Genomic DNA, 72,089 nt, shown 5'->3' with positions numbered 1-72,089 from the left:
AGCGTTCCAGGCAGTCTTTTGCAGCAATGCTAAAGACAGCAACACCATCAACCAACGACAAAAATCCCTTTGCTGTTTTGTCTGATGACGAGTCTGACTCTGACTTGGCTGAGGAGGGAGTTTCTTTCAGTTTTCCGGAAGGTTCTGCACGGAAACGAAAACGCATCCGTTCGCGGAAAGTTGCAGATAAGGAACCCCAAATCAGCTTGCCCAAATCAAGGAGTGATGGAAAAAAGGAAGTTTCAACTCCTCCTGGTTTCCGCAGAACTGACTATAACCAGAACTTTCCATCTCTCCCGGGGACATCAAAAACCCCTGATGGCCCATTTTTAAGAACAGAAGCCCCTTCTTCATCCGGGTTGTTCTCATTTGATAAAATTGTGGACGATATTCTCAAGTATCTCAATATTTCTGATCCTCTCAAAAGCATTGTTCTGGCAATGCTTCCTTCTGTGAAGACCCTCTTGAAGCAATTGACATTGAAGTGGCCCCTCATTGCAGCAATCATTTCCTTCGATGGATAATTTTCCAAACGAGGTCGGGGATTTGATCACTGTTCTACAGTGGAATTGTCGAAGTCTCATTCCTAAATTAGATTCTTTTAAGTTTTTAGTTCACAATAATGATTGTGATGCATTTGCTGTTTGTGAAACTTGGCTCTCTTCAGATATCGATCTTCCTTTTTATGATTTTAACATTATTCGACTGGATCGTGAGGATTCGCGTGGAGGAGGAGTACTTTTGGGGATCAAAAAGTGCCATTCCTTCTATAGAGTGAATCTTCCACAATTTCCAGGTATTGAAGTTGTTGCATGTCAGGCTATTATTAAAGGTAAGAGCCTTTGTATTGCTTCTGTTTATATTCCTCATAGAGCCGTTGTTAATCGCAAACAACTTTCAGATATCTGTTCGGTACTTCCTGCTCCACGTTTGATTATGGGAGATTTGAATTCCCACGGTACAGGCTGGGGGGAACTGTATGATGACAACCGTTCTACTTTGATATATGACCTCTGCGACAGCTTTAATATGACAATTCTTAACAATGGAGAAGTAACACGTTTGGCTGGCCCATCCTCGAATGGAAGTAGATTAGACCTCACACTTTGCTCTAACTCATTATCGTTGGATTGCACGTGGAATGTGATCCAAGATCCCCACGGTAGTGATCACTTGCCGATCAAAGTTTCAGTTGCCAGTGGGTTCAATCCGTCGGAACCCGTTAACGTCGCGTACGATCTTACCCGTAATATCGATTGGACAAAGTTCAAGAATGTGATAGAAGATGCCCTAACGTCGGTAGAAGGGCTTCCACCGTTGGAGGAATATAACTTCCTCTCCAATCTGATCTTGGACAGCGCGCTTCAAGCTCAAACTCGGCCGGTTCCAGGAACGTCTTTCCGTAGGAAACCTCCTTCCCCTTGGTGGGACCAGCAATGCACTGAGGTTTATCGTAAAAAGTCCGACGCGTTTAAGCTTTTCCGGAAACGTGGAACACCCGTACATTTCGAAGCGTACTCGGCTCTTGAACGCGAACTCAAGAGCCTCATCAAAGCCAAAAAACGCGGATACTGGCGGCAATTCGTGGACGGATTATCGCGCGAAACGTCGATGAATACGCTTAGGAATGCGGCGCGAAGGATGCGTAACCGGTCTTCAAACAACGAGAGCGAGGAGTACTCGGATAGTTGGATTCTCAAGTTCGCGCGAAAAGTATGTCCTGATTCTGTGCCGGCACAGATGATTCCTCGCGAAACGACGAATTCGGTAGACGAGATCAGCCAGCCTTTTTCAATGCTGGAGCTCTCACTCGCGCTCCTTTCGTGTGGCAATTCGGCTCCGGGGGCTGATAGAATCAAGTTCAACTTGTTGAAGAACCTCCCAGACGTCGCTAAGAGGCGCATGTTGAACTTGTTTGGTCAGTTCTTGGAGCTTAATATTGTTCCGGATGATTGGAGGCGGGTGAGAGTTATAGCTATTAAAAAGCCTGGAAAACCCGCGTCAGATCACAACTCGTATCGTCCCATTGCGATGTTATCGTGTATTCAAAAATTGTTGGAGAAAATGATCCTTTTTCGCCTGGACAAATGGGTTGAGTTGAACCACCTACTCTCAGATACTCAATTTGGTTTCCGTAGGGGCAAGGGAACGAACGACTGTCTCGCGTTGCTTTCCACTGAAATTCAGTTGGCTTTTGCTAATAAAGAGCAAATGGCTTCTGTCTTCTTGGATATTAAGGGGGCTTTTGATTCAGTATCGGTTGAAATCCTTTCAGACAAACTCCACGCTTGTGGCCTTTCTCCATTAATTAATAACTTTTTGTACAATTTGCTGTCAGAGAAACATATGAGCTTTTCTCATGGAAACTCTACAGCTTCACGATTTAGCTACATGGGTCTCCCCCAGGGCTCATGTTTAAGCCCCCTTCTGTATAATTTCTACGTCAGAGAAATTGACAATTGTCTAAGGGACAACTGCACGTTGAGACAACTTGCAGATGACGGAGTAGTGTCTATGACAGGACCCAGAGAGGCCGACCTGCAAGGACCCTTACAGGATACCTTAGACAATTTGTCTACTTGGGCTATCCAGCTAGGTATCGAATTCTCCACGGAGAAAACTGAGTTGGTCGTTTTTTCTAGGAAGCATAGCCCAGCACAACCGAAGCTTCAACTTTTGGGTAAGCCGATCACTCATTCCATGTCTTTCAAATATCTTGGGGTCTGGTTCGATTCCAAATGCACCTGGAGATCCCACATTGAGTATCTGAAGCGGAAATGCCAACAAAGGATCAATTTTCTCCGAACAATTACCGGAACGTGGTGGGGAGCCCATCGGCAAGATCTTCTAACGTTGTACCGGACAACGATTTTATCGGTTTTAGAGTACGGTAGTTTTTGCTTCCAGTCGGCGGCTAAAACGCACATCATCAAACTGGAACGGATCCAGTATCGCTGTCTTCGTATCGCGTTAGGATGCATGCACTCGACTCATACGATGAGTCTCGAAGTGTTGGCGGGCATGTTGCCACTATCGGATCGGTTTTCGGAATTGTCACTCAGGCTCCTCACCCGTTGTGAAGTTATGAACCCACTGGTGATTGCAAACTTTGAGAAGCTTCTTGAGCTAAACCCTCAAACTCGTTTTATGTCATTGTACTACGTGTACATAACACAGGATGTCAGCCCTTCGCAGCATAATCCCTATCGTGTTTGCTTCTCCGACTTCGACAGTTCTGTTCATTTTGATTTATCAATGACGCAAGAGATTCGCGGAATCCCAGAGCATCATCGTTCCATGATTGCTCCGTCAATTTTCGCTGCAAAGTTTGGCCAAGTTGATTCCGCAAGATCGTTCTTCACAGATGGATCACTAATAGAGGCGTCCGCAGGTTTTGGTATTTTTAACGAATTTCGAATGCTTCATGCTCCTTGTTCCGTATATGTTGCTGAACTGGCGGCAATACATTATACGCTAGAAACGATCGCCTCACTTGCACCAGATCATTATTTTATTTTTACGGATATTCTCAGTTCTGTCGAGGCTATTCGCTCCATGAGGGTAAAGCACTCCTCGTATTTTCTCATGAAAATACGAGAGTTTTTAAGTGCTTTATCTTTAAGATCTTTTGTCATCACCTTTGCATGGGTCCCATCTCATTGCTCGATTCCGGGCAATGAGAAGGCGGACTCGCTTGCAAAGGTGGGCGCTATGGAAGGCGATATTTACGATCGACAAATCGCCTACGACGAATTTTTCTTCATTTATCGTCAACAGTCACTCGCCAGCTGGCAAAATAAATGGAGTGAAGGGAGTTTGGGACGATGGTTATATTCAATCATCCCTAAGGTGTCGAAGTGTCCTTGGTTCAAGGGGTTGGATGTGGGTCGAGACTTCATTCGTATGATGTCTCGCCTCATGTCCAATCACTATTCGTTAAACGCTCACTTGTTTCGTGTTGGGCTGGGAGACAGCAATCTCTGTGACTGTGGACAAGGTTACCAGGACGCAGATCACATTATTTGGTCATGTGCTGAGCACCGTGGAGTCAGATCCGAGTTGTACGATTCCCTTCGGGCTCGAGGTAGACAACCTAATGTTCCAGTTCGGGATATTTTGGCTAGACGTGATCTGGAGTTTATGCAACTCATATATGTTTTCTTGAAGAATATTAACCATAGATTGTAAGTTTGATTAACCTTGTGTTTAGTTTGTGTTTTGTATATGTGTGTTTATTTTTTTTTTTTTTGTAGATTTGTTTCTGTAATAATTGTATAATTACAGAGTTGATAACGTCGATAGGATTAAGTATATGTTTAAGAAATAGTAACATTTTTGAATCATAAATCTTATTCCTAATTTCCTTTTCCCTCTCCCGATCCAAACAATTGTCATCCACTAACCTCGAGAAGACCGCGAGTAACCGGTTCCAATCCTTTAATTTTAGATTTAAGACATTTATAATGTATAAAGAAAATGATAACTTGGCTCTGTAAAGTTTATTCGATTGAGCCTGTACAAATAAAGTAATTAACAAAAAAAAAAAAAAAAAAAAAAAAAATATGCCAAGGAAAGGTTTGAATACAAGCTACCAACACCACCCATCGCCCCAAAATCACCCACTGGACAGTACACAGCCACACCGCCTAAACGACAGGAAGATCCGCTACCTACCACCAGATGGCACTGTTTACTGGATTTGGAGGCCATTAGGAGGTGGCATAATGGGGCCATGATGAGGCGAAATAGGGCGGAAGGACGATGGCTCAGCGAGGAGGAGAGAGGATAGGTCAGCCGCCATCGTCGAGAATTATTTGATTGGCGATACTCAACAGCGATACTTCGTAAAGCTAGTTCAAGCAAGTTCGAAACCAGTAAAAAACCGTGAGGACGTGAAAAAAAAGTGAACCTGGACCCCGTAGTTTACGGCTGGCAATTCATCCACGGCGTGGTCAGACCCCGTAGTGTCCGTCATTCGGCATACGGCGCGGTTAGACACGGAGCATCTTCCGATACGAAGGTATCCGGGAATACTGACCAACGGCCCATCGCCACGCCACGAGTATAGTGAAGAGAGAGAGAGAGAGAGAGAGAGATTGAAGAACCGTCGCGGAAAGTACCGAAGTACGCGACCGGTTTGCGAACCAAGTCGAGGAAAGGAACCGACTGGCCTGTGAAAAGTGCCCAGAAGGAAGCTGAGGAAGGTGAAGGAGTGGCTGTGGAAGGACCAACAGCGGGCCCGCGCTGAAGAATTAGAAGAAACGAGGTAGGAGATAGCGAATAAGAAAGTGGGACGAAAGTGGGAACAATAAAGGTGCCTATAGTTAAACAAGTGTTGTGTGTGTTAGATATTCGAGTGTTTCCTTGGCCGTGATATTCAAGCGCGCATGCCGACCCTGAGGTAGTATAGAGGGGGGTCTCATTAGTGCTGGGCAGGGAGTACCCCACCTGTTACACAGTTAAACATTCCTCTCATTTTCAACAGCAGTTAACACAATGTGGACACAAGTGCGTGATTTATTTCGATGGTCATTTGGATGCATAGTTGAGTAATATTTTTGGAATGCGGTCTGAAACTTCAGTGCAATATAACAGACAAAACACAGGAATACAAATGTATACTTCCGACGTTGTCGCAACCCACATCTACCAGCTATTCCTAAGAATCTCCTTTTCCTTGTCTCTACTGCTGTCACTGCTTGTAATAAGAAAGGTAGGCAGTGAATTTAGAAGAACTAAAATGTCGGATATGCAACGAGTGACACAGACACTGACGACATTAAACAAATCAAGCTATCAAAATATGTGTAACGCATTGCTGATTTGCGGAGTTGTGTTAAGCTTAAATAAGGCTTGTTCAATCTTTAGATCAGCTAACTTATTGATGTTTGATTATGGGGATACAATTCGCTTCATACACTACTAATCAACTATATATTCAGCCTGATGTTAATCAGCTTTGTACACCCTCAATCAACCAATAATCAGCTTCTGTTCTTAATGTTCAGCTTGAATTGTTACTTGGGGGAACAGCAACTTGCTATCAAGGGTGAGACCAAGGTAAACGGCTTCACTTGACCATTCAATGGGAGTATTATCAAGGTTGACTTTCAAGTTACCAGGCGGGACAAGCCGAGGTGAATGTGAGTGTGGAAATAGTATGACCTGTGTTTTAGCTGCATTGATACAAATCTTCCAGCAGTATTTCGGACAGAACATCCAGGCCTGATTGGAGTTTTCTCGTCAGAGCACGGATCATTCGACCCTTATAGATGATGGCAGCGTCATCCGCATCTGGCGTGAAGTTGTTGAAGAGGATAGGACTAAGGAGGCTACCTTGGGGGTAGCCCACCGGATAGTGGTCCGAGCTGAGTTCTTGGTAAACAACAGGTTGCGAGATGTTGTTGGCCAAGTTGCTGATGGGGATGTCGATGGTAGCGTGGGTACCGGAGCTACTCAACCGGGCGGGAGTGTCCGGACTCAAGATGTAGTACTGCGCTTCCTGCAGGTCTTTGTACAGGATGGTGTCATTTTGATTGCGCCGACTGTTGCCCCAAGCTTGATGTTTGGCGTTCAGGTCACCAGCGATGATGAAGAAGTCCCGTCGTTTTCTTCTGCACACCCGTCCCTGATGTTGACTTGCTTGGGGCAGTAAGCTGCAACGATGGTGATGGGGCCGACAGGAGTAGAAATTTCCACTCCTATGGCATCGATTAGCTTCAGCTGGAAGCTCGGCAGCAGCCGACAGTAGATGTTCCTCATTAGAGCAAGCGTTCCAATTGGCAATTTTGATGGCTTCACGGTCCATACTTATTGATGAAGGATATGGCAGCATGAAGCTGCTCTGTTTGGGTACTGCAGATGCGCTGTTGTAAGCCGAGCGTCTGCGTTCCCAATCGTTGGTAAAGGGGGAGCACCTTCATACTGCCATGATAGCCCCGGAGGTGGAGAGGTGCTTCGGGATGCAGCAGTTGCCACATATGACTTTCAGCCATCTACTTAGAGAATGCAAATCTTCATTCAAGCGTGAAACAGCATCATCTAAACCCTTAGCTGCAATGAATAACACAGTATCATCTGCAAAAAGATTTATGTCACAATATCGTAAAACACGTCGCAAATCATTAATATACATAATAAATAAAAGGGGCCCTAATACACTTCCCTGGGGCACTGCAAGGTTACGGGACTGGAAATAGAATCATTAAAACAGTCCTTTGAGTTCTGTCACACAAATAGCTTTCAAACCATTTATATGCAGTACTTGTAACTCCAAAGCGCTTGATTGGTCGTAGCAATAAGGGTCTAGAAATTGTTTCAAAAGCGCGTTTTAGATCAAAAAACAGCAATAATCGTATATTTACCCTCCAAGTTATGTTTCCACTTCGCTAATACCAAATTCACTTTAATCGTTCCAGCATCTTTTTGAATAGGAACCACTAAAGATTGCTTCCAAATTTGTGGCACATGTCCAGTTTGAAATGATTCATTAATAAGGTACAGCAAGATGTGGCCAATGACATGAAAGCAATCTTGAATAACTCTAGCATTAACTACTTCAGCCAATTTTCCTAATGAAAAACAAATAACTCTAAGTTCATCTAATGTAATTGGGTGAAAACCTTCAAACCTACAACTACTATTAACTGGCTGTTTTATTTCGTCAGGTTCATCGACCAATTCACTGGATTAATTCATCAATGAAACACTGTCGACAAAATAATCATTAAATCTAGATGTAATTACTGTTCTGACTGTTCTAATATGCCATTTAAAGTTATGGACCGCGGTTTGCAATTACTAGGTTTTAGTAAAGATTTCAAAATTTTCCATAACTCTTTGCTGTTGTTTTGATGCTGATCAATTTTCCTTTGAACATATTCACAACGAGTTTTCTTTATCGATTCCCTAATAAACAAATGCCATAAACGAACTGTATCCCCGATGGGTAAACTATCCCACAAATAGTTTGGATGATACCCCGAACACGTCGTTAAGGTCTCTTTTATAGTTATTTTTATTAGGGGTTGTGAATACTTATCACGCGCGATTGTGTACCTATTCCAATGATTGTCATTATTTGAGCTACAAAATTTTTTCTACCATTTGTCCCTGATCCACATTATACCAGCTGTTCGAGTTTTTCAAAGAAACAAACTTTTGCTCAACTAGTTGATTGGTACACGTTTTCAAAGCGTTATTAAGAACAGCTGTAGATTCGTCTAAGTTAACGGCCACGAATGGAAAACCCAAGTAACAATTCAGTAACCATTTGGCATTCACTCTGATTTATGATGGTTTTATAACGGCAGTGAACAATCCATTTAGTTTAAATACAGCATTTCAAAGTGTAAAACATTTCTGCTTAGTAATTCAGCGTTTTGCTGTTTTAAAAACCTTTGATAGTCTGGCAAGAAAGTCAAAAACTGTCTTGTTTTAAAAATAAATTTAAAACAGTTCTCAGCCCCTCCTTAAAACTGTTCTGTAATTCAAGCATAAACGTCATTAGCAATTGTTTATTAATGTCTTGATATAAAACTTTATAAGCAGGCTTGTAATTGCTCATTACAGCTAAAATGCAATTTTTCGTAATTATGAAGCTATGAGATACTAAAATAATAATTTTAAGTTGTAAGAATCAAGAAGAGGTGGAAAAGTTTGTGGTTGACATAGGGGAATTTACGTATTCTCGTCAATCTAAGCAGCGTCCGAACTTCTATTAGCGATTTCTCAGCGTCACACACATACATGACAGGTTTGTTTGTTGACATTTATCTGCTGCTTGCTGTTCTACCAATTCCAATCGACAGAATTGATCAAAACGGGTTGAACATGTTTTTACAACGCTCCAAACTTCTCAGGTGAGAGTGACTATTGTCGGCAGTCTCTTTTACTTCGGCACCCTTTCCATTTGAACTGCGTGTTAACCAGCTGTTCTATTATCGGCAACTCGAAATCAGCCATATTTTGTAGTATGTATATTTCATTTAAAGAAAAATATGGTATAACAGGAATTCACAGTCGTAAAAATGTAATCAGATTTAAGCTGAAAAGGTAAGGAATCGGCTTAATACATTCAGCGAAGAGTTTTGATGGGAAAATACAGTGAAATAAACGTTTCAATTTCGGTTGCCGAAAACAGTCAATGGGTGCTGAAGCCATAATTTACCCTATAAAATCTGTCAATTTTGCTTTCAGAAGGTCACAACTAGCGATTTTATGATCGCTGATTGCTCCCTCATCGCGTTGCTCATCGTTACAGCTAATCGCTATTGTGACCCTCTGAAAGCTAAATTGACAGGTGTTATGTGTCATACACACACTTTACCTTCTCTTCTTGCATCTTGTAAATAACAATTATCATTAAAATATCTCATTACTTCATAAATCAGAAAAATATCATTTTAGCTGTAATGAGCATTTGCAAGCTTGTGTATAAGCATGTTCTATCATTATAAAAGTAACCATAAAACCATTAGGTTTTTCATTAGAGCAAAAAGCATTTATTGTTGCTTTTTAGGCTTTTTAAAGTTCATCAATTAAAGTTCTACTGTGCCTGAAAATACGCGTATACTGATTTACCGTTTGCAATAAATTAAAAAAAAACTCAGCTAAACGCTTCAAATGATTCGAATTATGGTTATCACGCCAATTAATATTAAAATCACCAGTTAATATATTTAATTAACTAGAATCAAGAAATGTCTCGAGCCAGTTCTCTAAAACTTCAACAATACGCTGGTCACTAGAACTGGGAGATACAAAACACCATAATAACCCATCTTCATGCCACGCACAACTGTAATGTCCAAGAAGCAATTACCATCGATAACTTCCTTGGGACGAAGGTTGAATTGAACAGATTCTTTGACATAAATAGCAACACCGTCAGTGTGTCTAGAACGCGATAAACAAACAGCAACATTATATCCCAGAATACTATATTGATCGAATGCTTCAATTTCTACAATATGAGTTTCAGCTAATAAAACTAATAGGTTTTTTTATTAATCGGGTATCAAGCTGGAGCTGCGTGACAGCTTTGTTTTCAAGACTTGACCTTTTTAAATAAATGTTGCTTCTATTCTTTACAATACAGCAGAAGCACTATCCTATGTTGGCAGCTTGAACACAGGATTCCGTGTGTATTGTTTCAAGATAGTAATAGAAAAAATGCTGTGACGTGTGCACGTAGATACATCCACGTTATAACCCGTTTCGAACGAAATATCTAGATTATGTAAGTTACAAAAACCGCGACGCAAGAAAAAAAAGGATTATTATCATTTAAAGAGTGCCACCAAAATAAATGCCATACCCTATGTTGGTAAGTAGATTAACTTCGATTTCCTCCGTAGATATTCTACTTCTTTACTACTGAGCTTTGTATCAAATGAGTTAGTTTAACGGACGTATCAATCATTTCAAGATTTCGCGACCGTACCGAACAAATTCTATACTACATATGCTCAAAAGTGTTTGACAAGCTCTACCGAATTGCGTATCACTTCTGCGTAAGCTTCGTAGGCGTAGGCGCGTTGAATCCGACAGCCGCCAAAGGTTTAACATGTACCAAAACCGCTTAAGGAACGACCTCGAATAAGTAAAACCGTTTAGAGCTAAACATCTATGTTTCGAAAGATACGAAAATCGAGCAAATTGCGAACGCCGCAGACGATGGAATGAAATAAAACATAAAATTATATACATTTTGAACAAGTAAAAAACATATTGATAGTTTTTAAACGCAAAAAACAAGGTCTGGCAACACTGTACCAAAACTCTATTCCTAGATTAATTAGTCATCTTCTGAAAACATTCAAAAGAATAGGTCTGAAGATGAATTCCACCTGCTTTGGAAAATGCCTCCAAAAATCACTTCTTTAAATGTTTTATTTTTTTCTTCCAATATTCTTTATCACAGCAATAATACCAACAATCAATACGAAACTAACGATTTTAAATTGGCTCACCACTTTAGTAGCCTATTGGTCCCAAGCAAACGATTAACGTACCCTATTCTAGTTGAAATTCTATTACTACACTATGTTTGTTTTGATTCGCTATGAAAGTTTGACAGATAACATCAGGGGTGTGTGGATTCATGCAGAACATGCAGGGGTGAGTGAAATAGCTTGAGACTGCTTGGGACCGTTGTTCTGGTACTGAGTGAGCCAAAAATAATAATGATTTTCTTCGGGACCCAGTGGTCTTAGAGTTACCTCTATGATAATACCATAGAGGTAACTCTAAGACCAGAAGGTCCCGAAGAAACGTGCTCAACTTTTTGGCTCAGCTCTGGTACTTTCTTCGGTCCCAAGCTAATCGATTCACCCCTCGAAACATAGGAAAATCCACTAACCCCTCATTTTATCTGTCAAACTTTCATAGCGAATCAAAACAAACATTGTGTAGTACTAGAATTTAGACTAGAATGGGGTACGTTAGTCGTTTGCTTGGGACCAATAGGTTAGTCAAGTAGTGAGGCAATTTAAAATCGTTATTGATTGTTAATAATACCGTATGCGTGATAATATTTGCACCATCGTACAAATAAGCTTCCCGTTTCACCTATGCATACAATGCCTTGGTTTTCTTTGCATGCACGTAACCGATAGCTCATACCGTAGTAGGCTGTGTATAAAAGAAAATGATTTACTTAGTTTGACAGTTGCACCATGACGAAGTGGCAGCGTATTCGTGATTTGTCCCACCCGCAAATGTCGCAAAAAGACATTTCAATCGCCGTTTCCCGATAGAACGTCAGAAGTGTTTTAGACCGAGAAAAGAAAGGACAACTATCCGCGAAGGTGGCCACAGGTCGTCCGAGGTCAGCTCGGGTTCCGAGGGTTGCTGCTATCAAAAGGAAGATTCGGGTGAATCCAGTGCGTTCAATAAGGAAAATGGCAAAGGAACACGGGATCAGTGACTTTACAGCACGGAAGATCGTAAAGAAAGCTTGCGGGGCGAATTCGAGGGCACGGAAAAAAAACTCACATGATTACCAACCGCATCCGGGAGCTACGAGTCGAACGATGCAAGAAAATCTTGAACTTCCTTAAGCGAAAAAATCCGGTAATCCTGTTCACCGAAGAGAGCATGTTTACCGTCGATCCCGTATCAAATTCCAGAACCGACCGGTATATTAGTTCTCTTCAGGTAAAAGACGTGGCCGACGAGCACAAGAACGTGTATCTGACCAAGCATCCTGCTAGTGTTATGGTGTTTGGATTGGTGGCTTCGGATGGCAAAAAATGGACCCGGTGTTCATTCCAGAAGGCGACAAGGTCAACACGGAGGTCTACATCGGGATTTTAAGTAAGTATGTTCTTCCGTGGATCAAATAACAGTACGGTCCGAAGCCAAATGTTGCATTTCAACAAGATGGGGCTCCGTGCCACACCGCGAACCGCACTCAGAAGTGGTTGCAGGAACATCTTCCGTTCTGGGCGAAGGATATGTGGCCGCCATCCAGCCCCGATCTTAATCCGCTGGATTACTCAATATGGCGCGTCATGAAGGCCAAGGCCTGTTCTAAACGCCACCCGAGTACAGCAAGCCTCAGACACACATCGACCCGTACCTGGAGAGAAATGGTTCCAGACTACATTATTAGAACCTGCCGTGCATTCCGGAAGCGTGTGGAGGCCGTATTTGCCGCAATTGGATACTCAAACGATGATTAACATAGTTTAATACTCTGAGAAACATCCCCCCTTTGAATAAATAAAAAAAAAACTCGAAAACGAAAGTTTTGAGATTTTTTCTTAATTTTGACATTGCTTAATGGTGCAAACATTATCACGCATACGGTACTTTGAACTTATGTTATTTATTTATCTTGTGTAAAAAAAATGAAAAACCCGATTTTCGTATGAAATAACATATTGTATTCAAATATATTCTCAAACATCCCATTAAAGTATTTAGTTGGAAAAATTAACTCAAATTTGGCAACACTGTGTTTTTTTCCCATAATTTCATGTTTTCTTGCAAATAGTTAGTTATGCAACAATTTGCAAAATGAAAATTTTATCAGCACGTATTACGACAAGTGCTGAAAAAATCGAGACTTGCAACAAGTTGCATTCCACATTTTTGCATTTTTGAAAAATACCCTTTGAGTTTTAATTATTTTTATCAGTATGGAACGCTGTTTCAAGATTAACTGCATATGGACGTCTATGCTTCTTCTTCTTTGCTTTATTTAACGTCGGTCTCTGTTCCGCAATTTAGTGCCAATCACCGACGGACATCGATTGCCATCCATTGACGTAGGATATCGCACCTATGCAACACACATGGGCCGGGACCAACGCCTTTACTTCCCATCCGAAGGAAGATGTGACCAGAGATTTTTATGCCTCAGAAAAATCCTACCGACCCCGGCTGGGATTGAACCCAGACCCATTGGGGTGAGAAAGCAGTCACGCTTACCACTACACCACCGGCGCCGGCCTGACGTCTATGCGTATAACAAAAACTTATGACTGCCACAATTTTTCAAACTCTCGGTCTACTAGACGGTAAACTAGTCAACACTCAAAAGCGTGAGCAAAAGTTACTTTTGCGCACGCTTTTCAATGGGGAAAAGTAACTTTTACGCACGATTAATTTAGTTAGGAAAATTTGGTCGCATGAAAAAACCAGTACACGGCGAATGAGAACGACTCAAATTTGAGTTTAGTTCACTCATAATCGCCAAAAGTGCAGGAACTCAGCGATGAGTTAATTTGCCTCATGTTTTCCCAGGTTTTTCCAGGATTTTCCAGGGAAAAATTTCTGAATTTGAGAAAAGTAAAGATTGGATTCACTCAGTCTATTGGTACTACTCCGAGACTGAATAAAATTTTCTTCAATTTCCTCATTTTCCGGCAGATTTTTTAGGTTTTCCACAGGAAACCATCAGACAAATTTTACTCATCGTTGAGTTCCTGCACTTTTGGCGATTATGAGTGAACTAAACTCAAATTTGAGTCGTTCTCATTCGCCGTGTATGTTGATGTGGAAATGCAAAAAATGAGTGCTTTACTTAGAAGAGCGGGCAAAAAGAAAATCGAAGAAAAAAAAACATTTTTTTTCATGATTTTCAGCATCGTCTGCTTTAAAATGCTATATCTCAGAAAATACGCAAATTACTTTTTGCTGATTGGAGATTCTTATGTAAAAAAGAATGGAGAACACAATGGTGCTGTCAGAATGGAAATCTAAATGTACTCATTCTAAAAAAATCCGTTTTAAGTTTTTAAATGCAAACATAAAATACTTGGCATCACTGGACAAAAACAATACATTCATATTTAGATTCCTTGTCTGTTTTTCTCTCAAAAACACTTCATTGTGCTAATTATAGGTTTACAAGCTCCAAAGATATTTATATAAGAAAGCAGTGCTTTCTTGAAAATCACACAACATAGAAAATGCTCCCCTGGACCAAGGGGTGCTCCGATCGGCACAAACATTTGGATTCATAATAGTTCAACCAAAATAAACACCTCCTCCAAATTTGGTCCAAATCGGAAGATGTCAATTTCACTTGCGTATCTTTTTTTCTCGGTCACTTGGCGCGGAATGACCCATATATTTCTAACAAGGTTGGTAAGATACTGTAGTAGCAGGAACACCTAGATTACAATGAAATGTAGTTTAATTTGAATTTAGATCAAATAAAAAGATTTAAAAAAAGAACAGTTGGACAAATCCCAACCGGTAGAGCATTTCGCATTTCAATTGAATTGAACGTCAACTTGAATCACCAGCCGGCAAATGAGTTGACCCCCGATCGTGGTCGACGACACACACCACACGCAAAACAAATCTGCGCAGTGAAAACCTTTATTGCGCAATATTGCATCAGATTTTTCCCTAGTAATTCGATATTTATAAATCATAGCAACTCAAATTGATTCGACGTAGATGACGCAAATTCCAGAATAAGTTTTGAGGATGAAAAAAACAACCATTTCAACTTCAGGCAATGATTTATTGGAGCTAAACTAAAACACTTCAAGGAATCCCTGCTTCACATATAATATCAGTTTGAGTAAAATGTGTTTACACTTAATTATCACCACTCTTGTATGACACTGCTCCATTCTCGGCATCACTTCAGACGTAAAACCAAATAAAAATCACTCATGTATGAATATGTATGGGTTCATTATCACTAAACACGAATTGACACGCCAGCCGAATCGTAGTATGTTTAGATTAATCTCACAGAATCCGTTGACTCAGCAGCAACGGTAAGTGATCTGGTGTTCAGCTGCCGCCTCTTCCACAGGTACCCTACCGCAATAAGCGAGACCAACCCAACCACCGACAGAATGTACACCAACACCTGGAAGGTGATGAATAACGGTGATGCTGCCTTTACCGGCTCACTGGCAGCCATTTTCGGAATAGCCGTGTCTGCATTGTACTCCAAAACATGATGATTTGAAGCTGAATCGTTGGGCTTGGCCGTTGCTTGCTCCGTAGTGGCGAATGTCGTAGTTGATGGAATAGTCGTTGTTGGGGCTGGCGTTGTTGTGGTCTTTGGACTTGTTGTGGTCGTTGTGGTCGTTGTGGTGGAAGAGGTCGTTGTGTATTCCTTGGGATACGACGCTCTGATTTCATCTTCCACATCAATTGGTTGTTCCACGTAGTCATCGTAACTATAATCGTCGACCAGTTTCTCCGAGCACATGCTGATGTAGTCATCGCGGAACAAAAAATGAGACGAAAACCCATGAACGTCCGGACTTAGCTGGAGCCGTCTCATTCGCAGGATGTTGGTCTCAAAATATGTATTGTTCCATCCATTTTTGCAGATTTCGAGCACCCGCAGACGTGGCAGGTATTCTCTTGCCTCAATGTAGTTGAAGCTCGGAATCTGATTACCAACGTAACTCAACACTTGAAGCGAGTCTAGCGATCCGAAAATTTTGAAATCTGCTACTGTGAGATTGTTGTACGATAGATCCAGTATCTTCAGCATTTTCAAATTGGCGAACGTGTCCTCAGTGAGATTGATATACGTGGACTGAAGCATCAGTTCTTCGAGAGCGGTTAGCGAGCTAAACACCGTATTCGATTCCAGGTCATTGCTGCCCAGAGACAAACTAGTCAAATTAGACACCTTGGTGATGTTGCTGATGTCACGAATTTTGTTGTTTAAAAGCGACAGCTTACTCAAATTATTACCAGCCACCGTGAGAGTTTTGATTTCGTTATTACTCGCATACATTGTACTACAGTGTTCGTTAATTGTCAAGTGCTCCAGGCTGTTATTGTTCAACACAACAACCGCTGCCTTTAGAAATTTGAAATCGAACACCTTCAACTTGTTTTCTAGCAGTTCCAACTTGGTAAGATCGTCCAATCCGATGAACACTTCGGGGTCGATTGATTCTATTTTATTGTTATTCAGTGAAATGACCTTCAAGGAACGATTATTCTGGAATAATTTCCGTGGCAAGGAAGTGATTTCACCATGCGCCAAAATCAACATTTCCAGTTGTCGCAAATTCGCAAAAGCATTCTCACCAATCCTGTTCAAAGGATTTGCCGAGATCATCAGATCCTTTAGATTATCCGCTCCCTTGAAAGTGTAGTCATCCAAGCTAGTTAAACCGTTTCCTCTGATTAACAACTTTAACAGGTTTCCTGCCCCACTGAACGTACCCGAGTCGAGTTTTTCGAGCTGACCTTGGAAAATTTCCAACGATGTCATGTTTGGGAACTTGTTGAACGCATCAGGTGACAGCTTTGTATCCATCAGCTTGATAATGGAGATATCATGCGCCTGCGCTCGAAAAGTCGAACAGAAACTCTCAGCATTTTTGAAGAAGTCCGTATTTGGATGGATCAACACGCAGCTGCTCGGCGAACACATGCAGAGATAGGCTTCTGTCGATTTTGCACCGAACAGTGCCATCAACACCACCACCAGAATCCTGAAAAAAAAGTGAAACCACATACGTGTTAGTGTGTCTGACTCAGAACTCCTTAGTCCAGATCAAGCAGGTATGGAAAAATCCACCGACGAACAAATGTATCAACATTATCAAAAACCTACCATGTGCGAGCGATTCGTAACATTTTCCAAATTACAACCTTCTCCGACAGCTTCAAGATTCAAACTGATTAAGCTCGACTTTTCTCGAGCAAGTAAATAGAAAAATCATTATCTCCAAGAGGTTCACTATATGTTATAAATACTTCTGGCAATGCATCTTGCCTGAAAACCGAATGTGTGTTCATCTTACATTATCAGTTATACAAGGCAATGTATGCCTACAACATGAACAACGACGATCCTAGGATTCGGTTCTGCGCCGCCGAAGAGGGATGGATGATCCAATTCAGTTAGCAATAACAAACCATTTCATTCTTTCATTCGTCATCATTAACTGATAAGATAAAGAAGTTTCTATGAACAGCAGTTGCAAACAAATTTATGCTAACTTCAATATCGGTAAACGGTGAATTATCTACCGAACTGTATGAATGCCAAGCAGTTATTGAGGATTGTACGGTAATCAAAACTCAGCTTAATTCTTAACTTAGGGTTCGAGGCATGTGACAAAACAAAAAATATACGCTTTTATTTCAAATTTTGCGCTAGAAATAATCCCTCAGGATTTGCAGTAGAAATGGTGTACTATCTATAAAATATAATTAAAAAATAAAAAATAAACGCAAGCTGCGGCCAATGTTTACTAATCATGAACACTATTTTTTTTTAGCGTTCATTATTAGTAAACATTGCGCGCAGCTTGTGTTACGTTTTCTGGAATGAGTGAACTTAAATCCATCGGTGCTCTCGTCTATGAAGCTATTGTAATTCAAACGATTCATTCATTTTTCTCTTACACAGTGCAAAATGGACAAACCATATAGAAACAATATGATATGGCATGGATTTCGTATTTTAGTTCTATCCAGTTCAGTTAGCAACTACGCATTAGAGCAGTTCAAAATATCAATTCTCCTTTACGAAGCTCAATCGATTCTAAATCAGGCCCTGATCATTATCCCAAGATTTCCTATAGGAACAGATAGCAATCCATAAATCATTATTGATGAATCTACGCGAAACTGCACCAGAGCATGCGACACCTTAGTTTGAAATTCAAAATCACAAAAGTGATGATGTACTATAAAATATTCCATACGATTTGACAGCTAGCAAAACGTCATTATCATTTTCACATCATTTCCATCTGCTGGCCGACCGTAACGTGTAGATTCATCAATAGCGAAAGACTAGGTCGCCCATAGTAATTCCCATATAAAGTTCAAACGACCAGTTCAGTATGAGATCGCAACCAAATGAGCTCAAATTTTGGGAGAATGATCAGGACCTGGTTTAGAATCGATTGAGCTTGGTGGAGCAAAATCGATATTTTGAACCACCCTACTACGCATCCAAAGCTACACAGTGTGACTGTTTTTCAGTGCATTCGCTTCGTTACTGTGCACTATACGGTTTGATTGTTTTCATACGTCGTTTCCGTTTTTGCGGTGTAGCTGTAGTGACACCAATAAGCGCGATTCTATACCCGAGAAAGTCGAGAAATTTTCCATTCCGAAAAATTGCAACCCCGAAACGGGAATCGAACCCAGTCACCTCTACAATTATTTTGCATTATAGCTGCGTCATTACCGACGGAGGTCTGTGGAATAGTTCTAGCGACGTTTATCAATACCTAAAGCCCCACGTTGCCGAAAGCATTTCCAAGTGATGATGTGTTATAATGCAACTCTTATTTTCCCTACTCTCATCATGAACAGTGTCATCATGACCAGCGTAATCACGCGGATAGCCAACAGAGTCACAAATCATTTCATTTCATACAGTTAGCAAGACTCGGTGCTGACGAACTCTCTCATTCCATTCTTTTCTAACCCTAAGGGTACGGCCAGGGTAGACGCGATTCGAAAGGAATCTTATTATTTATTATTATTTCTCGCGTGAGTCGCATCGCGTCGCGTCTACCCTGGCCGCCACCTAAGGCTAAGTACCTAAGCATCATTCATTTAATCCCACTCTCACTGTCCCTCGTATAGCTTCGTGCTAAGATCCGAGACTCGACATTTCACGAAGATCTGGGCTTTTTGCGTTCTTCTCTCCAAGACCAGGGCTGGCAAATGTTATTTTCAATGAAGGATCTCACGCGATATTTACAGAGATAACGGAACTTTTGAACTTCGTTACATTCAAGTATTCTCTTCAAATTGGTCGTCGGGCCGTGAAACCTTGGAAGGATTCAAATGTTTTGCCAGGTATCTTACTGAGAAGCAACATATTTTTATTTACTTACGATACCAAAACTGAACGTCTGTTGACTTGAAAGGTCTGCCCAGTGGTGAATCCCTGGATCAGATCAAAGATGAATTGACAAAATTACTTGAAGTTGAACCAGTCCAAGTAATCAAGATGAAAATGAAATCGCGTCCTGACGATTCACGCAATGGAATTTCTAATAATTTTTATTTAGTTCACTTCAAGTCTAGTAAACTAAACAACCTTAAGCCTTTAGAAAACACTTCAGAAAAACTGGAGGAAATTTTCAAAACCTTACCCAGTGCCGTAAGTGCCAGGGATGGGGTCACGGAACAAAAAATGACTACATACCTGCTAAATGCATGAATTGTGCTGATTCCTGTCACGTAAAGGACGATTGTCCAGTGAAAGAAGATCCTAAAAAAAGTGAATGTGCAACTTGTGGTGAAAACCATAAATCCATTTTTAGGAATGATCGCAAAGTGATCCTACAAGCTCGTTCTAAGTGACAGATAGGTAACGCTCCACGTTCCCGACCAAGTACTAATTCCTCAGCTGTTAACGGCCAGAGAGGAACATTCCTACCCGTAGATACAAACCGCTAACAAGCTTCAAATTCTTCATCTATACCTGCTGCTAACAATATTCAGCAAGTAAATGGAGTTACCTATGTTCTGCAACCTTGGATTTAAATTCATAATGAAGTCCTTTATCCATCTCGTTGTTAGCCTTTTTACCTCTGCGATGTGTTCCTTAAACCTTGTTTCCAAAGTCCTTTTCGTCTGAGCAATGTAAATTTTATTGCAATCTGGACAAGAGATTTTGTAGACTCCGGCTTTCCCTAAGACATTTATTGAATCTTTAGTTGATCCTAACAGTGACTTCAGCTGATTTATCCTACTGCTGAATACTAAATCTAGGCCAAAACTTCTAAACTTTGAAATCAATGGTTTGGTAATGTTTTTGTCGAAATTCACCGCTACCCGTTTAAAACCCTCAGTTACTGGTGTAAGAGTTGTCGAAATACACCTAAAATGATCCCTTGTTCTTTTATCGATTACTGCTTGAATTGTTTTTTTCTTGATACCCATTAAGTCTAGCGATTTCAAAAATGTGAGCTATTTCCTTTGATTTCCCTGTATCGATAAGAGGAAGAGTTTGCATCCTGTGAACCATGTGGTGAAAAGCGGCCATTTTGTGTTGATGGGAATGGTTTGAAGTGCTTGGTATTACCACAGACAAACAGACATAACACTCGTAAGTTGTTCATCGAACAAGCATTTAACGAACAATTTAAAAGCATCGTAGTTGGTAGTACCGCCACCTGTGGCGCGCATAGTCAATTCCCTTGCGTTTGACGTTTACACACTACCGCCATCTGTTCAACGTAGTGCCCGCCACTGTGTACTCAATAGATGGCGGTAATGTTTTAGTGACGATGTTTTACAGTGAGAAATATTCAATGTGTTATGTCTGTTTGTCTGTGGTATTACTCTCTTTGTGTTTGTTGATTTCCTATAGATTTCGAAATTGAACGAAGACGTTTCCCTGATGATGAGAAGATCTAAGAAGGGGAGTTTGCCGTCTCTCTCTTCTTCGTGAGTAAATTTGATGTCCTTATGGTCTCCAAAGTTTTTGATAAATCTTCCCTTTTGACAATGCTAAAGATGTCATCCACGTACCTATACCAACATTTGGGCAACAAATTCCTATCCTCCACAGTATTTTCTAGGTCTACTCACATAAAAATGGAGAAAGCGGATTGCCCATAGGAGCGCCTTTAGTTTGTTTATAGAAATTTCATCTGAAAATGAAATAATTTTCCTCCATACAAAGACGAGTAAGCTTGACCGAACTTTGTTTTTCCAAGTAGAATCCTCACGTTGCTTCAGAAGCCAGTCCTCTAAAAGGCTGATGGCTTCCTTTACTGGTACACTCGGAAAAAGTGCTGTGACATCGAATGAAACCATGACTTCATCTTCCCGAATCTCTCCTGATGCCTGAAGCTGACTTGCGAATTCCTGTGTGCTGTTAACTGAGCGAGTGGAAAAGGGTTTAGGCATATTTTGAAATTCCTTTACTAGCCATTTGGCAAGCTTATGAGTGGGGGATCCTTCAGCCGAGATAATCTCCCTCATTTCGTTTCCTGGTTTGTGAATCTTTGGTAAACCTTTGATCCTAGGTAGAATAGGGTTTGAAACTTTCAATTGATTCGTACTGTTGCCAATGCACTCTTTCAACGTTTTATCCACATGTTTAACTATAGATGGTTAATGGATAGATAGTTTAACAATCCTCAACTGTCTGTATGGGCCATTAGTAATTTTTTCCGTCATCCGATTGTCATAGTCCTCTTTGTCCAAAATCAATACTGCATTACCTTTGTCCGCTTTTGTATAGAATACCGGCTTTGTTTTTAGTTCTTTGAGAATTCGAATTTCCTCTTTTTCGGTTTTACTAAGTGAATGTCCCTTTCCGTTTTGTATTGTCTCTGAAATAATATTCCTGGCAGTCTCGTGTAATTGAATAGGAAGTGTGTGAGTGATTGCAGTCTCCATGTCAACGATGGTCTCTTCCACGTCAGGTTTTGAGGAGATCGCATATCCTAATCCCTTGTTGAGAAGTGTCAATTGTTCTTCTGAGAACTGCTGCGTCGAGGCTGCTCAACTGGAGTTGCTCTTCTAGACATAGAAAAAGCATTCGACAGTGGCATGAAGGTTTGATTGCAAAATTGAAAAAGTTTGATTTTCCACTCGATATTGTGAAATTAGTAAGCGAACCAGTCGATGGCTGAAAGCCTTGTTAATAAAGAGAAAAAAAAAGTTAAATTAGTTCTAAATCATTTATCTCACAGAATTCTGCAAGTAACTTATTAAAATTCTAAATCTGAACGAGTACCTGTTAAAGCTGGAGTTCCTCAGGATAGCATTCTTGGGCCTATATTGTAAAATATTTTCACTTCGGACCTTCCTGATTTGCCTCAGTATTGCCACAAAGCTTTGTTCGCCGATGACACAGGCATTTCTGCTAAAGGAAGAAGTCTTCGTGTTATTTGCAGCAGACTGCAGAAAAGTTTAGATATTTTCTCTTCTTATTTACAAAAATTGAAGATTCCAAAACTCAACTTATAGTATTTCCACATAAGCTTAGAGCTTTCTTTTTGAAACCTTGTAGTAGTCACATAGTCACTTTGAACGAAGTTCCAATTTCTCGGTCTAGTCTAGTGAAATATCTTGGATTAGTACTTGACCAAAAATTAACTTTTAAAGATAGCATTCAAGCCAAATGCAATAAATATATCTAATATTTGTATCCTCTAATAAATAGGAAATACAAATCCTGCCTGAAGAATAATCATCAAATATTTAAACAAGGTTTTAGACCAACCATGTTTTATGCTGCGCCAAATATCGTCTAGTTTTTTTTAACTAGTTCGTTTATTTGAAAGGCTCAATCGCGTTAGCTTTACGGAGCCGATAGTTCATTGTTCTTTGTTTGTATCAAAAGTTCACTTGATTCTATGTCTAGTAGGAGTTGGGCCAAATACTCGCGGCTTACTCGAGGTTAGCAAGGTACATTGTCGAAGGATAGGATCAGGGGAGGAGTTTGGGGGTAAGGTTTCGTTGTCTCATCAGAGCGTTGTCGCCAGTATGAATGGTAGTGCGGTTCTAGTTTCGTCTGGAGTTCGACCGGCTATGGTGACCAGTGGGCGACGATGAGACTCATCGAGACGGGGGGACAAGACAAACAAAAACTATTAAAGAGAGACAAAAGACAAAGGAATTAAATTCTTATACTAGACATTTGAAGAAACTCATAAACCAACTGCATATAGCATATATCGCGAGTTCCCAACACGTCTCTGATAGGAACATAGGGTTCTCTTCCTTAGGCCTCGAGGGTATTCAAAAGTCGCTCTCTGGCGGCGTCATTATCCGTACATTGCCAAACTGCGTGATCGATGTCATCGTAACCGTTTCCACACCGACAGATGTTGCTGTCCACGAGGTTTATTCTATTGAGATGAGCATTTAGCGAGTAGTGGTTGGACATAAGTCTACTCATCACGCGAATGAAGTCACGACTTAAGTCCAAGCCTTTAAACCACGCTCTCGAAGAAACATTAGAAATAATTGAATGTAACCACCGTCCAAGATTTCCATTGTCCCAATCGGTTTGCCAACTCGAAAGGGTACTCTGACGCACTAAATGGTAAAATTCATCGTGTGAAATTTACCTGTCATAAAATTCGCCTTCCTGCGCGCCCACCTTTGCGAGAGGGTCCGCCTTCTCATTGCCTGGGATTGAGCAATGTGAGGGGACCCATACAAAGGTAATCATATATGATCTTTCGACCAGTACACTCATCTGCTCCCTTGCCTTTGAAAGGAAATAAGATGAGTGCCCTACCTAGTTTCATCGACCGAATAGCCTCGATCGAACTGAGACTATCCGAGAAGATGAAGTAATGGTCTGCGGGCATGTTGGAAATCATCCCCAATGCGAAGTTGATTGCTGCCAGCTCAGCAACAAAAACGGAACAAGGTTCCTGGAGTTTGCGGAAGGCGCAAGAGTTTTCATTGAAGACACCGAAGCCAGTGGATCCACTGAGACGAGACCCGTCTGTAAAATATCTGTTCACGCAATTGACGTGTTGGTACTTTTCAGTAAAGTTAAGAGGGAATCCCATGAGTTGCTTGTTTCATAGTCAGATCATATTCAATTGAGGAACTGCGATTGGTGAAGTGAGCACGGTCTGGAGTGTAACAAGGAAGACACATATCTGACGATATGTAGTGGTGGTAGATTCTCATAAATCGAGTTATATAGTGTTCAGCCCAAGAATTTCTTCAAAATTTTCAATTATAAATGTGTTTGTAGCTCCGCATTTGATTAGTATTCTGAGAGAAAGCTCCCAGAAACGGTTCTGGAGGGGTGTTACTCCTGCCAGAACCTCGAGACTCGTGGTATGCGTTGAGTGCATACAGCCGAGAGCAATACGCAGACAACGATATTGAATTCGTTCCAATTTTATTAGGTGACATTTTTTTTGCCGAGAGAAAGCAGAAAGAGCCGTAGTCTAGAACAGAGAGAATAGTTGTTTTATAAAGCGTTATGAGGTCTCCCGGATGAGAACCCCACCATGTGCCGCAAATTGAACGGAGAAAGTTGATCCTCTGCTGACATTTTTGCTTCAAATACGTAATATGGGTATTCCAAGTGCACTTTGAATCAAACCAGACCCCAAGGTACTTGAAAGACAATGATTGAGTAATGTTTCTGCCCAAAAGATTAAGCTGCATTTGGCCTGTGTTGTCGAACCCACCGTGCCATCGAACGGCAACCCTGAACAACTTCGAGGTGAGTCCCGGGAGCTCCTGACACGGAGTGACAGCTGTCAGTCGGTGGACAAAGGGCAGCAGAGAAAGAACAAGGAAAAAATACAACGTAACAAGAAAGCGGAGATTGATTTCTAAAGTGGATATAATTAATTAGTAATCAAGTTATTTTAAAGTCTCGGCCAGTGAAATTTGAACAGTAAGGCAGTTCTAAAGTATCGTAGGTGATTCAATGTTACTCGTGGAACGGGAACGATAGACGGACAACTTGCTGGAGTTGATTATTGTTCGATCGCGTAGCAAGAAGAATTGTATGTAAGTTAATTGAATTGAATAGAACAAGAATTATGTTGTGAAACAATTTATAGCTTGAATTGGAAGATTGATGCTGTGAAGATCGGAGAGAATTGGATGAAAGTGTAAGCTAGAATGTAAGACACATTTGTTTATAAAGTCATAAAAATCATGCTAATTATTACTATGATTGAATATATTTCAGCTTTAAAGCTGCCAACGCATAAAAAGCTGCTGAAAGGACTAGTTTGTTTTCTCCTGCATCCGATTCACGAGATTCCCAACAGACTGGGTACCGCTTTCGAGTAAACACTACCAGTTCAGTTTTCTGCGGCGAGAATTCGATCCCTAGATTCCTAGCCCAAGACGACAAGTTATCTAAGGAACTTTGCAATGGTCCTTGCAAGTCCACGGCATGTGGACCTCTTACGGAAACCACACCGTCATCTGCAAGTTGTCTAAGCGTGCATTGTTCTGCCAAACAGTTGTCGATATCTTTGACATAAAAGTTATAAAGAAGAGGGCTGAGACATGAGCCTTGGGGCAGGCCCATGTAGCTAATTCTGGAAGTTGTCAGTTGTCCAAGGGAAAAGTTCATTTGCTTTTCTGACAACAAATTGTACAAGAAATTATTTAAAATTCCAGAAAGTCCACATCTGTGCAGATTGTCTGACAGAATTTCAATGGAAACTGAATCAAAAGCCCCCTTAATGTCCAAGAATACTGAAGCCAATTGCTCCTTGTGTGCAAAGGCCAGTTGAATATCTGTGGAAAGCAGCGCTAGACAATCGTTTGTTCCTTTGCTCTTGCGGAACCCAAACTGTGTATTTGATAGCAAGTTATTTGATTCGACCCAGTGATTGAGTCTCCGAAGGATCATTTTCTCCAACAATTGCCTAATGCACGAAAGCATAGCAATCGGACGGTATGAGTTATGGTCAGACGCTGGTTTGCCAGGTTTTTGAATGGCTATTACTTTGACCTGTCTCCATTCAGGCGGTATAATGTTATTTTCTAGTAAGGAATTGAATAAGTCTAGCAAGCAAGCGTCTTTTAGCGATGTCTGGGAGATTTTTACAGAAGATTGAATTCAATCATATCGCTTCCCGGTGAGGAGTTGTTTGATGAAAGAAGAGCCATAGAGAATTCCAGTATTATGAATAGTCTATCCAGAGAGCTGCCGCTCGGAGACGCTTCTCGAAGAAAGTGTTGTGCTGGAACTGAGTCCGGACAGACCTTTTTAGCGAAATCGAATATCCATCGGTTGGAGTATTCTTCACTCTCATTAGAAGATGAGCGGTTACGCATGTTGCGAGCCACCCTTCACAAGGTGTTCATTGAGGTTTCTCGTGAGAGTCCCTCGACGAAATTGTGCCAATAACCGCGTTTTTTTTGCTTTGATTAATTGTTTTAGCTTTGTCTCAAGCTTTGAATATTCCTCGAAGTATGTGGAGGTTTTGTGTCTACGAAAAGCTTTGAAAGCATCAGATTTTTGTACATACAATTTTGTGCATTCTTCGTCCCATCCAGGTGTGGCTGGTCTCCTTTTGAAGGGCACACTTGGAACTTTTATTTTTTGTGCTTCCAGTGAACTTTTGTAAATCAAATCGGTGAGGAATCGATATTCTTCCAATGGTGGAAGCGTATCTATTGATTCGGCCCCGATTGTCACCACCGTTGCATATTTCTGCCAATCTATGTTCCTTGTAAGATCAAATGGAACACGAGATGGTTCTGCAGAGTGAGGGGCACACTTAATTGAAATGATGATTGGTAAGTGATCGCTACCATGGGGATCGTTGATAACCTTCCACAGACAATCCAATGATAGCGATCTTGAACACAAAGATAGGTCGAGTCGGCTTTCTCGACCGGAGGTTTTGCTATACGTGTCGCTTCATCAGTAGTCAAGTTGAAATCGTGTCGCTTCACTAATAGTCAAGTTGAAATCGTCGCATAAATCGTAAAAAATAGTCGCTCTATTTTCATCGTATAGATCGCCCCACCCAGTACCATGGGAGTTCATATCACCCAGAATTAATACTGGGGATGGAAGAATCGAAACTAGATTCCAGAGTTGACTACGACTAATGGAGGTTCTTGGTGGAACATAAACTGAAGCTATGCAAAGGTCTTTGTTCTTCACATTTATTTGGCAAGCGACGATTTCGACGCCTGATAGAGCAGGAAGGGAAATTTTGTAGAAAGGGTAGCACTTTTTGATCCCTAAAAGTACTCCACCATAAGAATCGTCTCTATCCAGGCGTATAATGTTAAAATCGTGGAAGTTGAGTTCTTTATCGGAAGAAAGCCATGTTTCACAGAGAGCAAATATATCACATTCAGAATTTTGAAGTAAAAATTTGAACGAGTCTAGATTAGGCACTAGACTACGGCAGTTCCACTGTAGCACAGTGATCATATCTTCAACCTCGTTCGACGAATTATCCATCGAAAGATATGATTGATGCAAGGAGGGGCCATGAAACAGTCAATTGCATAAGATATGATTATAATGTTGGAAGCAAGGCAGAAACTAAGCTTCTAAGAGGGTTTCGTATGTTGAACATATTTAATATGAATTCCTCAATGTCCGAAAAAGCTAGCAAACCTCGTTCGGACTTGGATTTCTTTTGAGAAGTTTGAGAAGCAGCTTTATTATTTTTATTATCTTTTTTGGGCAATGGTGGAAAATTCCTGCTGCATCCAGGGATTGGTTCAGCAGGAGCCTTCGGTTTCGGGTTTTCATCCCCATCACCCTGGGAATTTGCCAATCTTCTGGAGGTGACTTTAGTTTTCTTACGGCGCACTTTCGGGAAGGGGCATTTTCTTTTTGTGAATCCGTCCATTTTTGAAGGTGCGTGTACCACCGTAGAATCACCTTCATCGGATAAGTCAGAGTTCGATTATTCAGCTGACAAAATCGAAAATTGGTTTGCCTCTTGGACGGCTGATGCAGCCTTCACCATTTGAGCATAAGTCTGCTTGGAGCGTCCTGAGATTGAACGCTGCACTTTATCGGAGTGCTGCTTGTACATCGGGCACTCCTGCAAAGGGTGAGGATTCTCGCCACAGTAAGCGCATTTTACTGATTCTTTGTGGCAAGAATCCTCTTTGTGGTTTTCACCACATTTGCCACAACGAGTTTTGTTGCCGCAATGGCTGGCCGAGTGTCCCAGCCTTTTGCAGTTGGTACAATTATATACCCTCTGTACAAACAACCGCACCGGAAAAAAAGCACTATCAACTTTGACAAAGTTTGGGAGAACTGAACCAGCGAAAGTCACCCGAAACGAGTCTGAATGCTGATAAACTTTCTTGCCATCTTGTAAAGACACTGAATGCAGTTGCCTAACATCCAGTATCTTTACAAGCTCGCTTGTGACTTTTCTGTTTTTAAAACAACCCGAGGCACGTTTCAAGTCCTCGACAGACAGACTCGCGTCGGAGACCACGCCTTCTATCTCCACATCTCGATAAAGGATGTAGATGTTGTACTCAACACTAAACAACTCGTGTAAACAACAGTTTGTTGAATCTCTCCTTATGTACCAAGATTCTCGGATACTTACGCAGCAAGTCTCTCGAAATGTCGAGAGTTTTCAAAGGTTTATTTTTAGGCCGAAAAAAGACAACCCATGGTCCTTTCGAAAGTGGTTTGTAATACCTGGTTCGCGCAACGTTGGCATAGGGAGATGCCATAAGTGTTGGGCAAAAACGGTGCGCAACCGCTTAAGAATGAAAAAATAAAAACCTTCTCCAATTGATTAATTTTAATTACTATTAGTTAAATTTTTTGCAAGGCGTACAAGCAAATTAAAGAGAAAAAAAAATCGAGAAAAAAACTTATATCTAGTTGCAACAAGTTGTCTCACTATGAACCATACTCCCTTACCAGGGGTGAGAGACAGAGCCACGCGCCACGAGGCAAAACAAAACTACAATACTCGATGAACATTTCAAATGGTCCTATCTGCTTTGATCGATTCTCTTCATCGACTTTCTCTTTTCATAACCACTGCTATGCAAACAGATTTCGCGCTAATTCTACCACATAGTTTGATAAAGGAGGTTCTTATCTAGCGTCCAAAACGTCAAATACAACAGGGAAAGGTTTTGCAGCTGAGTTATTGACGAAAGAGAAAGTCGATGAAGAGAATCGATCAAAGCAGATAGGACCATTTGAAATGTTCATCGAGAATAGTCCTCTCCAGGCGGGTTCGTATTGGAAGATTGCCGTAAAAGCTCGACGCAGATGTCGCCACTGCATGATGATGATAATGTTGACAGACTGCATATAAAATTCGTGAAAATTAGCGTTAAATCATAATTTTCATCAAGCCTGCGTAAAATCCTTCCAATATAACATTCGAATTGAAGAAGAAAACGTTTTTACGATCAGACTGATGTGCATCTTTGACTTTTCCAGTTGAACTTTCATAAGATATATTCATTTCATTTCGCGGCTCCATCAATGCTGCATCGTAAATATGATGTAAACAGAAGTAAATTGCTCAATTACTCAAAATAAAGATGATTTGTCATCTTGTTATCACTTTGAAGACCATCTAGCACCATTTTATAGTATGGTGCGTGTTGAGTAAAGCAAGTTCCGTTGCGTTTTCCGTCGAAAATTTTGAGTATCAATATGTTTGCTTAGAAAAGGCCAAAATGAACATTTATTGAATATTAGCGTCCTATACAACCAATTCTCCATTACTACCAGCATGATACAACCTTTCCTAAGTAAATTAACTTAATTTCCAATTTCATCTTAGTGGAAATCGCACATATTCACCGTTTTCCGAAAAATGCAGCTGCGTAGGAGGTAACCTCTCGCTGTGGGTGCAAACTTGTTATGCATTATTTTCCATGAAAACCTCTCCGATCCATACCGAAATAATAACAATTAGTTTTCAAACACGTTTTCTTACACTATTCAAGCAAAAGTTTCCACAGGAAATTATTAGTTTTTCTTTATGGACCGATTTGCCCCAAAAATCGTCTGTTTTACTTGGAAAATTTGTTATTATCCTCCTTCTAGTAGTTCTCACTTCGAAATGTAGGAGGCGAAAGCTTGGAAAAGTTTCACTGCACGACGCCAATTGGTGCTCGGATTTCTCCCCTATACCACAGAGAACAGACATGGAGGCTCGAACAATTTTTTTTTAAAAACTTGTGTAAAGATTCCTATTTGACTTAAGCGCCACTAACGGCGACTTCCCCACTTAAAAACCCTATCTGACAACCGGATGGCGCTGGCGTTGCACAAATTACACTAGACACTAAGTGCTAGTAGCGCCAAGTGGCAATTTTCAACAGAAAATTTATCGATACTAGCGCCAAATTGGTCGAAAGTGGAAAATTTATAGAGAAAATCAGGAGATGCTAACCAGTGCTGAGATTTGTCATTGTCATTGACAGACTTTCGCACGATATTGACAAAATTGTTTTTCACATAGTCACTGACAGACTTGATCCTCAAAAAAACCTTCGTCAAAATCTCATTCATTTTTTCGTCAATAACAAAGATTCACCTGGTAACAAAAAGTGTAATTTCGTGCATTCTGTATCGCATTATTGTTATCCAAGCAGTGCAGGACGTAGATGCTTGTACACTTTAACGGCTCCATGTAATTGTGTTGCTCAAGCAATTTAATTTCGTTACAAATTCAGTTATTAAAAATTCTACATATGTTCGTCACTGACAGCATTGTCATTGACAATTGACATGGTTTGCCTTGACAATGACTGTTAGCTTAAATGAGTGACCAAAGTTGATTTGTCAATATCATCGTGTATTGTCGAAATTTTGCAGCACTGATGCTAACACCACGTAACGGCGACGTTCCCACTTATTTTTCACAAGTTTCTAACCGAACTTGAACGTCTGTTCTCTGTGCCTATACCTATCGTGCAACATTTTGAAACCATCATCAAACTTCTATTTTTCTCCTATTCGCCACGAGCGCTATCGTTATATCGCCAATAATCTATAAAGCTGTGAAGGATTCTCGGAAGGATTGAACGTGAGCAAGATAATTGATGAATCTACGTTACGGTCGGCCAGCAGATGGAAATGATGTGAAAATGATAATGACGTTTTGCTAGCTGTCAAATCATATGGAATATTTTTTAGTACATCATCACTTTTGTGGTTTTGGATTTCAAACCTAGGTGTCGCATGCACTGGTGCAGTTTTGCGTAGATTCATCAATATACTCCAGAAAAAAAACCTGTATCCCGGAATGCCGCATTTCACAAACGCGACATCTATTTTTCATAGTTGACAGCAAAGAAGCGTTACAATTGAAAATGGCGAATAATCCAAATTAGTAGAAAAACAATACGAATTTTAAGAAAAACATCACTTAAATTGGATCAACTCTTTGGACAAATTGGAGATCTTGAAAGTTGAAGGCACATATCATCTTGAAATGTTGCCATCATTTAAGCCTTTCAAATATAGTAGGCTGGAACGTCAACCGTCATCGGTATATCGCTCCACAACCAAATGACAACCTGAATGTCAACACAGCTGTCACTGTTCGGTCGTTCCTTTTATACTTCGTGAAACGAACGACAATAACGAGCTGACTCGCCTTCTCCGATCATTATCATCATCCCGATATTAGAATCCTATCCGTGTAATCGTCAGTACGTTCGTAGTGATTTTCGGCTATCTTTTCGTGAATTTCCAACCAAGTGAAACCGTACAGCTGGACTGACTGGGAAGGTTTTCAAAGGTAAGTGAATGTGGTTTTCTTTTCCCACTCGTAACAGTATGCTACATTTGAATATGGTTGCCAAATGGCCTACATTTCACACACTCAATGGAGTAGGACGTTCGAAGAGAAAGTTTCTTTTGGCTCACAAAAGTTATGCAATTGTGGAATTTGCGCGGAGATTTACATTTGTAAAAATGTCCGATCATCAACGTCAAAGACAAAAATCCATTCCATTGTAACATTTAAACAACGCTTTGGCAGAAAAGTAAGAGTGTTACCACTCGGATTGCATAATTTTACACAGCCACATGTGACACTGTAAGTAGATTGCTGTTGTAGAGTATTCCCCGTTCTTGGAACATTATCAATAACTATTATCTATCCCCAGTGGCACGACATTGACTTAAAAACGGAAGGGGGTAACCTTGAACTATCGAACCTTTTCAAAGCAATATTCTAAACAAACAGGATTCTGCCCACCCAAGCTCTATAAGCCATTCTCTAAACAGTCAAGGTGACGGTGGACTATCAGCCTCGATTAGAGCCAAGACTAGACTGTATACCGAGGAGTAGATATCCAATACAACCACCAGCTGTCGCCATCGCAAGCGAGCAAGATGGTGTTGGTGGTGTCACATAATTTGCCTGCTTGTGTAAAACTGGCGTGACTTATTTCATCAACTGGCGACGAGTAAGATAAAACAAAAACGACCGATCCGGTTTGATCCGGTTAGGGTGAATGCGAGGGTGAACGCTACCACCAATGACATGCAGACATTCCTTGAAATAGCATGAAAATTTACTACCTACTCTTTTCTGGTAGTGAGTTATTTGGACTGATTAATGAGCGTGTTTGCACCGTAAGTTCATGTTTGCATGGGCTTGTAAATTATGACAAAATATAGAGAGGATAGGAATTCCCAAATAAACATTAGAATTTGTTTTGAACCTGGTTCCGAGGTGAATTATAGCTAGAAACAACGATAAGTAAATGGTTCTCCGTGCTAATCGGAAAATATTTCTAGCGTTCAGAACTATGCGATTATTTTTATAGATTTTCTCTATTGTTTACTGTCCGAGAGCAACAAACCAAAATCACATTTTTTCACTTTTTGTCGAACAGTTTTGAGACGACCTTCAAACGGCAATTTTGAGAAATGAAGCAATAAATTCCAGATCTTTCAAGCTCAGCATAGAAAAGACCCTATTTTTTCGAGGTTCTAGTAGAAAAAATACCAAACTCTTGTTTCACTGCAAAATTCGAGTGCTAGCAAACGTCATTTTAAACTGCTCGAATGATGTGATCCATTCAGGCTAGTGACAAGGCCTACACGGAAACCGCAAAATACGCAAAAATGACTATAAAGGTCTCAATTTTGACTATAAAGTGTGCATATTCGGCTAAAACGGGACTACACCTCAAATGTGTGTATTTTTTTACACCTTTTATGAGTATCTGTTACTCATAAATGCATAAATTTTATTCATTTTTGTACTAGAAATTACTCATAAATGTGTAAAATTTTAGTCATTTTATGGGTAGTCCCGTTTTCTTTCAAAAATGCGTAATTTATAGTCATAAGAGTGTTTTGCGATTACCGTGTATAGACTTCTCTGACGTTTGTGAAGTGCACAAGTCAGAGAAGTCTATACAAACAGGAGCGTTTGACAGTAGGCAGGGGCAGCATGTCCCGGGCTCAAATCGTTTATTTTGCTGTGCTGGGCCCACTGTCAAGGTACAACATGTTGCCTACGCGCTTTCCACGCCTACCGAAAAAAATAAAATTCTATTACAGATTTGATGGAAAGAATGCCGAATTTGCAATGTTTCGCGAGATGAACAGATTCTACACTGATAAAATTTCAAAGTTTGTTTTTATGTGTCCCACATATGAATTTTTGCAATGTGATCAACAAATAATATCTATGTGTCGGACACACACATACACATAAAAGCCATGTGTAACCACACATACTATTCATTTGACTCATAAATGTTATGTGTGATTCTAGGTGGATTCTGTTTATGTGTGGTCACATGAAAATCATGTGGAATTTCACATGGAAATTCGTCAATAAAAATGTGTGGAATTTTATTAGTGTATAGTATGGTTGCCGGAAGGTTTTTAAAATAATTTTGTAATTTTCACCTCCTTTGCACCTATAGTTACGGTAGTGTTCCTATAAGAGTGGAGTTCATAAGAAAGCAATGCATTCCACTATTATAGGAACCAAAGTTAGCAACTACCACAACTACTGGACCAGTGTTCCTATTAATGGAGGACGCGTTTGCTAAAAAATCATTCAATTTATTCACAACTAGCTGACCCGGCAAACTTCATACTGATGATGATTTGTTTTTTCAAATTTGTTTCTGATTTTGTTTTAAAGTTTATTTCCTTCTTAACCTTTAAGAAATAGTTTCGTATGGTTTCCTGATCCTTTAACATTTTTCAAAATAACATTATTTTGAAAACCTATTTATGTTGTTGTATTCTTTAATGTTTTAATATTCAGTTTCGTAGAACAGTACAAATATGAAAGAACTGCTCATGATTAAAAGAAGGAATAATGAACAATTAAATATTTATTTCCTTTTTTTGATCGTGAGTTATACTATAGAGGTAACTCTAAGACCAGAAGGTCCCGAAGAAACGAGCTCAACTTTTTGGCTCAGCTCTGGTACTACCTTCGGTCCCAAGCTAATCGATTCATCCCTCGAAACTTAGGAAAATCCACTAACCCCTCATTTTATCTGTCAAATTTTCATAGCAAATCAAAACAAACATAGTGTAGTACTGGAATTTATACTAGAATGGGGTACGTTAGTCGATTTGCTTGGGACCAATAGGCTAGTCAAGTAATGAGCCAATTTGAAATCGTTAGTTTCGTATTGATTGTTGGTTATACGTTGCTAATAGTACGTTCAGACTACAGAGTTAAAACATGTTATAGCGCTATCTTGATGGTGGTTTCTGTGTTGCATTTATTTGACAACCGTTATAACATGTTATAACTCTCCAGTCTGTACAGCGTTTAAGTTTGATGTAAAAGTATTTATATGGAAGAGCAGCTCATGCTATAAATAATGCAAAATTACAAATTCAGAGAAATGGCATTCAGGGCAATGGATTACTCTGGGTGATGATTTTCGGATTATTCGGAATAGTATGTTTTGGGAAACTTTAATGTTGTTTTTGATAGATTTAGGAAAATTATTTTGAACTATTTTAACTTCCTTAGCTGGATCCATTAATTTCGACTCTTGGCTTTTGCATCAATAAACTTGTTTCTATGCTATGCTGTTACATACTTGCCGGGATGTGATATTTGAAAAATGAATAATACTGAATGGACCTATACTAACTCCTTGTTTTAATTGCTTAATGAAACAATGAATATCATTGTTTTCGAAAATTATACAGATTAATCATTGAAGTGCTAAATAAACGAAATTTTTGGTTTTGCCGTCTGGAGCAAATATATACAATGCAGAGCTTTTACCCACTCGTGAACATGCAACATATAACTGACCTTGCGAGAAACATGGAGATTCCAGATTCAATCCGCAAATATCCAATGACTGTCCTTGCGCTTTGTTTACAGTCATTGCGAACGCAAGGCAAACCGGAAACTTCACACGTTTGAATTCAAAAGGCAAATCGGTTGGTATCATTGCAATGCGAGGAATAAAAACGTCCTCACCCTTATACTTCCCTTTAAGAATTGTCGCTTCAATGACGTTGTTCATCAGTTTCTTTACAACCAACCTGGTACCATTGCAAAGTCGAGGTTGATTGATGTTCCGCAGCATTATTATAACCTTTATTAACGAAAAGTGGATATGTTTTGTTAGCTGTACAATTAAATGAAAAATTTAGAGGTTATTATAATTACCGATCCAATTTTCAGCTGCAAATCGTGAGGTGGCAATTCGGGTAATTCCAATGAATTAAAAAATTCAGTGGGGTAGTTCACGACATCTTCTTCGTTTGTAACAGAATCTATAGATTTGTATGAGCGTAACTGGCCAGAAATTTCGTAACGTGCTTCAGCGTTACGGCGTCGTGTGGGCTCGTTCATTTGTAGCCGCCGTTCCGCATTTTGGCTCGCATTGATGGTTCTCTGTTGGCTCGCATTACGTGTGCAACGGCCAATGTTCGCACGTTTCACTTTGGGCATCGTTGGTATACGACGGCAATGAAAATTGTGAATTTAACCTCGTAACAACCTGGAAAGACTTCAGAAGAAATTGAATTTACCCCTTGAGGTTCAATAGCTTCAACATACATATATAAAAATATAAAAATATTGAATTTCGGCACAAATCACTAGATAATTTATAATATACCTCATATATTGCAAAATTCTAGCACATTTTTTCAAATATTAATGTTTGGACAGGCCACTTTCAAATAGAAAAATTGACTCTAAACGTCGGCGATCGATTATGAATGACAGTAGCTGACGCGGTCGCGGTTTCGTATATTTGCGATAAGGCCTCCTAGATCAAAGTGGATTCAAATGCTTTTGATCCTTTTGGGGCCCACGGCATTTCTGGGATTCGCGGGTTTTGAAGGTTCTTGGGGGTTTCTTCTACATACTACATAGTATGGAGATCATATATTCATTTTATAATAAATAAAATGGCTTAGTTCCACTATCACTGGCTCACCTATCCTAATTGATAGCGTTCTCTGTTAACCAATGCATGAATGTATGCCCAAGGAAATCGAGAAAATTCGCAACTTAACAGATTTTTAAGATCAATCACACACACAAAACAAATGGCATGAACATCAAACGTAAGGGTAGATTTATTACATTCTCTGTATGTTTCTTACAACAACTGTCATGGCCGAACATACAATGAACTGTAGCGTACAAGCTAGTGGCTCATGCAGTGAATCATTACAAATTCTGCATACTTTTTATGCTATTCTGTAATAGAATTTTACATTTCCCGGATGGCTGCCTCCGACATGGTAGTAACGTGCCGTAAATGACTACCCTAATAGAAAAGTACCATATCAAGTGTTTAACGACTTGTTTGGAGTATCATCCAAATTATTTGTGGAATCATTGTACCATTTGGGTTATCAGTCACTTCCATGCTGAAAGCTAGTTCATATCCATCTAAGTAATTAACTATATCACAAGCAACTGATGGGCATATCGAGACAAAGTTATGTACGAGAAGTTGCACACGTAACATCATTTAATGAATAGATTTGATGACGACTGTAAGCTTCCATCTGATCGTAAGTTTTCGCTTAATCAATATACAGCCGTTGAATTTTATTAAAATTTGAAAAGATTGCGATATTTCAAGGAACCAAGGAAAAAGTTCTCGAGTCATAGTGATTTGTTATGAACTTTTCCATCATTGTTCCATTTGCTCAGATTTCCAAAAACCACGCTCACTCATAGACAGGGCCGTATTTATTTAATCAAGGGCGCGGGGGCCAAACATATGTGGGGCCCATCGAGTGCACCAAAGGCGATTTTTGTAGTCATTAATTTTCATAATCCTTAAACCAAACTTCTCAATAAGGCACACTGGGGAAAGTGAAAAAAAAGTACGAGGTTGTATCCAAGACAAGACCGTAGATTTGTCGTAGGATTACGTCCTCTGTATCAATATTCGGCGACTGTTTAGGGAAACCATTTTTTCCCGTCACGGAAACGCCTCCGTGCAGAAAATGCACCAAAAATTGTTTATTCAATAGGGTAAATGTTGGCTTCGGCACCCATTGACTGTTTTCGGCAACCGAATGTTAAACGTTAATTTTACTTTATTTTCCAATCAAAACACTTCACTGAATGTATTAACACGATTTATTAGTCTTTCAGCTTCAATCTGATTGAAGTTTTACGACTGAGCAATCCCGCTATGCCATATTGTTCTTTAAATGAAATATGTGCACTACAAAATGCGGCTGAATGCGAATTGCCGATAGTAGAACAGCTGGTTAGCACGTAGTTCAAATGCAAACAATGCCGACAATAGTCACACTCACCTGAGATGTTTGGAGCGTTGCAAAAACGTTTTCACACAGATTTTGACAATTCTGTCGATTGGAATGGATAGAGAAGCAAGCAGCCGATAAATGTAAACATATAAAAACGTCATATGTGCGCGTGACGATGAAGAAATGCTAATAGAAGCACGAAGGTTGCTTAGATTGACGAGAATACGTAAATTCACCTACCCTAATAAACGAGCACCATACATGAACGATACCCCAAATCGTGCCACCGTACCGCATATTGTTGGGATGATAACCCGAATAGGTTGTTAGGCACTCCTTATGGTTATCGTTTATGCGGGTAGATAATAAAACAGAAAAAAAATATTGGTGGAATTTCTTGAGATTTTTTAGTTTTTTTCTAGCGTCCTGAAGAAACCCCTACCTTAATTCAAAGTGGTTTCTGATTAATTGACAAGATCATGGTGTTCTAGTTTACGACATATTTGAACTTTCTACACTGGTGGTCATTTGCATGTAAAATCGAGTGCTGAATCCAAAAATGTAGTCAGAAAAAATCCCAGTAGGATAGTTTTATAAATACAGCAATAAAAATTAATTTCACTCAAAACAACTTTGTTTACTAAAATACATATATCTCTGGCTGTAATGAAGCTATATCATTTATTTTACGCCAAAAATTTGCTTTCGATCAACTGGACATCATTTTTTAGTTAGATTAGTGGTATTGTTGGCAACCACTACAAATTATTTTTCTTGCTAAAAACTTAGCTTAAATCCAATTTAAAAAAATAAAAAATAAATAAAATAATAAACAAACTATTTATTTACAACAATACCACTAATCTAACTGAAAAATGATGCCCAGTTGTTCGAAAGCAAATTTTCTCAGCTTTAATTTGGCGTTAGAATAATTACATGGCTTTATTACAGCAGGAAATATTTTTATTTAAAAAACAAAGTTTTTTAAAGTTAAATATCGTTTTTTAGCTGCATCTAGAAAACTATCCTACTGAGATTTTTTGACTACATTTTTGGATTCAGTGCACGATTTTATTTGAAGTTCATTTTTTTTTAACTTTCATTTGCAAACTAGTGTTATCACAGAGCTTTGGGGGTGATGTGGCTGGCAGCAAGACGAGGGAACGTTCAATGAAAATTAACTCAAACAAGACTAATTTATGGTTCAACACATATGAGGCTGGCGAGCTTTATGTTGTTTGGAACAAGGGTGACGAGCAACTGAATCCGACTGGACGCTCATGTGTGCTGCAGCTTCGTTGTGTACTGGAGAACAATGTACAACGCAACGCGCCGAAAACACTGCTGGTGCAGCTGCTGCTGATGACGACCGACCGGACACGGTGATTTAATAAGCACAATTCGGCGCGACCGGATGGAATTCGGTTGTAAAATCTGTGTTAGGGAAAGCGCTTTTTGCAGGCAATCGGAGATAATTTTGATCACCATTGCAACAGTTGAACATTTGGATAATTTTCAATAGTGACCTATTGAAAATTGATTTGTAGAAAAATTTCCAATGGATTGGCTTGTTGAGAATTAAAATTTATCCGCTATTGACACAGTTATAAGTGGTCAAAACCTGACCACTTTTCGTAACGCGATCGATTTGGAGTTTTTTTTAAATTGCGCCCCCAATATGTTACCGAAAGACGTAATCCTACGTCAAAAAAACAAATTGTAGAAAGTTATTAACCACAAGAAGCAACGTTTGAAGAGAAATTCCCGATGTTTCGAACTTCTGCATACCGCAAAATTAGTGTATCCACCACTGGCGGGGCGACATCGTTCGGATTTGAGGGCGGAAAGTATTACCCAACACCAGTTTTTCACATAATAGCTATTTATGCAACAAGTTGCAAAAAGAAGACTTTTTCAACACGAGTCGTAGTTTATCCAACGAGCCTTGCCGAATTGAATAATTCGATAAGTGTTGAAAAAATCTAAATTTGAAGCGAGTTTGCATACCTCTTTTTTTGCAATCAAATTAGTACTTTTCGATACTGTTTGTGTTATGAAAAGTAGGCCATTAAGTTATTCAAAATAGTGTCGAAAAGTGACACTTTTCAGTAATGAGTGATAGTAAATCCACAGACAGCAAACAGACATAACTCTACTAGCTTCTATTGAGTACACTATCACGGGCAGTACGCTCAACAGATGGCGGTGTGTAAACGTCAAACGCAAGGGATTTACCTATGCGCGATACAGACGTTAAATCGTTAAAAATCGAACACGCGTTCGACGAAAAACATGCAAAAGTTATGTCTGATTGTCTGTAATAATTCGTACATTTTAACGAAAGCTGATTTTAGATTCAGATTCAGCGAACCAAAACTAAGAATAAGAGAATAAGCCATTTTGTCGAACACTGCACCAGAATAATTACTAATTCTGATAGGATGTCTAGGAATAGTTAAATGTTGAATATTTCTCACTTCAACAAAATTGTACATTTAGAATGGTTGAATTCACCATTTCAAAAGTACTATGTAAAACTACTTAATGAAATTCTAAACAAATTATCTTACAACAATTGAGATTGAGAAACGGAAATTTAACGGTTTAGTGATCAACTACATCCTGTTTTACGGTACTAGATGTTTTTTTTTTTCGCAAAAAGATATAATTTTGTGAAAATCAACATTTTCCAGTTTTTGCTTACTCAAATCGCCGTCATTTTTTTTTTGCGCGAAAAATCATTGAAGAACTAAAATGCTTACCTTTTGATATCAAGTTATAAATAAATAAATAAACAAAACAATTCCACTAGCACTGTACAGTAGCAGCCTAGCAAGTAAATTTTAAATGAATTGATTGATCATTGTTTCGAAAATTTGTAAGCACGGTAAGTAATTACACATTCACATCAGTAATACCAACAATCAATACGAAACTAACGATTTTAAATTGGCTCACTACTTGACTAGCCTATTGGTCCCAAGCAAATTGACTGACGTACCCCATTCTAGTTGAAATTCTAGTACTACACTATGTTTGTTTTGATTAGTTTGACAGATAAAATGAGGGGTTAGTGGATTTTCCCATGTTTCGAGGGGTGAATCGATTAGCTCGTTTCTTCGGGACCTTCTGGTCTTAGAGTTACCTCTATGGTAATACACTGTTCCAATCTAAATTCACTAACAGTCAGTCAGTAGTCTTAAACAAATTTGCCGAAGGCAGAAAATATATTTTATTTGGTATTTAGATATACATCTAGTATAAGAAGCATACTAGCTAGCGCCTCATACAGACTTAGAAAACATTACCGACTTCGGTAATTTTTACCGAACTTTCAACAGCTTAACTGTTTGGTAAAAATCTGCCATTTTTTTAATTAGTATTTAAACATTATCGATAATTTAACGGATTTAGACGGACAGTGTTTTGAAATTGAAATTTAGTGCAACAGTTTTTGAAATGAGGGTCAAAGTTTTACCGAACGTTCAGCTGTTGAAAGTTCGGTAAAACATTACCGAATTCGGTAATAATTTGTGTGTGTAGCAATTGAATTATGAACCAAACCATCAACCCACTAGACTTTTTTTTCTGAATGAACAATGTATACCAAAGACAGCATGCTTCATTGTTGTCAGGACCCTAGCTATAATTTAGTATGGGAAGTAAGTCCGTATACATATTGCGCTACCTATTGAGTGAGTTCCTAGATGAAATTCGATCTTTCCTTCCTGAGGGAAGAACTAGCGCCATCTACAGTTTTTTTTTTTTCAAAATAACCACCTAAAACCATACAGAAGTCAGTATCTCAAAGCAACTCTTGGATTACTTCACCCACATTTACATAAAGCATCGTAGGTTCAATTATAATTACAAAATATGCCTCATATATACGCAACATATGACCCCGCGGGCTTCGAAAGGTTATGTCCGCTTTGGCGGTAAAAACGAACTGATTTTGTGCAATGGGTGCAATGTTACACCTGAAAAATGATAAACAATTTGAACAAACACGCTCATCGTTAGTCAGCAAAATTCCCCCATACAGGTTTGAGCTCAAAAGTGTGTAGAACTAATCGTCCTCAACCGCACATACGCATACACACTAGCGTAATAAATTTGAGTTTACATCGTCTGATGTTATATTACGGTCGGCAACTTTCATTTAGGCACGTAATTAGCCGAAAAAGGGCAAAAGCGCTAAAGTTGATAAGAAAATTCGATAACGTTAATTATTGATAGCCATATCGAGTTTCCGGGTTAGCGCTTGGAAACTCCTTCATGCTTGAAGCTAAACCCCAAATTTTACCACAAAAACGATAAGTGAAACCTTACTAAGACGGAGAGTAGGTACATAGAAAGTATGATATTAAATTGCTATATTCTATATATGGCTAAGGGTAGATAAGTGATTGCAATCCCGCTAGGTGAATTACACACACAAAAGCGTTTGTCATCGAGTGCTCAGTTGTTGTTTGTCATTAAGCACCGCTCTAAACGACTTGTCTGCCATAGATGACTTTCCAGTTTTTAGCAGAGATGCCAGGTGTGCAGATATGTCTGTAAAACTAGATTTTTCGTGGATAACGAAAAGAACTGAATGTATGTCTTATCTACATAATTTGATCAATGAGCGCCCTTCCCATCCTCCGTCCCCGGCTCATCACTTTGATGTCGACGTCAGTTTAGTTATGTGTTATCAGTGGGCTTAAATCCCACCCCCGCTCTTCACTTTCAGTTATACAGTTATACATCTTGGAAATGTTATGGACAGTCCAATTGCAGACATGTCTGAAAAATTTACAAACATTTGGATCTCTCACCGCAGATTTTTGAAAATCAAACCTGGCATTGCTGGCATCCCTGGTGTTGAGAGCTTTCGACAAAGGTTGGCACGTTGCGCCTATCTCTACACGACAAGTTATATATGAGTGGGTTTGTCTGAACTGGACAAAAATCCTCGACTTATACTTCGATACGGTAGTATAAATCAAGCACCGCCATCGAAGATCAGGTTTTTTATTCCACCCGAGTCCACTCAGTTCAATTCAAGCACTCGAACCGTCAGCAACGTTGAGAAACCAATCAAGTGCGCGCCCAGCAACAACGGTCAGTTCAGTGTGAAAAACACAACTTTGACAAATACATCACGTAATCGCCATCCTCGGAATCGAAAGTCAGTGTAAAAAAGTTTGAAATTCGGTAAGTTCGATTTTGATACGTTCGGGGTGAGTCAGTCACGTTCTCTCCGAATCAGATGACCTATGACCTCGAAAAGAGAATGTTAATTAACGACCAGACGCACGTTACCTTCGCCGTTCGATTTATAATGCAGATAAAGGCGCTCAAGTTTTTGAATTTCACAACCTGCACCTCATACAGGGCGGTAACGTCATACAGCCCGGTTTAGGTGTTAATTATTTATTCGCTATACGAACAAGTGTCGAAAATTGACGGCTGCAAATGTTAATACGGTTGATTTAAGGTGCTTGAGTAGGGTAGTGCAGTCGACGAATAGATGTTCGGTCACGGTTGCCTTATTATCAAAAAAAAGTTGGCCATTGAAACTACTGCCGACATTGCTTTTCGAATGTCATCTGAACGATCATTTTAAATTTAGCTGAAATGTTGCACAGTTGTTCCATTTTAGCGTCACAAGGACCTTTCCCATGTGATGTTGCAAGAAATGACATTCGGCTTCAATTCCGTACTTTGATTTGAATTTTCAAAGGCTAGAAAAAAAATCTGATTATTGTTCTGTGACGCAGCTCCATCGGCTATGAAATAAATCTTATTGATTTTTTTTTATTTTGGTTGATTCGTAAAAATCTAATCAATTTAGAAATATAAAAGATTACTGCCCCAGACTCATGCTTTAACTATTCACAAATTATTATAAAATTAAAATGTTTAACTTTCATATTTTCTTTAAAATATATAACAAACGGATGAATGATAGCTTGTTGCACATTCCAGTGATGAGATTGAACATCATCCTGTAAAACAAAGCTGTAGTTTTCGGATAAATCGCAAATAGCTAAAAATTCACCTTTTTGCAAATTATTTCGTGTAGTTTTCAAAAAATTTGTTTTATATAATCGTGCGATATCAAACTTGTTAATTCCAGCCAGGGAAATGAAACAAACTCATTTACCGGCTTTACAATAGTTTCTACATCACATCTATCAGTGGTAACCCACTGTTCAAATGAGAGCATATAGATGCATTTTTCCTCCAATTGATTTAATAAATTGTCTTTTAATGCAGAAGAGTCTGGACGGTTTTTACAATACCGTAGATAGTGGCAGCTCCCACATCTGGACCCTACCTATCGACCCACCAACTCATGAACCGGGAACCAACGGCTTTACTTCCCTTCCGAAGGAAGGCGTGATCAGATATGTTATGCCTCAGAACATCCCGGCAGCGCCGACTGGGATTGAAACCAGGCCTGCTGGGGAGAGAGGAAATCACGCTTACTTGAATGGCTTGTCGTTTTCCTTCTTTCTGCACATAAACATACTTTTTGTTATCAGGCATTGCTCGGCTTATATCATCATCTCCAAAAAAATGTATGACTGCCTCTTTTGTTTCATCACTTAAGGTTTTGCCATATCTTGCGGTTTTCGACGAATAACCTTCTTTTATCAACTTAGCCACTGTCTCAACATATCTACTAGGATATGCAAAATTTTCCTTCATGTTTTGTATAACTTCGTTGGATTCATTCACTTCACCATCTTCAGGCTATAATTTGAAAAGATTCTTCCTCGCTCTTCCTTTATTTAACGTCGGCACTGTTTCGCAATCTAGTTCCAATCACCCATTGAACACACATGGGCCGGGACCAACGGCTTTACTTCCCTTCCGAAAATTTTTATGCCTCAGAAAAATCCCACCGACCTCGGCTGGGATTGAACCCAGACCCATTGGGGTGAGAAAGCAGTCACGCTTACCACTACACCATACGGCGCCGGCTAAAAGATTCTTCCTAATACCTTCGTGGATTTCACGGTGCTTCTTTTCGGGGTGGTGGACGTAATTGAGCTTTCCCACGTCTATCGGTGATATCTGGATTCTTGCAATACCTCGGTTGAATATCGGTCGATGTTGACTGGTTGAGTGAATTACTGGTACGATTGAATTGTAGTTACTGATGTCGCTGATGGTACATTTGTACAGAGTCGATGTTGTAATAAGAGTCCCGCCAAGAGAAAATGCTGCGAACAATCAGCACTGTTTGTGATTTTTTTTTTCGCCAGAGTAAACGGCAACCAGATTTTTGCGTTAGCATCGGATGACTTTCATTCAGAAGTGAAAAATTTCATTTCGATATCGGAGCTTCTGGGAGTCAAAAAAAATTATAGAATCTGAAAAATGTCTAAACAAGTGGTTGGTATAACCACAAACGAAGTGACAGACGGAGCGGCTCGAAAACTTTGGAGACGAACCTGCTATTGCAATTTTTCAGTGTACCACATACCGTGCCAGCTCCATATTTGACGCGTCCCTAATGATGACGCACTCGTCTAATTTTTATCGCATCTCGATTTTGACAGGATATTTTTTTAAACTTTGTTACACCATCATCCACCTAGAGCACAGGAACAAATATGTGCAGAAGTAACATTTCAAAAACAATGATTGAAAATAGTCGAACATTATTGAGTGCGTCAATTTAGGAACCGCATCGAATATGGTGCCTCCACGGCAGCAACACTACTACTGGATTGTTCTAGAATTTTCACCAAATGTAATGTTTTGCCTTCAAAATCGTTATATCTTTCAAGATATATGCGGTAGTAAGCAATCTTTGTGACCAACTGCTAGTTTTCACCATTCGAACTCCTTTAAGTATCAGATTGATAGGTACAATTTCTACATTAGGTACAGACATATGTTTTGACGTAGGATTACGTCTTTCGGCTACATAGTGGGGGTGCAATTAAAAAAAAAACAAAAATCGACCGCGTAACGAAAAGAGGTCAGGTTTTGACCACATATAAATCTGTCAATAGCAGATGGATTTTAATTCTAAAAAAGCCAAACGATTGGAAATTTATCTACCAATCTGCTTAAATGAACACTTTATTAATTATCACCGTTTGCCTGAAAACAGCGCATTCCCTAACACAGATTTGAAAATCGAATTCGATCCTGTCTCACTGAACGGTGCTCATTCAATCACCGTGTGTGGTGGTGTCCGGTCGTCAGTGTCAGCAGCACCAGCAGCACAACGAAAGGCGGCCTGCAAGCAGTGATGCCACATATACAGATTTATCTGTAATCATACAGATTTTTGGCATTATTTTGATACAGATATCTGTATATACAGATTACAGATTTTTGAAAAATATACAGATTTTTCAGATTTTTCAAACAAAGAGAATGTATTTTACATTATTTTTTAATATTTATTAATTTCGATAAATAATTAGCTTCGAATGGACCTCTGATGTTCAGATGTTCTGATTTCTCGTTGCAGGGATATTAGTTTCCCTTTCTATTTGTTTAACTAACCATGTCACATGGTGACAGATACGAAGGTTAATTAAATATATGTTTTGTTAAATCGGTGAACAAGCCATTTTAGAAAAAAAAATACACAAAGTGGTTATACCTTTATATTTTTTATATATCAAAAGCGTAATAACAGAAATACAGAATATTGCATGTAATTTGACAATACTCCCGGTAAAATTTCTGTGTTATGTCCAATTTCCATATAAAGGTTTTCGTAATCTCAGACATTAAAAAACACAAATTCAAGGGAATTGTGATAGTTACTTCATAATATATTTTTGAAAGCTTTTCGCATATTTTGGATGTTGTGTACTAAGATACAGTTACTATTGTTATTGTGAACAACATTAAGGCCTAAAATACGTCAATTTTCTTACATATTAAATGAATAGTGGCGGAAAAATTTAAACTTCATGTTCTGGTTTGTTTACGTTTTGGACATAGGCCCATTTCAAATGTTACTCTAGAATTTTCTCAATGGCGATTTACGTAAATCCACACTGAGGCCATAATACAGAAATTATACAGATTTTTTTTTTTGACTGATTTTTGTCAGCCAGATACAGATTAAAAAGATTTTTTACGATGAAAATACAGATTGAAATTTGGAAAAAGGTGGCATCACTGCCTGCAAGCAGCGAGCTGCAGAGCCCACATTACTCAACCATTACGACAAAACGGTCCTTTTTAGGATCACCATAAATTATTGTTGTTTAAGAGTTAATTTTCATTGAACGTTCTTAAGGTTTTCTCCAGGATTTTGGAAAAATTTGAGCAAGAAATTTCTCCAATCAATATTCCCTTTTTTTAATCTATTGAATAAAACAAAAATTTCGTGCGTTTTGTGCACGTAAATGCATATTTTTATCACCAGAAAACGAGGCGTCTCCGTGATGGGAAAAGTGGTTTCCCTAACACAGTCGCCGAATATTGATACCAAGCACTGAGCATGCCAGACGGTACCGATCTTTATGCCTTTTGGTGCAAATTTCAAGCCTTAATAGGGGTAATGGCTCTAATGTTGGCCTATGGATCTAAGATTGGGCCCACTGCAAAAAAAATCTGCTATTTATCAATCTTATCTAGCTGAACGCGTCATTGGGTCGATTGCTGAATTTATGTATGGGCCCAAATTATATGTATGGGCCCGACAATACATCCATTTCCCCTACATATTTCATTTCCAAAAACATCGAGGAAAAATTTCCACAGTATCGTTCTTAACTAGCTTCCAAGCTTCCAACCTATCGGTCCTTTTCAGGGCCACAAATGACTAATAAAAGAGTAAACTAAAGAGTAAGAGCTTGAATCCAAGACATATCGTCCAGGATTGGCTTGTACTACATGAACATCGACAGAGCACCTTACAAAAAGAAATCTCAAATTGCTTCCGAATTTCAACCTATCGGAATTTTTCACTGATAACGGGTTAAAAAATGAATTTGATATTTACTATACTTTTGCTGTGACATCATAACTACCTTTCGTAATCCTATGTCAAATATACGGTCGTGTCTTGGCTACAACCTCTTACTTTTTGGTGTTCGCTACTACAGCATTGGACTTATTATCGTTAAGGTCACTGATATGGATCGAAATTTTAGGTTTAAGTTGAATATTCATCAGAGAGAATGACGTTTCCATGCATTTGTGAGGAATTGAAAGTCGTAGGACGAATTTAGAATCAAGAAGCTGTGTTGCATTTTTAGCACAATCTATACAATTAGAGACTCTTTATCAAATCCAACGGTACACAAGGAAAGGTAAATTAATTTAGAAGTCATCTCTAATAGAAATATTTCACTTTTATGTCCAAACACTTTCGAAAAAGAGAGATTCAAGAGAGGTACGACTAGTGCTTAGTTAGGGTTTGCCATATCAAAAACTTGACTTGAATAATTCAATTCATCTTGTCGTTATACTTTTGAAATATGCATCAAAATAGCCTTCATAATTCATTGTTGATACTTGGAAATGATCTACTCTATCTGTTTTGCATGTTAACTACAGCTTTACAGTCTCAAAACCATCCCAACTTTTATCATGTACAGAAATCAGGATACACGTCATTGCTGATTGAAACCAACATGAAAAAGGAACTTCTAAGCTAATTATTAATTTTACCATTCATTCAGCATAGGACTTTAAACCAAAACCTAAAATCCCATAGAACCAAAATGTCGAAATCGAACACATGCTGGATTCAATCTAAGGCTGTGTTCCATTTGGTTAATTTTCCCCTACATTTAAGAGATAGGAAATTTTCAAATAACCCTGGTCTTGCACCAGACTTATTTCTGACAGACAAGTAATCCATTTGGACAAACACCTTCTCGAAAATTGACCAATCAATAAGTATAAGATATTCTCGAAATGTAAAAATTAAGTCTAAGGTTTATTTGTTTATTTGTTATGGTTGCATCAACAGACTAGAAATAGTCCCAATGATGTGTTGTAAAAAAAGTACAGATTATACAGACTACATACATATACTACAGTTACTACAGTTACAAACGAAAATAACTAGGAGTATTAAATTTTACACTTAGCTGTTGGGCATCAAGCGCCTTCGGTCAGCAAAAAAGGCAGAGAATCTTCGGCGAAGCATATTCCGTGTCAAGTGGAAATCGAACATCGACGCTACTCGGTTGAACACTAGCTGCAAGCCGTAAATAGCGCTCCCTATGCTATAATTAGTTCGAAGAAGTGGAAGTCTCAGCATAAGACTGTTGCGTAGTGATCGAGGTTGAACATTAATGTTCACTTGTTGCAGAATTGCTTCGCAGTCGATTCTTCCTTGCAGAGTATCGGCGACGGTTAGGGCTCTGAAAACATCTCTTCGGATACGTAAGGGCTCGATATTGATCAATTGGCAGCGATTCTCGTAGCTTGGAAGACGAAGTGGGTATCTCCATGGTAGCTTACGGAGCGCGAAGCGAAGAAAACGTCGTTTAACAGATTCAATTCGCTCGGCCCCATTATTGTAGTTCGGGCTCCAGACAGCAGAGCAGTATTCTAACGTAGATCGTACGAGAGAGCAATAGAGCGTTTTCAAGCAGTAAATGTCCGTGAAGTTCTTAGTAATCTTGAAGACAAAGCCAAGCGTTCTGGACGCTTTGTCGACGACATACGATATATGGTGTGAGTATGTCAGCTTTGAGTCTAGAAAAACGCCTAAGTCTTTCACGCAGTGCACCCGTTCGATAGTCGTGCCTAGTAGTTTGTAGTTGAAAATAATCGGTTGTTTCTTGCGTGAGAAAGTAATAACTGTACAGTTAGCTGGGTTGACCACCAGTCGGTTTAGACTACACCAGTCAGCAAAGATGTCAATCTGATTTTGGAGAGAAACGGCAGTCGGCGAGTGAGCGGATGCGCAGAAAAACTTTCAGATCGTCTGCAAACGATAATCGTGGCTCTGTGATAACATGGTGAACGTCGTCGAAGTAGAGGAGAAATACCAATGGTCCCAGATGGCTGCCCTGAGGTATACCGGACTTTGGGCAGAAGCTTGCTGAGCGACAAGTACCCAAAGTTACTGTCAATTGGCGCTCCGTGAGGTATGAACGAAACCATCTCAAAAGATTTCCACCGATCCCTAGCCTATCAAGCTTAGCGATCGCAATTTCGTGGTTCAGCTTATCGAAGGCTGCCGTAAGATCTGTGTAGATAACGTCCGTTTGGGTCCGAGCAATCAAACTGTCTGTGATGTAAGACGTTAGGCACAGCAGGTTCGTAGTTGTGGAACACCCAGTTATGAATCCGTGTCGATCTGTACTTAGATATTGCTTGCAATGCGCATTTAGGGACTCTATGACAACCAATTCAAAAAGTTTTGATACAGCACTCAGCGACGTGATTCCCCGGTAGTTGTTTACGTCGCGGTTGCTTCCCTTTTTATGAACAGGAAACATATCCGCAGTCTTCCAGCAAGACGGAAAGATGCCGCTGGAAAGAGAGAGCTGGAATATGCGGCGCAGTGGATCTAAAAGACAAGTGATGTTCTTTTTAAGAATAATCGACGGAACACCATCGGGTCCAGCCTTAGTTGAAGTCTTAAGTTTAGATGCTGCTCTAGAAATCGTATCTGTAGTGGCTTCGACCATGCTGAGCGTTTGGTTGATCGAAGGAACATTACTGGCCGCGGAAGTAATGATATTAGCGGAGAGTTGCTCGGCTTCAAACACACTAGCAAATTTGGTTGAGAACAGGTTGCAAATGTCTTGTTGATTTCCAGCAGTTTCACCATTAAAAATCATGGAAGAGGGTAGGCCGACTTCCCTGCGTTGCTCATTTACGAAGTTCCAGAAGGATTTCGGGTGTTATTTTAGCCGCCGTTGAATCCTCCTTTGATAGCGTTGAAAACAGAGACGACTTAACCGCTTATACTCGTGGTTGAGTCTGACATAGTAGCATTTCAGTGGCAGTGTGCGGAGTTTAGTAAATCTTCTGAGAGCAGCCTTCTTAGTTCTTTTCAACGAGCGAAGATCTTTCGTCATCCACGGGACGCTAGAGTCGATATGGATGATCTTTTTGGAAACGTGTCTGTCAATGACATATGCCAAGATGTGAGAAAAGGTTTGTGCAGCAATGTTGACGTCTACAGGATCTAGAATATGCTCCCAATCTAGGTCTTTCAGTCTAAGGTTGTGTTCCATTTGATGATTTTTCACTGAAATTTGACTCTTCGAAAATAAATTATAATGATCGAAAATCCCTCTGCTGTTCATCGTCCGATTTTCGAGAAATAGTTTGTCTAAATTGATTCCTGGTCTGTCAGAAATAAGTCTGGTGCATTTGAAAATTTTCCATCTGTCAAATTTAAGTGAAAATTTACTAAGGCTGTGAACCATTTGCCGAGTTAAATTTAACTCGTGGTTAAAAGTGACATTTCGAAAGTTATTTTCTATGTTCGAAAATCCCTGTGCTGTCGCTCGACCGGTTTTCGAGCCACGGTTGTCAAAATTTAACTTCTTGTCTGTCAGAAATAACCATGCTCGGATAGCAGGGTTAATCGATAACTTTCCATCTGTCAAATTTTAACCAAAAGTTAAAATAATCCACCAAATGGTTCAGAGCCTAAATATGCCACAGGGGTAGGTCACTCCGCACACTTATCTTGGGTCATCTTTACTGTCAGTGTGCCGCAAGCAGGGCTCTACATTTTCGAAGCTCTAAAATGAACTCGTGTTTTGTTTCTCTCATACATACGTGTTCGACGCTTCATTTCTATAACGCCTAGCTATTAGACTATCAGCAAGAAACGAAAATAAAAAAGCAGGACGCTTAGAAGGAACAGCCGGAACTTCTCGTCGTTGCTTTGCTCATCGCTTTCAATGTAACTAACGTCGATTTTCTAGTTAAACGAAACCTCATTATGGCTTTCAATCCCCTTTCACGAACTCTCTATCACCGCTCTTTCAATTTGTTTAAAATGTGTTATGTCCCGTTTTCGATCAATTTTTTTTAGATACATATGGATGGAAGATAAATTAAAAATATTACGTGTAATCTTCACGTGTTTTCACGTGAGAAATGCTTTAAATGTGTTATTTCATTTTCCGTCATATACGTCATGATGTGTTTCATGAAAGAGAAAACTATCAAAGTCGAGCGCTCTTTCGCTCATCCATTTCACCGAAACTTGAAAGGAAGACCAATGGAGCGACGGGAGAAAGAGAGACAAGCGATTGAATATTTGTTTGTGCACGCCGAATGAGGTTCTAGACTGCTGTGAAGTTGTTCGACTTTAAAAGAAAAAGAAAGCCAGCAGTCTCTTCGTCGCATCGATTTGGTCGATTGAAGCTGATATTGTGACGCCCTGGCCGCAAGTGCGCCGCAGGTGGACCGATTGTGCCGGTCATAGAGCAAGGTATTTTATGTGAGCCTTAAATTATTGGTTTTTGAACATACAAATCTTAAAAATCAGCTGACTTAGCAACGTTCAACGTGGTTTCATATATAGATTTCGCCAAGGCCTTCGACACTGTACCACATATCTTGGTCATAGACAAAATGGTACACATGGGGTTTCCGGAATGGATAACGCAGTGGTTGTTCTCGTACCTGCCGGACAGAACCGGCTGTGTTGTAGTGAATGCGGCACAATCCCAGCCGTTCAACATCACGTCCGGTGTACCCCAAGGAAGCGTTCTTGGGCCGCTGATCTTCGTAAATGACTTGTGTATGCTGCTCTCTTCTCTTAACCTTTCTTTTGCCAACGACTTGAAGATTTATCGTGTCATCACTTCTTCAGAAGACTGCATGGCGTTGCAAGAGGACATAAACGTTATGCTCGTTTGGTGTAGCGATAATGGAATGCGCGTGAACAGGGACAAATGCAAAGTTATTTCGTTTACGCGACGCACCACCCATTGTCCATCAATTTAAAATGGAATCCGTCATACTGGAGCGAGTTCTATCGATTTGTGATCTGGGCGTTACTATTGACTCAAAATTGAAGTTTAACGAACATGTAGCTATTATAAGCGCCAAAGCATTTTCTGCACTCGGATTTATTCCTCGACATGCTTCAGATTTTACTGATGTGTACGCCATCAAAACGTTATATTGTTCGTTAGTGCGAAATATCCTGGAGTATGCTGCTCCTGTATGGACACCATTCTACGCGACGCAGATCTTAGCAATTGAGCGTGTGCTGAGGAAATTCATGCGATTCGCTCTACGCCAGCTTCCCTGGAATGACCCAGAAAATCTTCCTTCTTACCCCGACCGATGCCGATTGATCAACTTAGAAAGTCTGTCATGTCAGGAGGTATTGACTGTCCTGCACTTCTTGAGCAGATACCGATCAACATTCCTCCACGTCGCTTCCGCAGTTCACCTCTACTGGCAATTCCGTGCCACAGGACGGACTATGGGCATCACAATCAACTTGATTCGTGTCTCCAGGCTTTTAATGAAGTTGACGACAAATTCGATTTTAACATGTCCAAAACTGTATTTTCACATAGGATTAGGAATTAAGTCTAGAAAATAGTATTAAGTAGTTCAGTCTGTGCGACTTAGTCGAAGGCGGTGATCGTTAATAAATAAATAAAAATCTAAATCTTATCCGACATTTTTTTAATTTGTTAAAATATTGTTTATTTAGGCTGCGTTCCATTTGGTGAATTTTCACTTAAATTTGACAGATGGACTTATTTCTGACAGACAAGAAATCAATTTTGACAAAAACCTCTTCGAAAATCGGAAGATCAACAACAGAGGGATGTTCGAACATTATAATTTATTTTCGAAGCGTCAAATTTAAGTGACAATTCACCAAATGGAACACAGCCTTAGCTTTTAATAATAAATAACACATTCAAACAGATACGGATTCTTGTCTCTGTTGCAATAGTACCCAGGATCGGGCGTAGAAGGTCTTCGAAAGTAGGTCTTTGCCACCCACCGAGAGTACCGAGAGGGGGCACTCACAGAACTTGTGTTGCAAAGATTCGGTGACCACCATGCAGTGCTGACAATATGGGTCGTTTGCACGGCCGATGATGTTCATCAGTCTACGGTGCTCGGTTTTTTTTCGTTCACTAGAGATCGACAGTCTTCTTGATGAAATGTTTGCCCATATCTTCTTCCAGTTCAGGCCTGGCTGGTTCCGTTCTGCTTTTGGTATCTCAGTTTGCTCCAGATAGAAGCGGTGAATTTGATCGCTGGAGGGGTTTTGTTAGATGTGGTGGGGGTACAAGCAAAATTGATGAGAGAGGAGTTTTAGGCAGGGAAGATCGGCGGGGGGAGGAATATTTTGAGCGTCAAAGGACTGATAATGGGAAAGGGAATCGATCTCTTGAAGATGGCGAGCGATTGACGAGAAAACCTTATTCAATGTGTGGAAAACCCACAACACACATAAAAACATAATTTTTAGAAGTTTTGTTCGGGCTCCGGCCACTGTTCGACGTGCTGATCCTCACTCGTTCAATTTATTTTTGATTTGGTTTTTACAATCTAAAATAAGCTGTATATTTTTGACAGTTGCCTAAAACATACATAGGGCACTATTACAGACAAACAGACATAGCACAATGATTATTTCTCACTGTACAACATCGTTCGCTAAAACATTACCGCCATCTGTTGAGTACACAGTGATGGACAGTACGCTAAACAGATGGCGGTAGTGTGTAAACGTCAAACACAAGGGAATTGACTATGCAAGCCACAAGTGGCGGTACTACCAACTAAGACACTTTTAAATTGAACGTTAAATGCTTGTTCGATGAACAACTTGTGAGTGTTATATCTGTTTGTCTGTGGTAATATTATTATACATATTTTTCACTCTCTGTTCGGGACATAAATCCACTGCTGCGATCAGTTATTTAATCTATTGTGGTCGTAGCAGATCGCTAGATTTCATGCTCAAAAATACTGGTTTTTGAGTCAAAAGTTATTATACGTCGTTTGGTGGCCCCTAATGTTGGTTAAGTCAAAGTGTATTTACCAGGATATTCGGGAGATTTATCAATCACGTCTCCTTACGTGCAGCCCATTCATCATTTTAGGGCCACCGAAATTATCTTAGCAACAAACAGTTCGATTTATTCACTTTAATAATGAGAAAGCGAAACGACGCACGTACACTTTTCACGGATTTCTCTGCGCTGTTACTTAAGACAAACGGCATCTCCATAGAAGTAACATCGAAAGATATTTTGATCGGAAGGTGATTACGTCAAAAAGTAATTTGATTGGTAAATAAATTTAAAACTGGGATGTGATCCTATATTCGGACAGTATATAGTGTAATAGCAGGAGCATCGATTGACGCTGATAGCTTGACTTTGTTTACCTTTGTTACTTTCGACGTAATCAAAATTTGCTCTTGAAGTGTTCGGTTTTGATACAGTTGTCATTCTTGCCTTTATCGCAAGGATCCGACTCTAATTGTAAGGTCCCGCTCTTTATACCCTTCGGAGTGTTGGAACACCCTCCAAAGGCGTGTCCCTGTGGCAGTCAAAAACCGATTCATTTGCAACAAAATCAAGCAATCACACCGATAATGACCATGCGTCAGAATTCTAGTCTTCACCCGGTACCTATTCCTGACTAATGAAGTGAGCGTTTGATTAGTAGGGTTTTGAATCTAATTTCCGTCCTACTAAGCATAACCCACACTTAAGCTCTCTTTTTCGAATGGATGACTTCCAAATTTATTTACCTTTCTATGTGTACCGTTGGATTCGATAAAGAGTCACAAATTATTGAGATATTGTAAGAAATCTAACACTGCTTCTTGATTGCAAATTCGATCGACGAGTTTCAATTTCGTCCTAACGCATTGAAACGCCATTGATTTTTCTAGGTTTTTCTTCGTTCTTCGAATGAAGACAGAAAAAATGGATTTGTTAGGAGCGCTTTCTTTGTTTTGAGAACAATGAGTTTAAATATTCATACAACGCACTCGTATAGGCTTTGTGTTGTAGCTTATGAGCTAACGCATCGAAACGAACCTACACACTTAAAAATAACTATTTTTACACGAGACGTAATCCATCTTTGACGTAAATTATGGAACGTAAACAAGTATGTCATGTAAAATTAAGTGTTCCCAAACCGAAACATACGCAACTCGACGAAAAGTACGATTGATTGAATTTATTTTCTCGTTTCTTTCAACTGATTCTTATGTCAGTAGGTGCTTGCATGTGTCGGTCTCAGGGCACGGAAATTTACATGACTTTTTGGTAGTGTGTACTATTGATTTGAGTACGGTGAAATCATGGATATTATTGATGATTTCTGCTCGATAGAACGGAAATGGGCGATAACGACGAAGTAGCGCGCTACCCTCCTGTCGCATCAATGGCCCTTCCAGCGTTGCCAGATATACCGATTTATCAGTATTTATACCGATTTCCGATCTAAATACCGATGTACAGATAAGATTCCTCAGAATACCGATTTATAAAATTTTATACCGATTTTTTTTAAATAATCAAAATTATTATTGCCTGCCTCCGCTCGAATTTCGGAGAATTTTTTTGTGAGAGAAATTCCCAGATTTATTCAAATGTTGCCAAAACTAACTCTAAAGTTCGATGAATCGGTTCATAGTCGAACAAATCCATTTGATCGATTATATCGGATATAATCGAGCTTAAATCTCTAAAAACGGATAATATCTGTTTGTATCGTTCACATCTCTGTTATCGGATCACATCTCTATAATAATCATGACAAGTAACGGTGACACCCGTTTGTTTATAAGAAAGGAACATCGCGAAATCTCGACCAACAATACACAAAGGTAAATTAGCTTTTGTAATCAATCTTTTAATGCTCTTTCCTCGTGACCCGAAGCTTGCCTTGCCAAACCAACGACACCATCAGGTAGGGGAAATTTTCTGCTATTCGATAGTGGTGTTCGATTGGATAGGTGATCTTCGGTATGCGAGATAAGGTCATTACAAGTTGTTTGATCCGCCCTTCTGTATTGTTGGTCGAGCTCGAAAATCTTTGTTCTAAAACAAATCTATAGATAGAGCTGGAAGTAGTGCGTAACAGCTTTTGTAAACAATGACTTCTCTCGATGATTACTAGGAATTCAAGGCACGCCCACACAAACCAACATAACCATAATGTAAAGGAAGTAGTCTTCTAGAAATATAAAAAAAACTGCATTCATCTTTGCCTTAGGAATAGTCGCTTCAAAATCAATGGACTATGATTTGGACTAATATTAATATTTCTGGCATCCGATGAACATAAGCATCGATACGGCATCTATGATTTGGTCCCGTTTGGCCATCAATGCCGGTAGTCAATTAGGTCACCAACCCTTCTTGCAGATATTTTCATTGCTTCCAGAGTTGGTACTTGAAGCTTGAAGGGTTTGAAACAATCACAAAAGCAGGTGCTCAGGAAGTGACAGTTCACATCATGCTACACATTAAAAATAATATCAGCATAATGCTCGATAATTCTAACACATTCAAGATTATCGATGAATAGTGGATGAAATCGGATAATATCGAAAGGCACGCGTTAATTCATAACGAATCGAATTTATCCAAAACAAATTAAGCAAATTTTATTGAAATCCGTTAAAATAAATGTAGAACAGATTACTTTCGTCCCCCTCGGTGAGAGACTTGTATGTTTTTGAATACCTCATATTTGTTTAGCCTTCAATATTCTAAAAAATCATCTCTAAAGATGCCTTATGCTTGATACTTTTTTGACTAATTCCTTCTTTTGATTGGCGAAACGAGAAATAGTTGATGGCTCTTTCCGGTAATTCCTAGGGAATCGAGAAATATTTTTTAAACATTATTTAACTTCCGGAAGTTTTTGTTCATTTTTTATCTTCCTGAAGTTTCATCCAACTTCTTCCACCTTACCTTGGAAGCTTCTTCAGACATTGCTCGAATAATTCTTTCATCTTCTCCCGCCAGTTTTTTTTAACTTTTTCGGAACTTCAAGGATGCTATCGGATTTTTATTGTGAATTCACACTAGCTGCAGGAACATTTAAGAAGTTCTGAAACTTCAGAAAAGTCCAGACTTTTGTGTAAGTTTCGATAAATTAAAGACAGTTTCAAAAACTTCTGTTTCAATTCGAAAACCCGGAAATTTTAGAAAAGTCCAGCGAACTCCAGTGAACTTAAGGAAACATCATAAATATTTTGGAATCTTCACAAGTCCAAAGAACTTCAGGGAAATTTAATGGTTTTCAGCAACTTTAGTGAAGCTCAGAGAACATCAGGACAGATAAATTAATTTCAATGAAATTGCTGAAATTATGAAGGAGTTCAGGCAGTTTCCGAAAACTTCAGCAATGTCCTGAGGGGCTCATGCAAATTTAGGAAACGTAAGGGAAGTTACATGAGCAGTAGACTATTTCGAAAACATTTTATGGGAAGTTCTATGCTTTTTTAATGGCAGTGTCGATAACTTTTAAAAATTAAAAAATCGGGAAGATCAGAGAGCTTCAATGCTGATGTTACAATAAATTCGAGAAATTTGTGAGAGCACTTAAGAGATTCTGTAATCTTCCAGAAAGTCCAGAGACCTTCAAAGATGATTAGAGATATTCCGGTAGTCACAGTCCCTAATTATTACAAGAACTTTTAATGAATTTCGAGAAATTATGGAATATTCCTAAGTGCATTTCAGGACTGTTCCGAAAACTTTAAGGAAATTTCGGAGTCTTCAGGGATGTTTTATGAATAATGTACTTGTTTCTTTCGACTGTTCCGTAAGCGCTCTGGCTTCCGACTTTCTTCAGATGTTTCTTCCAATCTACATTAGGAAGTTTCTGTCAGCGTCTCTTGGAAGTTTCTGTCGTCTTCTCCAGGAAGTTCAATTTATTCTCCCAGAAATTTCTTTCGTCTTCTTTTGGAAGTTTGACCATAAGCCAAAGGTTTTTGAAAATTTTGCTTTCAAAAACGGCAAAAATATAAAATTAATTAAATAGTAAATACCGATAAATACCGATTTTTAATACCTTCGATACCGATAAGCTTTAAAACAATCTGGCAACGCTGGGCCCTTCACTCTATTATCATTTCAAGAGCAAATTTTCATTATGTCGTAAGTAACATTCGCACCAATCCGAGAAAAATAAAGTTTTGTTTTGATGACCGAAAAGTTATTCCTATTTCCAAGTAAACACATATAATCTCATAGTGATAGCAATGTTTAACATATTTAGCAGGGTTTTAATCATACAAATGCAAATCGCTAGCTTTCATGCTAAAAAATACTGGTTTTTGAGTCAAAAGTTATTATACGTCGTTTGGTGGCCCCTATTGTTACTTAAGTCAAAGTGTATTTACCAGGATATTCGGGAGAATTATCAATTACGTCTCCTTACGTGCAGCCCATTCATCATTTTAGGACCACCGAAATCATCTTAGCAACAAACAGTTCGATTTATTCACTTTAATAATGAGAAAGCGAAACGACGAAAGTACACTTTTTACGGGTTTCTCAGTGCTGTTACTTAAGGCAAACGGCATCTCCATAGAAATCGGGTGACTTAAGTAACATCGAAAACTATTTTGATCGGAAGGTGATTACGTCAAAAAGCAATTCGACTGGTAAATAAATTTAAAAATGGGATGTGATCCTATATTCGGACAGTATATAGTGTAATAGCAGGAGCATCGATTGACACTGATAGCTCGACTTTGTTTACCTTTGTTACATTCGACGTAATGAAAATTTGCTCTTGAATTCAATTTTCATACTGCCGTACTCTAGTGGAACTATCTACCTAGCCTCTTCAGACTAGACTAGCTAATAAATTATCATACTAAAGCTTCACGGTAGATGGCATTTCCAACCAACTCTGAAAATCGTAAACTTCACGTATGAAGTAACATAAAAACACTTTTAAAATATCAAATTGTTTGTCAAGTGTGCGGAATCACAATAGCCCACCTTCACGGTATATATCGCATGAAATATTCCATTTGAAAAATTGCAATAATGTACCTATAAGACAGAATAAGAAAAGTACAATCTCACAGTAGCTAGCTTTTTGATGTCGTGGCATTCAAATTCTAAGAATGGAGAGAAATTTGTTTCGTGTTTAGTTTGTTTAACCAAAGTGAAAGTCAAATTAGGTAACTCATCATAATTACTAATAAATACACGAAACACACTTAGTGGAATCGAAAACACTTCCCACTATTAACCTTGCAGTACTCGCGCCAACTTTTGTGACAGGAGCACTCGCGTGCTGTACAAAATACAACAGTATGCTATTTTCACCTTGAGGGCACTTCTTAAACCCTAATATTCTCCATAATATTCTTCAAGTAGGGTAGAGAACTACTTCGGCCTAATCGCTCATTTTGGGTCTATCGAGCAGAAAACTTCAAATAAATCCATGATTTCAGAGTTAACAAGATTATTGTGCGTTTGGTACGATACTTTAGTTAATAAGCTACGGAACGAAGTCAATGAGAACGCGTGATATGAAGGTTTGCACCCATTATTCCCAAAAAAAAAACAAAAGAAGCGCTCCGACCGAATCATGTTTTATCTTCATCCGATAGGCCGAAGTGAATTCATTGGCGTTTCAATGGCGTTTCAATGCGTTAGGCCGAGTTTAGAATCCGTAGGCCGAGTTTTGCGTCAAGAAGCAGTGTTAGACTTTTGACAATATCTCAACGATTGGTTTTTCTTTATCAAATCTTACGGTACATACGGAAAGGTACATAAATTTGGAAGCCATCAGTAATAATAACATTCCGTTTGTTGCTAAACTAAGTGTGGGTTGTGCTTAATAGGCCGGATATGGGGTAGTACCCTATTGATCTATTGAACATGAATATTAAATTTCATGGAACATGAGCGATTTCCAAAGTCAGTAGGTTTTTAATTATTTTTTTCGGCACGGGTGCTGAAAGGTTAAATTACGTTCAATAGAAAATCGATTATACTGCCTGCTTATCGAGAATTAGCCTGGTGTCATACCTGCTTATTTAAACGGAGCTGTAAATTATACATTTTCCGACAACCAACTATCAATAGACACGAACGAGAATTTCTAAACAATACTTATCAGATGCACTCATCCAGGAATGTAACGACTTCCTCGCAGCTGGTAATCATCGCCGTTCGTGTTAATGCCGTTTGTTTATTTAACAGTTGTTCTTCGTCAGAATTCATCCCATCAATGCCGAGAAAGTTAATACTTCGTGCCGTCGTCGATGAACACGCAAATCACCAATTGACCCAAAAAGGTCACAAGAGGTGTCGCGTATTCTGACGAGAGTAGCTCGTATTGAATTTGCAAGATCTGCTGCGAGGAAGGGTTGCAATTTGAATTCAGTTTCACCTGGTTTCTTTTTTCCATTTCACCGGAGAAGATCCTTTGAACCACCGGCAAGATTTGATAGCAGCACGACGACATTATCGCAGAATTCAATCTCACCGTGTTATATACCTCTGACCTATAGCGGTGGTGCTGTATAAAAAGGTGCGATTGCTCTGGAAGGGGGCCTATTCGGTGTGAATTCTGTTCGGAGTTCGGGCGCGCGAGTGTACATTGCATCAGTAAATGACCGGACTCCGGAGTATAGCTACTATACTAACCACACTACCCTTAACGAGAGCATTGAGACAGCATTGAGTAACTGCCACTGTGCGGTCGGCAGTGTGATACAACAGTTTGAACTAGTTTCCTCTCGAACCGCTCGAACCGCTGGCAAATATTATCTCGAAAATATCCAGTCTTTGAGCAACTACGGTGCCGGGTTGCGCAGTCCGCCAGCAGTTGATCTCCAATCTATCGACGACGAGGTTATTGGTGTGCGAGCAGTACGTGGACCGCGTTCAAATTTCAGTAAATTCGTTTAGCCAGTGTGACGGAATGATCCGGTGCTAGTTTTGGCAGTGACCAAGGAAACGACGAGATAAATCAATCAACGTCACCTCGCATCGTTCAGTGAAATCCGCTCCAGGTTTTGTCGACAAAATGAATAAGGTGCGAATAATAAGTTCGAATAGCAAATCGGATTAAATTCAATAAATTGGTCGATGGGATCATCTGTCAGTCAATCAGCGCCGGTAGTGGATTAGCAATTCAAAATGATACGATGTCTCTTTGATTGAGCATGAGCACCTCCATATAGCAGGGAGCTCAAGACCGTCGATCGTTTTCTGTGTAAATAACCAGCCATGGTTCAACAGAACTGCAATCGTGTGTCAGTGTACTGCGGGTGTGCCCTTGGACCTCTTACTAATTAGAATGCTTTTTTGCTGTACAAATGATGAGTTAGCCAAGTGTGAACGTGAACGTTTGGCAAGGTGATCGTTAAGTATTTTCGTTGAACTGTGCAACAGTGTGTCCGTGTGTGTGTGTGTGTGTGTGTGTACATTCGATAGTCACTGCTGCAGTAGTGCAAAGTGATCCGTTTCCGATCACAATTTTGCCGACGACTGAAAACTTTCGAGACTTTGATTGACTCCCAAAAAGAAGAAACGCCTTGTTAAGAGTTAAGACTGAATGATTTCGCTTCTGGACACTTCTTCAGCCTCCTAACTTTGTAAGTTTCTATTACAAGCGTTTTGTGTGCGCTAGATAATAAAATAAGATCAATGCTAGTTATATCATGTGCCCAGAACCACATTGGTCACATCCGGACACGTTCCCGGTACCGTCGGGGAAGTGGCCAGTTTCTGACTTGGACCAAAACCAGTCATGCGACACCTCAAATCTCATGAGAATTCTAAAACAAGTTCAATGGTAGGTATATCAAGTACCCACGACCACATTGATAACACCCGGACATGTTCCGGGTACCCCCGAGGAAGTGGCCAGTTTCTGACTTGGACCAAAACCAGTTGTAGTCACATCAAGTGCCCAGAACGTGTTCCGGTTGCTCCGGGGAAGTGGTCATTTTTTGACATGCATCGAAACCCATCATGCGACACCTCAAACCACATGACAATTCAATTGAATCAGGTGATCAGCAATTGGTCACATCCGGACATGTTCCGGGTACCCCCGGAAAATGGTCAGTTTCTAACTTTGACCAAAAGACATCAAGCGACACCTCAAATCACATGGGACTTCGAAAACAAATTCAATGGTAGTCATAACGAGTGTTTTTTCTCAAGGTGCTTCCTGGCCAAAATCTGTCAGATAGTGATGTCCGATTACTACTCGATTAATCGAGCTAGTCGATTATCTGTTAAAATAATCGATTAATTTTCAATCGATTATTCAATGATTCTCTGATTATCTGCTTATCGATTAATTGGCTACGATTATTGTACGACTTTTTAAATTTTCATTGGAAGAGTTGAATTAATTTTAGTGTACACGGTTAGAAAAAAGTACCCAAAACTAAGTTCTTTTCACTCATCTCGGCACTATAGTGCAGGAACCCAAAAGTAGGTAAAGCGGGTCAAAGTAATTTTCATTTACTTGTGTGCAGTTCGTATGGAATTTTCCACTGGCTTTTTAACCAAAAGTAAGTTAGTTGTACCCAACAGTAGGTAAATATGATTATACCATAGAGGTAACTCTAAGACCACTGGGTCCCGAAGAAAATCATTATTATTTTTGGCTCACTCAGTACCAGAACAACGGTCCCAAGCAGTCCCAAGCTATTTCACTCACCCCTGCATGTTCTGCATGAATCCACACACCCCTGATGTTATCTGTCAAACTTTCATAGCGAATCAAAACAAACATAGTGTAGTAATAGAATTTCAACTAGAATAGGGTACGTTAATCGTTTGCTTGGGACCAATAGACTACTAAAGTGGTGAGCCAATTTAAAATCGTTAGTTTCGTATTGATTGTTGATTATACTCAACGTTGGGTTCCCACACTTTACTACCCCTGTTGGGTGGTTTTGCTCCTTCGATTTTGACAACATTAGTAGGAGAAAAGGAGACAAACTAGTCAAAAGTAGGTAAAAGTGAACTGGCCGTTGGGTACTTTTTTCTTACCGTGTATATAGACCACCAAGCCAACAGAGCATCGATTGAACTATGTTCCATCCCAACTTGAAGTTCAGAACGTCTATTCTCTAAATCAGGTCAAACAATATCAAAGCTACTCAAATATGGACTAATAGGTCTGTGTCATAAAAAGGGAGAATAACAAAGCTGAGAAACCGTTTTTCTGGCCCTCATATCAACATGATACTATCAACCGGTGGAAACTAACGGGTTTAAATTGGCTCACACTACTTGACTAGCCTATTGGTCCCAAGCAAATTGATTAACGTACCCCATTCTAGTCAAAATTCTAGTACTACACTATGTTTGTTTTGATTTGCTATGAAAGTTTGACAGACAAAATGAGGGGTTCGTGGATTTTCCTATGTTTCGAGGGGTGCATCGATTAGCTTGGGACCGAAGGAAGTACTAGAGCTGAGCCAAAAAGTTGAGCACGTTTCTTCGGGACCTACTAGTCTTAGAGTTACCTCTATGGTAATATCACAAACGAAGTGACGGACGACTAACTGGCGAAGAAATCCATTAAAATAATGTGGTTCACTGTAATAGAATTTTCTTGGAAGCTTGTGCCATCATCCACCAGATGGGTTAGTTTTTTTGTTTTGATTTGAACAAAGTTGATTTTGTGTACAATGATTCTTTGACAGTGTGCAAAGAGTGTATCATTTTGTCATTTTTTTATGCATTTCAGTTTTGAGTAGAGTGAAAGAGATAGAACCAAAACATTCTAATACATTTGGTGAAAATGCTAGTACAATCCAGTAGTAGTGTTGTTGCCATGTGGTACAGTCCAGTAGTAGTGGTGTTGCCATGTGGTACACTGAAAAATTGAAATAGCAGGTTAGTCACCAAAGTTTTCGAGCCGCTCCGTCTGTCACTTCGTTTGTGGTAATATGGCGACCAACTTTTTCCTTCCCTGTGATTTATGATCGTTGTCTTCTTCAAAACTTCATCGTCTTGATCTAAAGAAATGAAAATCGCCACTCGATCAAGCCAAATTCAAAGGTAAATGTGATATCGCATTCCAAAAGCGTTGAACCAAATGAATAATAAAAAAAAATCTTTTTATTTTTGCAGTCATAAGACTCAATTATTTAGAAAAATAAAACAATGCATTCTTAAAATCATAATTCTACCGTATGCGTGATAATGTTTGCACCATTAAACAATGTCAAAATTAAAAAAATTCTCAAAAATTTCGTTTTCATGTTTTTTTTTATTTATTCAAAGGGGGGATGTTTTTCACAGTCTTAAACTATGTTAATCATCGATCGAGTTTCGACTTGCTGCAATTATGGCCTCCACACGCTTCCGGAATGCACGGCAGGTTCTAAAAATGTTGTCTGGATCCATTTCTCTCCAGGTACGGGTCAATGTTTGTCTTAGGCTTGCTGTAGTCGGGTGGCATTTAGAACAGGCCTTGGCCTTCATGACGCGCCATATTGAGTAATCCAGCGGATTAAGATCGGGGCTGGATGGCGGCCACATATCCATCGCCCAGAACGGAAAATGTTCCTGCAACCACTTCTGAGTGCGGTTCGAGGTATGGCACGGAGCATCTTGTTGAAATACAACATTTGGCTTCGGACCGTACTTGATCCACGGAAGAACATACTTACTTAAAATCCCGATGTAGACCTCCGTGTTAACCTTGTCGCCTTCTGGAATGAACACCGGGTCAATTTTTTTTTGCCATCTGAAGCCACCAATCCAAACACCATAACACTAGCACGATGCTTGGTCAGATACACGTTCTTGTGCTCGTCGGCCACGTCTTTTACCGGAAGAGAACTAATATACCGGTCGGTTCTGGAATTTGATACGGGATCGACGGTAAACATGCTCTCGTCGGTGAACAGGATTACCGGATTTTTTCGCTTAAGGAAGTTCAAGATTTTCTTGCATCGTTCGTCTCGTAGCTCCCGGATGCGGTTGGTAATCATGTGTTTTTTTTTTCGTGCCCTCGACTTCCCCCGCAATCTTCCTTTACGATCTTCCGTGCCGTAAAGTCACTGATCCCGTGTTCCTTTGCCATTTTCCTTATTGAACGCACTGGATTCACCCGAATCTTCCTTTTGATAGCAGCGATAACCCTCGGAGCCCGAGCTGACCTCGGACGACCAGTGGCCACCTTCGCGGATAGTTGTCCTTTCTTTTCTCGGTCTAAAACCCTTTTGACGGTCCACCGGGACACTCCCACGGCGATTAAAATGTCTTTTTGCGACATTTGCGCGTGGGACAAATCACGAATACGCTGCCACTTCGGCATGGTGCAACTGTCAAACTAAGTAAATCATTTTCTTTTATACACAGCCTACTACGGTATGAGCTATAGGTTACGAGCATGCAAAGAAAACCAAGTCATTGTATGCACAGCTGAAACGGGAACCTTATTTGTACGATGGTGCAAACATTATCACGCATACGGTAAACTACACAATTATTTAATTTTGGTTTGTAGTTAAATTCCAACAAACTTTTGGTCCGCTACATCACAACTGGCATAACTTGTGCATTAATTACATTAAAGACAAGGATGTTAGAATCCACAAATGACCGTTGTCATGGCTAGTTTGCCTTGTAAAACCAGGCCATTCGTGTCTTCTATCAATCTTGTCCTTAAGTACTTTTGCTTGTAATTTATCTCCTACGATCCGGTCCTGTGCATTGCGCGCCTCTCGCATTGTACACTAACGCAAACAACTGATTTATAAATATCCACAGGGATTATTCACTTCCACGAAGAGAGATACGCTTTCCGTTTTAACTTCTCCGCGCGTTTCAACTTGCCCCAGTGTACCTTACTCAGTTCCAACCCAACTTTTCATATTGCAGTGTTGAAATAACTCTAAAACCCCATCTCTTTTCTTCTTCTTCTTCTCCCCCTACAGCTCCTAAATTTCGCCACACCAACTCTGTTCCGTTCGGTAAGCAGCATTAAGAAGATGCCTTGCCCATTCCTAACTCGTCTGAGCACCAGCTACGTGCGCAACTACGCCCCGGCCCTGCTGAAGGCGTACGGTTCCCAATGCCCGGTGGTTGCCCGTACCATTTCGAGCCTGCAGAACCCGCCGGCCGTTGCCGATGCTGGTGGCAAAATGGTGGCCACCAAAAAGGAATCCGTTGCGACTCCCAAGCAACAACTGGAGATGAAAACCCCGAGCCGTAGCCTGAGCTCGCTGCAGCAACCGAAGGCCAAGGAGGAGGCAAAGAAGTGTCCCTTCTTGACCTCGGCTGCTCCGCATGTTAAGGAACTCGGTGCGGAGAGCGTGGATGTTCCCGCCAATCGTCCGTTCCAGTATGAGGAATTCTTCCATGAGCAAATCATGCGCAAGAAGAAGGACCACTCGTACCGTGTGTTCAAGAAGGTGAACCGCTTGGCCGAAGCCGGCCAGTTCCCGCGTGCAATGGAGTATTCCTGGGGTGAGCGCCCGATTACGGTGTGGTGCTCGAACGACTACCTGGGAATGTCCTGCCATCCAGAGGTCAAGAATGCGGTGGCCAATGCGCTGGAGACCTACGGAGCCGGTGCCGGTGGAACCAGGAACATTTCCGGAAATTCGCTAAATCACGAAAATCTCGAGAACCGCCTGGCACAGCTTCATCAAAAGGAGGGAGCTCTGCTGTTCACTTCGTGCTACGTTGCCAATGATTCTACGTTGTTTACGCTGGCCAAGGCCCTGCCCGGTTGTCATATCTTCTCAGATGCTGGAAACCATGCTTCGATGATTCAAGGAATTAGGAACAGCGGTGTGCCGAAGCACATCTTCCGTCACAATGACCCTGCCCACCTGCGGGAACTGCTGTCGAAGGTCGACAGATCGTTGCCCAAAATTGTTGCATTTGAAACTGTCCATTCGATGACGGGAGCCATTTGTCCATTGGAGGAACTTTGCGATGTCGCTCACGAGTTTGGTGCTCTGACCTTCGTGGACGAAGTGCATGCCGTGGGTCTATATGGCGATCACGGCGCAGGAGTGGGCGAACGGGAAGGGTTACTCCATAAGATGGACATCATCTCCGGAACACTGGGCAAGGCATTTGGTAACGTAGGAGGCTACATTGCCAGTACTTCTCTCCTGGTAGACATGGTGCGTTCGTATGCTGCCGGATTCATCTTTACCACTTCGCTGCCCCCGACGGTACTGTGCGGTGCACTGAAAGCGATCGACATCCTGGCTTCGGACGAAGGGCGTGAACTGCGTGCTCGTCACCAGGAAAACGTTCGCTACCTTCGCGGTTTGCTGCGAAAAGAGGGCTTCCCGGTGGAACATACCCCAAGTCATATCATTCCAGTAAAGATTGGCAATCCAGCCCAATGCACCGAGGTATCGGATTTGATGATCAAACGTTTTGGACACTATGTGCAAGCCATTAACTACCCAACGGTAGCACGTGGCGAGGAGAAACTCCGTCTGGCTCCGACACCACACCACACCAAGGAAATGATGGATGTCATGATTCGTGACATGAAGCTGGTCTGGCAAGATCTCGGAATGCCTCTGAATGGCTCAACGTGCACTGCGGTGAGTTCTCAAGTTAGCATTTTTCAAAGATTCTTTAAATAATCATTTTATTCCACATCTATCAACAGGAATGTACATTCTGCCGCAAACCGTTGCTGTTCGATCGCTTCGAGTCTCGCACCAAGGCGAGCTGTGCTGCTGAACTCAATTGTCAGATTCCAAACTGCCCGCAGATTGCTGCTATTGCAAACTAAGCCCTCAAAACCATGCAACGCGCAATAATGCTACACAAGGAGGAGACGCGAAACCGCGCGCTACTCCTCCTTCCGGGTGCTGGGTCTCTATCAGCTTCTTTTACGCTACTAAATATTCCATGACGGAAACAAATTGGTGAATGGTGTACAACGTTCAATGTTCAACAGTGCAGCAGCATATCGCAGCCACATCCAAAATGTCCCTGTAGAGTTAGAAAGTCAGAATCGAAAGACACAAAATCTCCTAACTTAGAGTTTGATCAAAAACAAATTTGCCCTACTCAAGTTTAATTTATTTTCAAATGAGGTGGATGCAATTATTGCCTTAATTCTGGATTCATTGTGATATCGTGATGATCGCGCACTTTTCGTATGCATATTTGTTATCTGTTGTTAGTTCGAATTAGAAAAGAAATCGTTAAGTTTACCTGAAATAAATTATCTGAAACCGAAATTCCTTGCGTTCATGACGCTGTTTTTTTAATAAATGTGTGCATTATCAATCTATACAAATGTGTATGTCGATATGTTGTTGACAATAAACTATTAGAAATACAAAAATAAATCTGTGTTGCAAGTCAATCAAAGTCTCTTGTTTCATTCACCCTGGGCAGGGATGGGTCGCTCTTTTGGGACTTGTTCATTACTTTTTTTAATATAGACCCGCTTATGTTAAATCCAATTGAATTTTCTGTTAACCCCTCGTAAAATAGATAGCTTAATGTTATAAATCTCCCTATCAAAATGCTAGATTTCCGCTTTGTGTTTTCACTGAAGGTACACTTGAAAGCGCTCTCGAGTGCACATTCACAGAGAGTGGCTCTACGGTGCGGAAATTTTGCATTTTGATAGGGAGATTAATAGCCAGCGCTGCCAGATATACCGATTTATCGGTATTTATACCGATTTCCAAGCTCGATGCCGATATACCGATTTTGGAAATTTCATACCGAATTAAACCGATTTTTTTAATCACAATTTAAAACCTTACAAGATTTACAACCGCTCCCTTTGAATGATCTTTTCCAAACATCGTCGTCCATTCTAGCTTCCTAGTTTACCATAACAGGAGATGTAGGGAAATTGTTTCGACAAGCTTTGGGTCATCAGAACGAGCAAACTCTACTGTAACAGTAATTGACGCAACACGCAATATGCTTCCCCCGGAGGTTTTTACCGGCATCTATTGGAAGATTTTCCCGAGCTTCTTCTGGTTTCCACTGGAAATATCACCGACAAACCGACATGAATGACCATAACAAAAACAATAAATTTTCTGACCAAAGCACACTACTGACATCTGGCTCCGTGTTCACGGGAAATATTTAGCTAAGCCATGAACCCGCATGCATAAGTTATAAATTGGTTCGTGTCTGATCTAATCTGGACAAAACAGTTCGGATCACTGCACATTTAAATCGGTCGTTTACGATTTTTGGGCATAAGTCAGAATTAAGTGTCACGTCGATTTATCGGTGCCTTTAATACCGATAAGCTTGAAAACAATCTGACAACGCTGGTTGTTCATTCATCATCTTGTCAGCCCAATTTTTTCCCCAATTTTGAGTAGCCCTACTTGTGACGGATATGAGTAGATCGTTTTCAAATTTGGATTGCTTCGATAGCTTGGGTCAACCTCTCTAATAATTTAAAGGTTTTCATTACTGCGCCACAGAACTCGCAGGATTCGGGTAATTTGAAGGAATTTTTGGAAACCTGACATTTGTGGACACTGGATAGCTGTGATATCAAATGGGAAACTCTTTGTTTCAAAATGAATTTTCTATTTTTCCAGTAGGTAACACATTTTAAATTAAGCAAATCAAATTTCCAAAACCGTACTTTGCATCATTACTGGAATGAACTATTTGTGCGTTGTTCACTCGCTGGACCATAATCGGCCTCTCAACTTATTCAGCAACATTAATGGTAATGGTCTTACCCTTGGGATCATCGAAACGATCCATTGTGCGGATATCCATCATCCAGGTGATGCCATAGGCACCGATGAAGATAAAGATGAACACCAGGAACAGTCCGGTAAGAATTCCTGGAGTGGTGAAACCAATACAATCCCACGAATCACCGAATCTGTTGAACTCGGTGACATCCTCCGATGCCCAGAAGGGTTGAATCTGAACCTGCTCGAGCACAATCTCTTTCTTCATGTCGAGGGTGTAGTACCGTAGGCTGTAGCAGCGATAGGAGAAGTGCTGGTTCAGATGGACACGGTGGCGCAGGTAGTATGGTGTGTTGTCATATGTTACACCTGTGATTTCCCAAGATCCGGAAGTAGCCTCGAACATAATAGTAAGTGAGGCACTAGGCCCTTTGATGTCGATCTGCAGGGTAGATTCGCTGCTGTTGGCATCATTCTTTGTGACGGTTTCAAGCGACACCTCAACCAATGCATCAACAGCACCTGCCTTGAAGCTTTCGTACGCCATCAGGAAGTTGTTGTCAATCTTCAGGATCTTGACAGGGACCTGTTCATCATCCTGTTTAGCCTGACGAGTGTGACGGATAAGGGTTGAATAGCGGAAGGAAGGAGTCTTGCCAGTGTAGATGGCTAGGATATTGGGAAACTCGGCGTGGAGCCGATTATATAAGCTATCGATGAGCGCATCATGTGACGCAAAATCATCACCGCTGAGATTAACAATAACAACAGCACCACCCTTCGGAACAATTCGCTCGCTGAGAGAGCCATCGGCCGAAAGCTGCACGCTCTGGATATCACCTGATTCCCGTTCGAATGCTGTCAGAGGCTCCTCCACATTCGGAAGATAGGACTTACGTTCCACCTTAGCAAGATTGCGGAAACAGGTCTGGGTCTTCAGTTTGCATTGGCTGAAGTCTTCAGTGGAAAGCTGTGTAATAGACAATACGTATAAAACGACAAAATTATTCATCCGGATAATGTCCAGAATACTTACGCGTTCCTCTGCAAATACCAATGTGAAGGTCTTGTCGTCCGCTTGCGATTCAACCAGGGCAGAGAATTCAGAAGCCGAATACTGAGTAAGGGCTGGAACATACGTAACACTGAAAGTAGCACAGATGAATAGAGCCTTGAGCAAACTAATTAATTAATTTAGCTTTATTTAGGAGGCTTTCAGCCTTAGGCTGGTTCGCCTCCGACTTGAGCAAACTAGCATCACATGACCTCCCTCTTATATTGCCTTTTTCGTCACCATTCAATTATGCCCAATTACGCTCAATTTAAACAATCCGCCCCCACAAACGAATGCGGCCAACTCAACCAATACTTACGATGGCTTGCCCCAGACGAAGACGGGAACTGCCGAAGCTCGGATGCTAGAGACCAGCATAGCCAGTCCCAGCAGAATCAGGGCAGACTTCATGTTTGCACTTGCTGACTGCCTTCTTTGCGGAATTGTTCAACTCTTACTGCTTGCTGGATGATTCGGATTGCTACTGTTCCACAAGTGGTCACAACGTACGAATCAGATGGTTCCAGGCCGCTGGAATTATAATTTTCTTCTTCACTGCTGATCCCGTGACTCAACCAGGTCGACATTCACCTAACGTATGACAATGGTTACAGGTCCAACAATGTGGTCTCTTTCGTTCTACCGCGCGCTGTCTTAAGGCAACAAAGAGTTTGATGTCGCACTCAGAGCTACATAAGAACAGTGCAAGAATGAAAGAGACGACAAATTCACATTGCTGGAACCTGTTATCCATCACGGCGAATGAGAACGACCCAAATTTGGAACTCAGCGATGAGTTAAATTTGTCGCATGGTTTCCTGTGCACTCAGAGATAAATTAAATCAAAA

At 40.1% G+C, this 72,089-nt stretch overlaps 3 protein-coding genes across 6 annotated transcripts; 1 reads left to right on the top strand and 2 right to left on the bottom strand.

Moving 5' to 3' along the window:
• Positions 1-14,969: 14,969 nt before the first annotated feature.
• On the bottom strand, positions 14,970-17,135 carry LOC135713435 (leucine-rich repeat-containing G-protein coupled receptor 4-like). Its single transcript, XM_065236546.1, has 2 exons — positions 17,060-17,135; positions 14,970-16,937 (listed from the first exon to the last, which is right to left on the bottom strand). The coding sequence occupies exons 1-2, from the start codon at positions 17,080-17,082 to the stop codon at positions 15,206-15,208; spliced, it is 1,755 nt and encodes a 584-aa protein (XP_065092618.1). The 5' UTR covers positions 17,083-17,135; the 3' UTR covers positions 14,970-15,205.
• A 14,355-nt stretch (positions 17,136-31,490) lies between these two features.
• On the top strand, positions 31,491-68,790 carry Alas (5-aminolevulinate synthase). Of its 4 annotated transcripts, none has more exons than XM_065236583.1 (3): positions 31,491-31,649; positions 66,459-68,093; positions 68,162-68,790. In XM_065236583.1, exons 2-3 carry the CDS (start codon positions 66,513-66,515, stop codon positions 68,285-68,287), a joined length of 1,707 nt encoding a protein of 568 aa, XP_065092655.1. In that variant the 5' UTR covers positions 31,491-31,649; positions 66,459-66,512; the 3' UTR covers positions 68,288-68,790. The 4 variants fall into 4 exon arrangements, with proteins under 4 accessions (XP_065092655.1, XP_065092656.1, XP_065092657.1 ...); XM_065236584.1 differs by lacking the exon at positions 31,491-31,649 and adding an exon at positions 42,622-42,802; XM_065236585.1 differs by lacking the exon at positions 31,491-31,649 and adding an exon at positions 42,686-42,709.
• A 1,405-nt stretch (positions 68,791-70,195) lies between these two features.
• Positions 70,196-71,776, bottom strand: VhaAC45 (Vacuolar H[+] ATPase AC45 accessory subunit). The gene is made up of 3 exons (XM_065236545.1): positions 71,561-71,776; positions 71,224-71,332; positions 70,196-71,157 (listed from the first exon to the last, which is right to left on the bottom strand). Exons 1-3 carry the CDS (start codon positions 71,650-71,652, stop codon positions 70,198-70,200), a joined length of 1,161 nt encoding a protein of 386 aa, XP_065092617.1. The 5' UTR covers positions 71,653-71,776; the 3' UTR covers positions 70,196-70,197.
• Positions 71,777-72,089: the final 313 nt, after the last annotated feature.

This window comes from Ochlerotatus camptorhynchus, unplaced genomic scaffold (assembly GCF_037179485.1).
Source record: "Ochlerotatus camptorhynchus isolate MF236.1 unplaced genomic scaffold, CSIRO-AGI_Acam_v1.1 ptg000556l, whole genome shotgun sequence".
Taxonomy (NCBI): Eukaryota; Metazoa; Arthropoda; class Insecta; order Diptera; family Culicidae; genus Ochlerotatus; species Ochlerotatus camptorhynchus.
The sequence above is the reverse complement of the archived record's forward strand: the minus strand, read 5'-3'. Positions and strand labels throughout refer to the sequence as shown.

Coding starts and splice junctions, on each gene's coding strand:
- LOC135713435 (XM_065236546.1), bottom strand. CDS start 17,082: ATGTTACGAATCGCTCGCACATG. Junction 16,938..17,059: donor TTACGAATCGCTCGCACATG/GTAGGTTTTTGA, acceptor CTTTTTTTTCAG/GATTCTGGTGGTGGTGTTGA.
- Alas (XM_065236582.1), top strand. Junction 68,094..68,161: donor ATGGCTCAACGTGCACTGCG/GTGAGTTCTCAA, acceptor ATCTATCAACAG/GAATGTACATTCTGCCGCAA.
- VhaAC45 (XM_065236545.1), bottom strand. CDS start 71,652: ATGAAGTCTGCCCTGATTCTGCTGGGACTGGCTATGCTGGTCTCTAGC. Junction 71,333..71,560: donor TTCGTCTGGGGCAAGCCATC/GTAAGTATTGGT, acceptor TGCTACTTTCAG/TGTTACGTATGTTCCAGCCC. Junction 71,158..71,223: donor TGGTATTTGCAGAGGAACGC/GTAAGTATTCTG, acceptor TCTATTACACAG/CTTTCCACTGAAGACTTCAG.